At 38.4% G+C, this 72,089-nt stretch overlaps 1 long non-coding RNA gene and 1 pseudogene across 1 annotated transcript; both read right to left on the reverse strand.

Annotated features, from left to right (window-relative positions):
• Positions 1-7,846: 7,846 nt before the first annotated feature.
• LOC141365208 (uncharacterized) lies at positions 7,847-10,993 on the reverse strand (annotated as a pseudogene).
• A 15,810-nt stretch (positions 10,994-26,803) lies between these two features.
• LOC129417100 (uncharacterized) lies at positions 26,804-28,417 on the reverse strand. Its single transcript, XR_012370534.1, has 3 exons — positions 27,869-28,417; positions 27,187-27,789; positions 26,804-27,103 (listed from the first exon to the last, which is right to left on the reverse strand). It is a non-coding gene; the product is annotated as an uncharacterized lncRNA (long non-coding RNA).
• Between the last annotated feature and the right edge of the window lie 43,672 nt (positions 28,418-72,089).

The raw sequence follows: 72,089 nt of genomic DNA on the forward strand, positions 1-72,089 counted from the left end.
AAGCTAACTCACCTTGTGTATTCTGCAAATCTAGAAGAGAGAAATAGAACGTGGACTGTTACTTACCTGTACCCAGAGCTAAAGCTAACTCACCTTGTGTACTCTGCCAACCTAGAAGAGAGAAATAGAACGTCGACTGCTACTTACCTGTACCCAGAGCTAAAGCTAACTACTCACCTTGTGTATTCTGCAAACCTAGAAGAGGGAAATAGAACATCGACTGTTACCTACCTGAACCCAGAGCTAAAGCTAACTTACCTTGTGTATTCTGCAAACCTAGAAGAGAGAAATAGGACGACGACGGCTACTTACCTGTATCCAGAGTCAAAGCTAACTTCTCTTGTGTACCTCGAAGGCTTGGCGTGGAAGGATAGTGACTTACAACGATACCCACCAGAACCCTGAGTTGGAGAACGCGGCTGCTGGAGACGGGCCGAGGGACTCAAGGACACACCGGTCCCAGGTAGTTGTTGGCCACCTTTCCCAAAATACTCATAGTGTGTTTACTCTGCCTTCAGGAGGAAGAGAAGGGCACCACGAGAACAACAAAAACCCCAGGAGGTGTGACAGGGACGAAGGAGCTCCGTCCTGTCCTTTCCCTGCAGGCACTTACTCTTGCTGGCTGTTCTTCCCCTCCCCTCTTCTCTGGACCCCCATCTCTCCCTGGAGGAGAGAGAGAGACAATATTTTAGATTCCTCTTTCCCTTTCCCCAAATTGATTTTAAATAATTTAAATAAAGTTTGCTAAAGTTTTACTTATCTCTCTCGTGTGTCTGGTCATTGGGGTGCTTTTGGGACCTCCTCGAGGTGGAACCTAGGAAGGGACGTGACTCACAAAGTCTGTGGTCCGCTCCGACCTGTGACATAATATTACGTGGTATGTATGACTTAGTCAAGTCTATGGGGAAATTATGTTGTGTTTTATAATTTTATTGTGAATTTTTCATATTGACTACTGAATGTTGTATACAGTCGATGTCTACGAGCCACATCAGCAAATAAATATAACAGCACATCACTTTTATTTTAGTAGCCTATATTACTTGCTTTTAATAACAAAAGTCCAGCTGATTTAATGTGGTTATCTTTTTTTAAGATAAGTACATTAAAAATAGCAACGTATTCCCTATTTACCAGGAAACTCTTACATTTGTGGACATATTTGAAGTGGTGCTTTGCAATTTTGACTCTGAAACTCTTTTATTTCAAATGACACAATAATGACCACAAAGCAGCACGCTATTTGATTATTTTTAATAGGTGTTATCATTGGTAGAATAAAACTTTGCAACATGTGTAAACAAAAGTATTTTAGCCAAATATAATTTATGCAATGGCAAACCAGAATGAAACAGCAGAAGATATCAGCTCCCGTTTAAGCAAAAGACGACTACATGCGTAGGCTACTGCGCAGGTGTAGAGCGCGCGGCCGTCTACAGGAGGTTTGCCTGCTGAAAGGCGTGAGGTGAAATTTATTTTTTTAAAAACGTTCTACACTGTGGAGTACGGCTGCGAGCGATGTGAGCAGGATCCGCATGCTGGATAAGGTGACTGGTTTTGTTAATACATGACTCACGCATTTCAAACAATGTTTTTTCAAGAAAGTTGCCAGCTAACAGTAGCAGCAGGTTAGCTATAGCACATAAATTAGCCTAAAGTTAATAACTGGCTCAGAAAACACAGTTTTTTGTCAAGGCACAGTGAAGAAACATTTACTGAAGGCTTCATTTTTTTATATGTAATGCAGAACAGCATTGGTGAGACGACATCAACTCAACATCCGAGTGGACAAGAACACCAACAGAGGAAGCCAAGCCGCAAAAACATCCAAAAATTGTCATGACTTTTTATTTGAAATAAAAGTTTTGTGTTAATAAAAATTAAGTGTTGGCTTATTTATAGTGTTTTAAAGATGTTTTGAAATAAAAATAACAATATTCACTGTTAAACCTTACCAGGCTTTTTAGGAGTAAATTACTGGCAACACTGTTGCCAGCTAGTTACTGTACAGCATCTGTAACGGTGACAAACTGGCAAAAACTGGTGTTGCCAGAATAGTACTGTGTCTATGGCAATACAGTGAATAACTGGCAACAGTGTTGCCAGTAATTTACTGTTTCTGTACCATTATGGTGACTTACTGCCAACAGTGTTGTTAGTTTTATACTGTAAATCAGGAATTACAGTTAATAGCAGGCAGCAGTGGTTTAAGTTAATTACTGTTTATATAACAAAAAGTTGTTCTAACCCTAAACCCAAGCGAAAATGGTAAAAAAAATATGTATATATAAGTCACAACTGACCCTCAGGTTGTTCCAAACAAAAATGCTTTTAGTCACTCAAATTCAGTGATCCTTTGCAAAAATGTATGTATTTGTGGGTTTAGGTTTTGAATCTTTCTTTTAACAGATGTCCCAGTTTTACGGCTAGTTCCAGATTTGGAAGCACACTTTGTCCCCTCAGGATTAATCCTCACTAAAAACCTGTTGATCAAATCAGACAACTATTTTTGAAATGGAGTAACAAAACAAACAGTTAAAAGAAACAATTACAAACAACAACAGACTTTAAAATTCATATTCACACTTGAACAACTGTGGCAAACTCGCATTATTTAAGTAAAAGCATCATTGGACATTGTTTAACACATACCTTTGAATGAGTTCTACCAGAAAGACTCGAAGATAGGTTAAGACTTGATATATGATTTTATTTAACAGTAGTTAGCAACCAAGGTTAGAATGTGACACAGTATAGTTCTTTGGCGTAGGCCCCGACCATAGTTCAAATCCGGGGGTCACGGATTCTTGCGGTTCCTGTCTGAAGATGAAGACAGGCCAGAATCTAATCCCCCTTGAGTATGGACGGAACCAACCTGGTGATGGTGGTAGGGAGGGTGGGTTTGTAAATGCTGGCATCAGTATCTGCGAACGCAAAGACAGGTGAGTACGAGGCTTATATACTCTCAGTATCAGGGATGATTGATTGCGCCTTGTGAAATGAATGACGTAACATTCGAGTTTCCTGGTAGAACTTGCGCAACGCTACGCTAAAGCTATCATTTCTACCAGAAAGACTCGAAGATAGGTTAAGACTTGATATATGAGTTTATTTAACAGTAGTTAGCAACCAAGGTTAGAATGTGACACAGTATAGTTCTTTGGCGTAGGCCCCGACCATAGTTCAAATCCGGGGGTCACGGATTCTTGCGGTTCCTGTCTGAAGATGAAGACAGGCCAGAATCTAATCCCCAAAAATTGATCGCAATGATCGGTACCCACCAGTGTTTCTTTGAGGTTCCTGAAACAGATAAGAGAAATTGTTATCTACTGACATTGAAGGATGCCATAAGAGGCCATGGGATTGCCGCTTAGGCCATAGAAGGCAGCGATGTGCCGCAGAGAGATAGGCTGGAGAGATAGGCCGCATAGGCCGTAGAAGGCAAAGATATGCCTAGTGGGAAAAGCCACATAGGCTTTAGAAGGCAACGATATGCCAGACAGAGATAGGCCGCACAGGCCACAGAAGGCAACGATATGCCTAGTGGGAAAAGGCCGCGTAGGCCTTTGGAAGGCAACGATATGCCAGAGAAATAGGCCGCGTAGGCCGTAGCAGGCAGCGATATGCCAGATAGAGATAGGCCGCGTAGGCCGTAGAAGGCAACAATATGCCTAGTATAAAAATGCCGCGTAGGCTTTTGAAGGCAACGATATGCCAGACAGAGATAGGCCGCGTAGGCCATAGAAAGCAACGATATGCCTAATGAGAAAAGGCCGCGTAGACCTTTGAAAGGCAACGATATGCCAGAGTAAGAAATTATATAAATGGCAAAGGCCATGATTTAGCAAGGTTAAATACACCACCATCACCAGTAATTTGCTTAAACATACCTTGATTATTGCTTGCCATTATTGAATTGAATGTCATAGTGTTTTCCTGCATACGGTGAAATTAGGAGTGCGGCTCCTGATGAAGAGAGACAATTGATGTATACATGCTTTTATATTGTCATTATAAAAGTAGGGAGAAGATTAGATGGTTACAAACAAATCTGACTGATGCTAAAGATTGCACGGTGTCTGACGTGTCTTGGGTTTCCCCAGTCTTGTACTCTTTATTTGAAGTTCTGTAATGTCATCCATGACTGTAGTTCTTGTAGTTATTTGGTCCTTGTTCTAGATTGTTTCCCAGGTGTGTCTTGATATCTTGTTTACCCAACGTGAATATATATATACAGTCCTTGTGTTTCAGTTGTCCTTTGTCGATTATGTTAGCTGTCAATCACTTTTAAGTCCTGTATTCTGGTCTTCATTCTGGTTCTGCTTTGTGCACTTTTGGTTTTAAGAAATAACCCATTGCCTTGTCTTGCTTGCTTCGCCATGACACACAGATGATTATATACAATTCTCCGTTTACAATGTAAATTAAGACCCCCCAAAAACTGAGGCGCGGTACCAGTAGGGTTGTGCAGTTGATAGATGGACGTACTCCGAACGTAATAGCATGATATGCACTTAAGAAGTTCTGAATTATTTGTTGAAAGATCCTCCGCCACACTGGCAATCCAGCAACGATCAAAGCCGCACCATGCACGACTGCAGACGTGAAACGTGACAACCTGCGTGCATGCGGCAAGTGTGCATGGCCAAATACTTACGAAAGCTAATTTCTTGTACATGTAGCAATTATGCATGTCAAATCCTTGCAGCCGTTTGTAATAAGAGTTCCTGGAAGTCGATAAGGAGGCCTGATGGTAATGCAGGCACTGAAAATAAAGCACTTATAGAACTGCATGTCCGTAGTCTGAGTAAAAACATGTATATAGTTTTAAAATAGCTTGCCTCATGTATGCAGCCGGGCTGTTATAATGTTTTAAATCCTAGCAGCCGGTGTAATGTGGTTATATGGAAAGTTGATGCATGTTTCGCTATTTACTTGAGGATGCAGAGTAAGTGGATTGTACGCACCTAATTCCAGACAAAGTTCCTTGTAAAGTTATCATTTAGAATCATAACTGCATGATTTTTGGCTTTCCCAGACGAAGATTTCCATCGTGAAACAATCATCACGATTTCTATGATCGTGGCTCTTCGGTGGTAAAGTGTCGTACGGTGGGAAAAGTTCAAAGATGGACGTTTTCCTGGTCTTGTGTCCAAGATAGCCTACAATAGTTTTCTGACAGTGTCAGAAATTCAGGATGATCACCGCACAATGCATTTGCTGTTACAATCTTGTCGGAGTGCAAAAATCCTGCGGTGTATTCCAGGCTTTAAACAGAACATAGAATTAAATTAGAAACAAGTTATTTCAGATGCATTTCAATTCTCCAGTCATGTTGGACGTCATTAAAACAGCGTGAGACAATTGAAATTAAATAGTTGAAACACATAAGATAATCGAACACCACCATATTCAAACATAACACCACTTGGAGAAATATTTAGACATTATATCCATTGGGTTCCATGTTAAAACAAGAAGGAAATTGTGTTTGTATTCTGTGTTTATAGCTGGTGGCACCACCATTTCGGGCGAAACATACGTTACCAACGTTCAACAGCACTTTAAATTGGGATTACGTGCTGTGATATAAAAGCTAGCAGTCACATTACATCTTCAAACCAGTGTCCAGACATCCGCTGTAGCCTACCCATGCGCATGCTCTGGGTGCCTGCATCGCAAACAAAGCACAATGCGCTTAAATGGTTCAAACTGATGCAACCTGTCGTGTTCTTAAAGCAGCAAGGTGCGCATTTTTCAACTGTGAAGTCTACTGCATAACAAACAAACTCAACATGGTGTACAGGCTCAACTTTTGTTGAGACATCCGCAGAATGCACACCGATCAAAACAACGGCAAGCCCTCAGGAATAACACAAATGCATGTTTTAATTGTATTAAATACACCACACAACCTCAGCTCCGTCTCCATATTGCCTGTAAAGCATTGTAGTCATTGCCATCTTTCAGTTGTAAAAGCATGTATTGTGCACTATCAGCCAATCCAGTATAATGAATAAGAGAGCTTACCGTAGGAGAAGATAATCCAGATAAATAGATGGGATGTTCAACTCGACCGAGCTCGGATAAGAAGTTGACTGAGATCTGGAATAAAGTCTCATTTGAAAAGTACAATTAAAAGTTGATGCATTCTCGTACTTTATACATGTGCATAACTGAAGATCTTAAAGCACAAAGCTTTAGATGGAAACATTTATGCTGAACCCCGTGCTCAATAAAATTGACAATATGCATTACTATTGCCATTCGACCTCACACACACTTACGATTTGCTCAGCAACAAAATGTGTGCTTGAAAACTATATTAATATATATTAATGGGTGTCCTACCATAAGATTTAAAGATCGAAAATAGCGTATCCCCATATCCTTAAAGTCTGTAATTAGGGTCAGGTGAGTGAAGATCTAACGTGAATATTTGCATTTGATATGAACAGTTTGCATGAATACTGTTAGGCATTAAGCAACTTGCATTGTAGTACCGTAGCAGGTATAGGACGTTGCAAGACCTGTTACATGAATAAATAGTACCTTATATTATTGATGTTTTAGGGAAACACTGAAAGGGACAGTTCAGATGAAGCTTGTATACTTTGCGCATTCCTTATTCCAATGAAACACGCGAACATTAGACCGCTTCATTTGCCTGTTTGCAGCATGTCATGCATTGCATACACGCCGTATTTAATGTGTGAAATTTTTGCGAGTAATAGTCGTTCATCCAAGTCGATTCCATGTCTTTGTTTCACAAAACATTCGCGTACGGTTTAAAACCAATAATAAGCGGAGCATATGGTATTGTAGATGAAAGACAAAGATCCTGTGATGAGGGAGAAAACAAACTTCGGCATTCTTCCAAACCCGTGCAGGTGCAGCGCTTCGCCAATCAATGATGATTACTGACATCTGCTGCGGGCGTTCAGAGTCTGCGACAGTCAATATTCATATTACATTTTACAGATCATCCAAATGTTCTTGCACTGTTCATAAAAAGAAACGGCCTGTTCGTGGTATCCTTCTTTGTGTACTGCAGTGTCACACACTTAAGGAAGCTTGCAGACTTCCCTATTTAAGTCTTTAACCTTCTGTGAGAGCTCGTCGCGATGTTGCAGGTGAAACGAAACGAGATGAGAAAATCCCAGGAAACCAGTTCGAATGCCCGATAAAATCACTCAACATTTAAATCGGCGTGATTCGGGTAACTTAACGCTTTAGTTAGCATTAGCATATGCACTGGACATCGAGCGTGTAAATGCTGGCATCAGTATCTGCGAACGCAAAGACAGGTGAGTACGAAGCTTATATACTCTCAGTATCAGGGGTGATTGATTGCGCCTTGTGAAATGAATGACGTAACATTCGAGTTTCCTGGTAGAACTTGCGCAACGCTACGCTAAAGCTATCATTTCTAATGTGGCACTCACTGACTCTTGGTACTCAATATTAAAAACATAAAATACACTGAAAAGCACTGAGAGTGCTGCTAAAAAATCCAACTGCTCATCAATACAATGTGTCACTTTCCCCTCAATGCTGACCATCCATTTAGATGAAGTAAGAAGGGTATCTCCTGAAATATGAAGTAACCATAAAAATTGCCAAAACACATCAATTATTGACTAGATATTTTGTACTTACCAAGCATTATGAGCCTTGGTGTGACTGGTAGATGTAACTCATTTTCCACTGATATCTGTGTTGAAGTTTTCTTAGGAAAAAATATGGTCAAGCTTTAGAGAGTTTTTCAAAAACATTTACAGCTAAGGTTTATTCTGATGTGTGTGCATGCCCTTCAGATGGAAGTGCCCATTACAGTATGCCTGCATAACATCATACAGGCCCATACCCCAAAAATAATTCTCAAACTTAACAGAGAATCCTTAAAGGGATAGTTCACTTTAAAATGAAAATTCTGTAAGTGTCTGTAAACCTGTAAGTGTTTCAAAATGATTGCATAGTCCTTTTTTAGTAAATAAATATGGCCACTCCAGTGCTATGTCACTAATGATAGGAGGGGGGCATAAGTTAATCATTTTGCGCTGAACAATGTAAGTATCTTTCATTAGTTTGTCCACTTCAGACAATTCACAAGACCTTGGGCCTCCAGATTGAAACATTTCTAATAAAGTCTGTCTCTTCATTTCAAGAGATTCAGAGGTCTCTCCTTCTGGCATGAAGGTAGGTTGCCAATTAATGCACCCATAACTGTCAACTTTACAGCGAACCTTTTTGGCCGTGCTGTTTTGTTCTTGATCTGCTGTGTTGGTTATTTTTGGTTGACGGATCCTGTGTGCTACATTGTCTCTATTAACATGTTCTACTCTGGTTCTCAGGCTCCTACAACAACTCTTATAAATTCTCTTCTTGGTCCAAGTGGAGCCTTCTCATTATTGGATGCTGCATGAAGAAGTGCTAGAGGCATGTGGTTCCAAGGAATCTGAAACATATTGAGCCAGTATGAATTTGGAGGAGTGTAAGAAGTGGATGGCTGTTCAGATAAGGACTCTGGTGGTGGTAACGAGGTAAATGTGATTTCTAATGGGGTCTCATCCACTTGGTCTCTTGATGCTTTAAAAATACATAAAGAGAAACAAAGTGAGACATTAAATGCATCATTTATATGAGACATTATATGAGTACATTGTCTAGGACTTTGTTGTGTTTCAGAAAAAAGTCTACAAATATTATGGAATATGATGTTGAAAATAATGATCACAAAATATGAATAAACATGGAATCAGAATAGATTTGCCTTACCTCTTCGTTTAAAAGCCATCATTAGTTTTCAACATTGTATTGGAAATAAGATGTCCTGAAGGTCTGTCAGCTCTACTAGCGCAAGGTCCTGTGTGCTTTCAACGCCCACCACAAAACAAAGATGATTGACTACTGCATTAAGTTTTTGAATATCCAATTCTGGAAGATTTTTTCCTGTTGAATCAGCTCAGTATCTAAAGTTAAAAAGAACATATTGAGTGACGTAATGACACCACAGAAAGGCCTGCCACTTCATACACCGGAAGGGGATAGTAATCCAAGAGATTGTCAGCATTAACACACACATACTTAAGATCAGAGTTGTGCAGAGAGTGAACTCCAAGGTGTGACAATAGCACAGAGTCAAACAGTTTGACAACAAGGTAGACATCACTTGGATTTATAAGTATCAGTGATATTTTTCCAAAGATGTACCCACAGCTGCTGTGGTCTACAACAACTACAAGGCCATTAGTATATTTGGTTCCTTTATAAACAACCCCTGATACTTCTGAAGTACTCTGAGTGACACAGTTAGCTGTCCTTATTGAATGTTGTATTTCTGTATTATATAACTGGTCATTGTGTTCACGTGATTCGCTGACAGACTGAATTTTAGGAGGGAATAAATTACCACAAGCTAGATAGGACTGAAGCAACTGGTGCCTTTCTGCCAAAGTTTTAAAAAGATGAACAAAATTATGCAGTTCCCTTTTGAGGAACTCAAGCTGTGTCGCCATAGCAACGCTTTGGGGAACGCCTCGGCGTGACTGATCTGAAGCACGTGTAACTCATAATCAATAATTTGATGATTGGATATAGGCTGGATGCCGTGCGGACCAGGGGTATAAGAAGGCATCCCACACAAACACACTCGCTTTTAAGTGCCTCAGCAAGTGACTGCATGTATGTTTGCATAAATCTGAAGTATGTTTAAGAAGTTCAAGTATGTGTATCTCCCTGTCGGCACGACATCACAGACAAGGATACACATGTATATGTGTCTTAGAGCGCAGCACGCACAGTTGGCTTTTGAGGAAACTGGCTGTGTGCACTGTGAGCATTCCCGTGCACGTGTTGCGCTCCAGCTTTGTGTTTAGAGAAGGATATCTCGGGCTTGCGCCCTCATGGATCCGGTCCCGCTTCTGTCAAGGCAGAGCGGTGACTGCACTCGTGCGTGCAGGTGGCGGTATCCCCGCCTACACCTGTGACATCTGTCTCTCGCTCTCTAGGAAGCTTGGGCTCGCGGTTGCGATCCCGCTTTTCAGCGGCGGTTGCACTCGTGGGAGTCGCCATATGATTTCGTGCAGGCGGCGGTATCTCTCTCTCTCGCCGGATCGGGAAGGCGCCCTGCATGAGAGCCATATATTTTCAGCTGTCTATCTCCGGAGAGATGTATCCTCTTCATAATCCGCCTACTGTTTAAGTTTAAACGTGCAGTTTCCACGTGAAGCAAACTCTTTTAACAGTATGAAGGTATTATTTATACATACGTTTTTACACTTGTATGTGTAGGCTATGTATGTGTATCTGCCTGTCACAGCCTGCATGAGCTTTGTCTTTGTTTGATGAGTCAAACAGTGATTTTGTGTCTATGCTGTGTGTTGCTTGTACAGCTGTGCACAGCATTTATTCTCCTGATCGGCCACTGGTGCGCCATAAGTCAGATAATGATTTTGTGTGTTACGATTCGAGACCCTCATTTGCTGAGGCAGGTGACGTCTTCGTTCGTGGCACTCACTTTCTTATTGAAGCAAAGCAGCTCACACCTCATTCATGGTGCCTGCTTCCCTTCGGTTCATAGTACGACAGGCAGCCTCCATTAACCTTCATCTGCATACAGCTGGCTCCAGTAGTGGAGCATGGCTACATTCTTGTGCAGGAGGCTGTAGAACCTCCATATGAGAAATGACAGCTTACAGCCTTTACTTTATTGTTCCAAAAGGAGGGGAATCGTTCAGTGATGCGGCTCAGTTCTATGCTGTTACTGAAACCGATTGTGATGCAATCAGATCCGAGGACTGATTCCTTACATTAGAGCTTATGTCTCTATTCAACACGGGAGGGTTTTTCCCGAGGCGAAACCTGTCTCGCATGATCAAAGTCGCGTACCGTTGTTTCCGTGCTCTGGTAACAGGAAGAAAGCCATGGCTTCTGTCCCAAGGTCCTGTGTTGGGTGCACGTTGTCGATGTGTGACGCTGACAACAGACGCATCCCTCACATGTTGTTGCGATTATGGAAAGCCAAAAGGGTCAAAATCGCTGAACCTCATCATCGGCTATGGCACTGAAATTGCCTTGGAAATTATGGTGGTATGGGTTGGAATCCCATTTCCTTCTAGACCTGAGGAGCCATTATGTGTTTGTCTAGATAGGCATCACATTGGTGGTTTCTTAAATACATTTCTAAGGAGGTCTGCTATCAAAGTCACACATCGTTGCCTGCATGCTCTGGTGGTGTGGAAAAAACCTTGGTTTTCATCCCAAGGCCTGTTTTTGGGCGTGCGCTACTGCCGTGTGACGCTGACCAGACGCACTCCCCACAGGTTGGAGTACAGTATGGAAAGCCGAGAGGGACAAAATCACTACATTATTGATTTTGGGATAATGGCATTGTGGTCTCTGGAAAAACTGTGCTCGTTGACGACAGTTTAGATCCCAGGCCACTTGAATATGGCAGATGCCCTGTATGGCAACACCCATTTCTGGGGAGTTGAGACTCCAGCCAGATGTGGTGAATCACATTTGGAGAGGATCTGGAACTGCAGAGGTGGATCTGTTTGCGTCTCAGGACCGCAAACACTGCCCAATGTGGCTTTCTCTTTTCCCCAATCATTCTGCCACAGAAGTTCTGGAGGAAGCTTGCCAGAGATATGGCCTGTTGGTTTGGCCTCTGAGGGGGCCAGGCTCTTAGGCTCAGGTCTCCCAACTGAGGTTGTGGAGACCATACTTTACTCCTAACAAACCCAGTTAACTCTTTCCCCGCCATTGAAGAGATATCTCGTCAATCAAGAGAAAACGCTTCCCTGCCAATGACGAGTATTTCCGTCTTTCCGCAACTTTTTAAACCCGGAAGTATTGCCCTATGGCAAGCTGCTGCATGTCCGTGTCTGTTTTAAAGATCGCTTTGAATGGGATCTCTATGAAAAGTCCGTCACAAAAATGGAATTATCTCTGCTTTTTGCTCAAAATGTGGTGTTTTTGCAGAAACCTATCCATATTCAAAAGCTGATTACAAAAGAAATACTGAAGGATGAAACTTTTTTTTTAAAAGCAGGGGGTCTGTTCTTTCATTTGGTATATTGTATGTTTATATATTTGAAGAAACACATTTTCTGGAAGGCATTAAACTTTTGTGAAAATCATGAAAAACGCTGGCGCTGGCTGGCAACTTTTTTAAAAAACACTGGGGTGAAAGAGTTAACTGCCCTGTTTATGTGGTGCTGAGGTTTCTGTAGGAGCAATTCTCTGCTGGCTTAACTCCTTCCACTCTTAAGGTTTAGGTGGCAGCAGTCTCTGCCTACCATACTCCTTTGGAAGGATGTCATGCCCCCAACTGAGGTTGTGGAGACCATATGATTACTCCAGAACTCCCTCAGGAGCTTAGGCACTACGTGGAGAAACTTCACCTCATGGTGTTCAGCTCACATGACAGACCCAGTTAACTGCCCTGTTTCTGTGGTGCTGAGGTTTCTGCAAGAGCAATTCTCTGCTGGCTTAATTCCTTTCACTCTTAAGGCTTAGGTGGCAGCAGATTCTGTCTACCATACTCCTTTGGAAGGATGTCATGCTCCCAACTGAGGTTGTGGAGACTATATGATTACTCCAGAGATCCCTCAGGAGCTTAGGCCCTAAGTGGAGAAACTTCACCTCATGGTGTTCAGCTCACCTGACAGACCCAGTCATCTGCCCTGTTTATGTGGTACTGAGGTTTCTGCAGGAGCAATTCTCTGCTGGCTTAATTCCTTCCCTTATTAAGGCTTAGGTGGCAACGGTTTCTGCCTACCATACTCCTTCTGGAAGGACCTCATATCTCGTCTGGACAACCGTCGAGAGAGCTTTATGCCATTAAGTGGAGAATATTTCACCTATTATTGTTTAACTCCCCTTACAAACCCAGTCAACTGCCCTGTTTATGTAGTACTGAGGTTTCTTATGCCATTAAGTGGAGAATATTTCACCTATTATTGTTTAACTCCCCTTACAAACCCAGTCAACTGCCCTGTTTATGTAGTACTGAGGTTTCTGAAGCAGCAATTCTCTGCTGGCTTAACTCCTTCCACCCTTAGGGTCTAGGTGGCAGCAGTCTCTGCCTACCATGCTCCTTTGGAAGGACCTCATGCTCCCGAATGAGGTTGTGGGAACCAGATGATCACTTCAGAGCTCCCTCAACGAGGAAGCTTATGCCCTACAGTAGAGAAACTTCACCTTTCGGTGTTAAGCTCACCTGACAGACCCAGTCAACTGCCCCTTGACGTGGAACTGAGGTTTCTGCAGGAGCAATTCTCTGCTGGGTTAACTCCTTCCACCTTTAAGGTATAGGTGGCAGCAGTTTCTGCCTACCATACACTTCTGGACTCTCTGAGGGCAGTCTACATACCAGGCCACCTGAATGTGGCAGATGCCCCTTCGAGACAACCGAGACCACATCTGGAAAAGGTTTGGACGCACAAAGGTAGATCTGTTTGCATCCCAGGACACCACACTTTGCCCACTGTGGTTTCCATGGTACAGGCGTGGCCGAGGCTAAGTCTGTATGCCCCCCCCCGGTTGTGTTTATCCCTCCACGGGGAAATTTATTTCCTTAAGTGGGAAATTTTCACCTCTTGGTGTTCAGCTCATCTGACAAACCCAGTTTACTGCCCTGTCGACGTAGTTCTGAGGTTTCTGCAGGAGCGTTTCTCTGATGAGTTTACTCCTTCCACCATTAAGGTTTAACGGCAGCAGTTTCTGCCTACCATACTCCTGTGGAAGGCTCATCAGTGGGTAGACACCCATAAGTGGCTCGCTTTCTTTGTGGAACTCGCAGGTTGTGACCTGTTAGCCGAACTAGGGTGCCTACTTGGGACCTAGCGGTCATGCTGGAAGGGCTCTCGTTGGCCCTATCAGTATCACCTGCAGGTCTGAGTTTGCACCAGGGATGGCTAAGGCTTTTCTACACCCAAAGCCAGGTTATGTTCCTAAGGTGCTGAACAATGTGCCGAGGCCCATTGTTCTGCAGGCCCTTTGTCCTCCCCCATTCAGGAGCACGGGCCGAGTCTGAGCAATAATTTGTGTGCTTTGGTTCACCCAGAAAAGGTTTACCAGTGACCAAGAAGACTCTGAGCAGATGGATAGTGAATGCTATCTCACTGGCTTATGAACATCAGGGTATACCCTCACACGTCGCTGTGAGTGCCCACTCTACTCGGGGTATGGCTGCAACTAAGGCCTTAGGGTCAGGCGCTTCACTCCAGGACGTATGTGATGCGGCCGGTTGGTCTTCGTCACTCACCGTCGTTAGGTTTTTAATTTAAACCTAGACTCCTCTTTAGGGTCCCAGGTTCTTTTGCCTTGACTGTGTTCAGTTATACACGCTACAGGCATTTGGTAGTATGGAAGCGTGGGCATCTCGTTCCCCAAAGCATTGCTATGGCGACGCAGCTCAAGTTCCTCGAAAGGGAACGTCTCAGGTTACGTATGTAACCCTGGTTCCCTGAGAAGGGAATGAGACGCTGCGTCTCCCTGCATCCCTGTAGGCACTTGCTTCGGCACTTGGTAGCGAGTGTGTTTGTGTGGGATGCCTTCTTATACCCCTGGTCCGCACGGCATCCAGCCTATATCCAATCATCAAATTATTGATTATGTGTTACACGTGCTTCAGATCAGTCACGCCGAGGCATTCCCCAAAGCGTTGCTATGGCGACGCAGCGTCTCGTTCCCTTCTCAGGGAACCAGGGTTACATACGTAACCTGAGACGTTTCCTTGCACAGTTCTTAAAATATGAATGTTTACTTTCAAACCTGAGAGTCCACAAGCGAATCAATGGGCCAAAATGTAGTATAAGGTCTGCACAGTGCAACATGTAGTGATGCTTTGCTTCCAGACTCTTACTGGGAAAACATGTACTTCTCACTGAAACATATTCTTGCGTTAAAAACTTGAGGTAGCCTATTTCATTATGACTTATTTTTGGGGCACAAATCAGCTCAACAATTTCCTTCAGTTTAAGGCACAACTGCCAAACCTCACTGTCCATGGCATTTTGCATTTTATGGCCTATATAGATTGGTAAGAGCCTCAAGAGACACCAGTTCTGTGTAGCAGAACCACCAAGTCGTCTGGTATCATCTTTAACCATGCAGGGGGCATTGTTACAGTCACTTCCTAAATGCCTAAATTGTGCAATGGCTCTATTCAATTCATTGTAGGCGAAGTGCTTTTCAACTGAAACCAAATGTTTTCTGTAAATTGCCAAGTCATCTGCCACAATACCTTCAAATAAATCATGCCCTAGACATGGAGGGAGTCCACCACAGACATGAAAATAAGTAAGGGAATTGAAAACTGAATTGAACTTGATGCCCTCTATTATACATTGATCAGTGGTTGTGAGCTGCATTTTTCTCTGTTTGTACTGTTCCCTCATTGATGTCTGCCTAAACAGAGATGCCAATGTTTCTTTAAGTGGCACGTATTGACCAAAGCGTTCCTTACCAGCTGTGTCAGTGCCTAGATAAATCTGTTTTGGCACAACAAAGTTAAACTTTTCTTTGAAGAAGTTTTTCCTGGTTTTGTCAGACCTTAACTGACCTTCATTGTACAAAGTTAACAAATCTTGAGACACTAGTTCATCCAGAAGTTTGTCTACATCACATGAGGGTATGTCTGTTGATGACAACAACTTTTTCTTTAGTCTGTCTAGCCTGTCCTGCATTCCATCAACATGAAGTGCTTGAAACTCCTCAATAATACACTGAATCGAACTAGCAGGCAACAACATTTTGGCCTTCATCTTCAGGTAAAACAGAGCAAAGTTATGTAAAAAAGGCTCTTCATCTATGGCATTTCTTTGGCTTTCAATTGATGTTGATGGCACCTCACTTAGACACTGATCTGTAGCAGTTACTTCATTATCAATACTCAAATCTATTACTGTCTCACACTGTCTGTGGAGAAAAGACAGCTCTACTGGACCAGGCTGCTTATGCTTCTGTGACAAATGAGTGGTGAATGATGTTCTTACTCTAAAATATATTGAAAGGCCTTCGACTGGACAGCAAACTTTTTTGCCATCTCTGATATGAATACGAAGGTGGACGCACAGCTTTGAAAAAGTATTAGCCAAAAATACACATTCCACATGCAAACTGAAAATTTGCTCTATGTTGGTGTCTTTTTATATGTGCATAAAAACCACTTAGTTGGCGAAAAGGCAAATTGCAAAGTTTGCATCTGTACATTGTAAACACTTGCTAATCAGAAAGCTATTTGGAACATTTAATGTGTCTCCAAAGACACTCACAAATATTTTACCAGTTTACTTACTCATAGTTGCAGTGGCGTGCACAGACCTCCTCAGCGGCAGGGGCTGACGGACTTAAAAGGGCATAATTTTTTTTTCGTCAAATAACAATCAAATGTATTCATTACTTTGGAGTTTTTATTCTTTTTTTCCTTTGCATTATTTAAATAATGTTGGAACAAATTAGTAACACATCAAACTAAAATAGGCAAGTTAGGAAAATATTATTTACTTTCGCAAGAATTTCGAGAATGAAGTTTTGAGGACTTATGTGTATATGTATAAAAGTGTTAGCTATCATTAAATCAGCAAGTTAACCGGTCTATCACAGTGTTTTAATTGCTTATTTCTTTGATTAAATGTCTCACTTACAAAAAAAGAAACAATAAGCTTAACCATTTGAAATTATTCCTAACCTATTTTTCATAGCTAAAACACACCACTTTGTTAGTTTAGCACACCATCAAAACATGACAAATAGTGGGATTAATATTTTTGCTCCAAACTAACTTTATAGTAGATTAAGTGTTTTGAGCTGACGTGGCTTCAGATCGCAAAATGAAACAGATAATATACTCTTTCTTTTTGGTATTCTGCACAGTGCTAATGTTGCATTATAATAAATAAATATACTGCATTATGAAAATACCCAACATGACCGGAACAACACAAATATACCATATATAATCCTAATTAAGTTTATTGTCTTCTTGTTTGATCCATCAGAACATCTTTATTTGCATGTTATTAGCAGCAGGATAAATGCCATTAAAAGAGTAAATTCTGAACCGGACCCAAGCGTTCTTCGTGTGTCAATTCTAAAGTGTCTCTGCGCGATCGTGCACAAGGGCACCCTCAGGCGTCACGTATGAATGAACAGACTCGTGTAAAGGTCAGTTCAACAGTGGCTCATATCACCGCGTTTGGAATAAAAATGGAATAAATATTACTCTTTTCTTTAGAAATTAGAAGTAAACTATATAAACTGATATAAAATCAATCAATGTGTTTCCAAACATGCATGCCTTTGAACCAGAAGCCCCGAGAAATGTTGTTTTGTGAAGTGCTTTCATGACGACTGCGGGTCATATTTCATTTTACAGGTATGGAGTCCGATTTTCATTCTCATAACTTGTGACACAAATTAAGACATTACTGTCTTTTTTTAATAATATTAAGGTCAAATACAAACGCTTGAGCCTTAGACCTTTCTAATGATGTATTGTTTGTTGTCTTAAGTACAATCTTGTCTTAAGTACAATCTTTTACATTAAATAAGTAAACAACAAGAATCAGGCTGCGCTCGCGATGATATTTGATCAGTAAGAGCTTTTAACTACATGTTAACATGAACCTAATAACTGCACTTATACAGCATTCATGTAAAGCATTACCATGAAATCAATGATAAGTTCCATCCTTACAATTTAGAGATGGACATGGTCTTAGATTTCATTGCACTAGATGAATTTCTCCAAAATAATAACACGAGGATGTAACGTAACATTGGCCTTCGATGAAAACATTACAGAAAGTATGAGAACATTTTCAGAAAGCAGCTGAAATCAAGTTTTACGAATTGGTTAAGCATAACTCACATGCTGTCGCAAACCTTACAGTAGCAGCATGTAGGATAAATGTCTATTTTCCATATTAGCTTACCTGCTGCCCTGCTGCTCGTGACACTCGTGTAGCTATTTTTGAAGACTCGCGGCTACTGCTACGTAGTGCGTGCTGCAAAGGAAACTCCGCCTACCGCTCTAGTAAGGCCCTCTTACTTGCTAGACGGCTAAAACAGATCCACAGGCTCTGGGGTAAGTATCACTCTTAGGTTGGGTCTTCAAGGCTCTTGGTTCGCTGGGCGTGTTACTTTGGACTCTGAGGCGTTTTGGGTAAGTATCACTCTTAGGTTGGGTCTACAAGGCTCTTGGTTCGCTAGGCGTGGTACTTTGGACTCTCAGGCGTTTTGGGTAAGTATAACTCTTAGGTTGGGTCTACATGGCTCTTGGCTCGCTGGGCGTGGTACTTTGGACTCTCAGGCATTTTGGGTAAGTATAACTCTTAGGTTGGGTCTACAAGGCTCTTGGTTCGCTGGGCGTGTTACTTTCGACTCTCAGGCGTTTTGGGTAAGTATAACTCTTAGGTTGGGCCTATAAGGCTCTGGTTTCGCTGGACGTGTTACTTTGGACTCACAGGCGTAAGTATGACTCCTAGGCCGGTTTCCTCGACCACACTAGAGGGCTTCTCCCCTGAACAATGTTAGGGTAGAAGGAGACTGTACATCACCTGAACGGGGTAGGGGCTGGGTAGCTGACTACTGTTCCCGTCTTACTGTCCTAGTGAGCTGAGCCTGGCCGGCGTCCTTCATCGATGGAGCACCGGGGAAGAGAAAACACAGGCTTCGTCCATGCGGCTGGTCACTAGGCCTACTCTCCGCCCCGTCCCGGGGTATGAGGAGTACCTGGTTCAGGGGTGGATGGCAAAGCTTTCCTCCAAGACAAGATGGCACACCACAGTCAGGTAGGTAACAAGTAATTTCCTTTCTACTTGTAGATCAATATAGTTATTATTGTAATATTCCGTTCACTGTACTCACAGTTTCTCTTCACAGCTGAACACACGCAGGCGGGGGGTGGTAACCAGATAGGTCCATGTTGGTATTACTGTTGCTGTACTCCACGAATCCACACACGGCGCTTCGCCGGATCTGGGGTAAGTATGGGTGACAGGAGACACGGCACAACACTGCAACACTCCAGGTGTACACACATCAAAATAGCACACTCACCCACAGCAGCACGCACTCTTTTGTGAATTATAAGGCCAATACTTCCACACTCAGTCCAGCTCTGCACCGGGGGAGTCGTTGGAGCACTGTCACAACGGGCGGAATGAAAGTCGTAAGCCCCCTCGCAGTCCTCTGCGCGTCTCGCACTTCCCTGGCTCGCCCACCGGCTACAATCCTCCACGGTGGGGCCACTACGGGAAGAAAATCCTCCACACAACAGTAAGCCTCTATGTAGCAAATGTACTTTAAAAGTAAACAACGTGTGTACTCACAGCCTTCGTTGAATTTCTGTCCCACAGCTTCCGTGTCGTTCTCTTCACCTTAAAGCTCTTCGGTGACCACAATGTTGCTATGGTTCCGCTGAAGGTGACTTCTTAAGCAGCCTTCAGAACAACATGCACTTTAGGTAGGTATGGGTTGCAACAACACAGCTTTTACCTTTCACCCGGTGCTACTGGTGAAACACCAATCTTCATTTTAATCCAGCGTATCCTTTCGCAGTGCTTAGCCTGTTTGCCTTGTCCTCACGCCACTATTTTGCCGCCTAGTCCACACGCCGCTTCTCCGCTTCCAAACATGAACAACTTCCTGTGTTTCTAATGCTCCTTTTATCCTCCCAGCTCATGCGAGTCGTCCAATGACCATCCGCCGTGTCATCATACACACCTGGTGCATGTGTTTGCCCTGATTTGCCCGGGTTACCCGGAAGTGCCGGTGTTTGTGGAAGTCGGTCCGGGCGGAACCTTCTCTCGCTGTTTTTAGTTCCGCCCGTTTTGTCATTCGTGACAAGTAATTTACTGTAGTTTATTATTAGTGCAGCATAACTGCACCTCATATCACAGTAAAATACCTATTAGTAATAGGTATCACAGTAAAATACCTATGTTAAAGCTAAATACTGCCAATTTTACAGTTATTTACCCAGAAATCTACAGCAAGGTTTAACAGTGTTCTGTATGTTTGTGGTATTTACCCTATAACATTTATAACAAGAGGTGAACAATCGCCACTTTATTTTACAGCCCGCAAAGGTAAGAGTTACCTGGTACACATACACAGAACAAACGGGAAATAAGCCCCACTTTCATTTACAGCCCGCAAATATAAGAGTTACCTGGTAACTCCTGTATACATATACAGATCAAAGAGTTACAAGTTGCTATTATTTTTATTGTGCTGTTATATTTTAATTGCCGTTTTAATTTAAGTTAACTAAATGGAAAAAGCAAATGAAAATCAGTGTGGAATTTGTACACTGTCAGAATTTTTTTTGTCAAAATAGGTCCCTAGCTGTCACTAGGGCAGTACCATTTTAAAAGGTTCTAATATATACCTTAGAGTCAATAATATATTCATTCTTTGGTACCAATATATTTACATCTTAGGTCCTATTATGAACTCTTAAGGTATAAAGAGATATTTTATAAAAAGAATCGCCCAAGTGACAGCTAAGGACTGTTTTGTAACCATTTCTTCTTGACAGTGTAAATGCTTTAAGACTGATTAACAGGAAAGGGTGTGGAATGGATTGGTATTAAGGAAGTTTTGTCCATTAGTATGCCAAGACTTTATTTCAGAAAGCATAAATAATTCTTGAATGTGCAGTGGCAAATGCAAGGTCCAAATATGTACAATTTATGTACAGATATGTATACATTTGGTAGGCCTACCTATATGTAGTGTACCTCTGAGGTACTAATATGAAGTCTTTAAGAGGGTGTACTTTTTAAAAAGGTACCATCGAACTGACAGCTTTTTTATCATTTTCTGAGGGTGTGGATGTGACTGTGTTATTTTAAAAAAAAGATATTCTAAGACTTGTGCAGTGGTTTTATTATTATTGTAGAAAAAGAAAACAACAAAGTATTAATAATTAATAAACAATGCAATGTGATGATGAAAGAGCATTAGTAGGATAATGGAATTTCTTTCTATTCCGGTTGTTGTTGTTTTTATCCAGATTCCCAACATCCTTTATTTTGAGGTGTAGTTAATTCAGCTAAAATTTGAATAAATTACTCATAACTAAAAAAAACTGTTAATGAATTAAAGTTCATGAATTGAATTCAAAATTTTAGTACAGTATACAGCATGCGACCTGCTGTCACCTTAAGAACTTTATGTTTATGCCCTTGTCAGGATCCTGCCAGAACCTTGTCTCATTTTTATATTAGTCCAGTATGACAGTACAATGTTTTGTGTGGGGAATGCATGGTCTGTATTGTGTATGCTAACTACGTATTTCCCATGTCTCGTCACTTTTTACCCGATCCCTTACTTGTTATGATTTTCACCTGTTCCCCTCATTAGTTCTCCTTATTTAAAGTCCTTGTGTTTGGTATTCGTTTTGTCCTGTCATTGTGAGTTCCCTGAAGTAATGGTTAGTGAAGTCATAGTCCAGTTTTGGTCTGGTCATAATAGTCCAGTGTTAAGTTTGCTTCCTGCTAATTCCTAACACTTATCCACATCTTATGATTGGACAGTGGTCAGCAGATCGGTGAAAGATTATTAGTTAGCAGTTTTTTTTTACAATAATTAACAATTTTTTTCTACAGTTAAAAAAACATGGTTGTTTTTTAACAACCATAGTTAAACCATGATTACTGTAGTAAAACCATGGTTTTGCTAGTAATAATCAATACACACACACGAAAAAAACACAGTTGCTACACTTTTACAAAAAAAATGCTCTGATTCTCAATTTTATGCAGCTTTGTAGTTTAGGCTTACCCACACGCTTGTAAAAATGACCCGTTAAATATGTTTGTTCCGCCTTGAGTAAGACATCTTTCACACAATAAAAATGTGTATTCAGAGATTGTTCTCCACAACAAAAATTAATCACATTAAAAATGTTTTTGGTCCTCGATAAGTGTCTAAGCAGTTAATCTCTGTTCTCCTTTGCGCAAAGTTCTGCAAACTGACATATATGCTATGTGATCAAAGATAAAGGACTTGGTTATGATGAGATAATCTCCATCTTTAACCAGATGCCCCAAGGGATGTAAATGGGAGTTCTAGCATTTTCTTAATGTTTATAATATTAATATATTATATATTTTACCCTTTGAAGTGTTGTTCTGTGTTGCATTAAGGTTTTGGTGTACAGTTTATTCAGTGGCAAGAACCTTTTGGAATTTCATGGTTTTCTGAATAAATTTGTCATAAAATGTGATCTGATCTTCATCTAAATCAAGGGTATTGACAAACATAATGGGGCGGTTTCCCGGACCAGGATTAGCTTAATCCAGGACTAGGCCTTAGTTTAATTAGGAAATATAACTAGTTTTAACAAACATGCATTACTAAAAACATTGCCTGTGTGCATTTTTAGGTAAAACAAAGGGCACTGATGTATTTTAAGATATGTCAGTGCAAGTTGTTTTCAGTTTGGAGAGCTCTTAAAAGTGTTTAAGTCTAGGACTAGTCTAATTCCTGTCCGGGAAACCGCCCCAATGTGTCTATAAGTAATTACACTAAAATCTCATCTTCATGTCTTTATTGAACACACTTATTCAACATTCAAAATGGGAGTTGAAAAAGTAAGTGAACCCTTGTGCTTTATATTACTCAAGTTAATGTGGAAATCTAATGTTCAATATACTACTGGGCAGGCCAGCTGACAACTCAATTCATATTATACATTGTATAAAACATTTATATAGTAGTTAAATGTAGTACTGACACTGTATACTGACACAAAATATCATATAATCACGTATAATTTATGAACAGACTATTGGAAAATCAGTAAAACAACTTCAGCTAATATTATGCCGTGTTTGGACTAAAAATTTAAATATATTACTCCTCTCTTTAGAAATTTGAAGTAAACATATAAAATCAATCAATATTTCTCCAAACATGCACGCCTTTGAACCAAAAGCCCCGAGGGATATTATTTTGTAAAGAGCTTTCATGATGAGCAGGCATTAGATTTTTCTCAATGAATACGACTGAGGGTAGAGCCCTGCATTTCAGCCCAAGTCCGACGAGGCCCAAGCTTTTTACACCCCTCGGGTCGGGTCTCGGGCCAATTTTAACGTCACAGCTACGCGGGGCGCCGGGCGGACCTCGGGCGTAGTTAGGCTTCTCCATCTTTTTATATTTTCCAATTTAATTAAAATAACCTTTTGACAGACCATGATTTCAAAACAAACGTAGTAAGACTTTTAACCTATAGCACGAGTCCGCTATAAGCACAGCCAGCCACACATTAACAATGCAGCTGTGGCGTATTTAACAGCAGGGCCTTTAGCGCACTATATTAAAACCTTGGATACTGCACATAATCTATGCAAACAGCATCGAAGACATAATCTATAATATATATATATATATATATATATATATGCATAGCGAAGTTGTAAGATAAGGCAGGTTGCATGTTTATTCGGTTTCATGTTTATTTCGTTTCGTTTTGTAGCTATAGCCCTTTTCATTTTCTATTTCTGCACCCGTTGAGCAACCTGCCTCCGCTTTTTAAAAATAGTGTGTGTTGATAATAAACGTTTAAACTAACACTGTGATATGCTGAAAATATATATTTTATATAGTTGTTATTATAGGCAAGTGAAGTGTTGATTAGAGAGTTCAAATCATTAAACATGTCGTCAACTTGCTGTCGGCTGCTAACCGCTTGTTGGTATCATAAAAAACTTTAACAAACCAAAATACTCTAAAATGTAAATAAAAAAGAAGTATAACTATTTTGCCATTTAAAACAAATCTGAACTGCCTTAACTTCTGCAAGAGTAGTACAGCTGTGTAAGGAATCTGAGTAAGAAGTTATTTTTTGCCATTTCTGCGGATTTCTTTTGCAAAATCTATGCGGAATTTGGCAGAATAATTAAAAATGTTTTAAATCGATCTGACAGAATGTGCACTGTGAATATTACAAAACAATAAAATATTTTATAATTACATTTTATTAAAGGATTACCCTGAATTAAACTGGACCAACATGAACCAACAGATAATGGATAATGTGCTGTCACGAACATAGAGTTTTATATAAAATACATATATTACTGTCTACAGTGTAACAGTAAAAAGAAAAGGCTTCTCATAATGAATGTAGCCTACATCAAGATAATTTCATCTGTTTAACAACACAATGTATATTTATCTTCTAAACGGATTTGAAATAATAAATAATTGTCGCGTCACTTAGCAATAGAGACGATAGAGATCTCATTATCTTCTCCGCGGTAAGTTTTATTTCAAATTCAAGTTTTACATATTAATTATTAAATAGTTTGTGCTTTCTCTCATAAAAACCTCACAGCAAACAGCACAGACTTCTACTCACAAACACACGCGATGCAGTGACTATATCTGCGGTCCAGTATCTAGATGTCCAGTTTGCAATCGCGTTATTTATGGTATAAGAATACCACAAAGCGTGTCAAATACAATGCCTCGTGTGTTTGTGTGTGGCTGTTGTGCATACCGTTTGACGGAAACACAAAGAAAGTGACAGGCACAAGTAAATAAGGTCTTAGATGTCCTGTTTGCAATCACATCACTTACATTATAAGAATACCACAAAGCGCGTCAAATATGATTCCTTGTGCATTTGTGTGTGCGGCCGTCACGTCGTACTGTCTGACCAAAGCACACAAAATCACTCCCGTCTGGAAAGAACTTGCAGTGTCAATGAGACACACATATGCAAGTAAATAAGGATTTAGATGTCATGTTTGCTGCACTCATATAAAACAACTCAGCACAGCCCAGAATACAGAACTGGATCAGGGATTAAGTGCCCATTGACTGCAGGGCATAATGCATATGGATCGTCTCTGCTCTTTTACGTATCAATGCCGCAGGGGTGTGGCGATCTCAGCTCATTTCAGATAATGAAGTAACAAGAAAAAGATGGCACCTCTCCTACTTCTCACACAATTTACACCGAATTGGAATATTTGTTCTTGATTTCATTTACATCATTTAAAAGTAGATATTCCAAGCATCATGTAGACATTTATCTTTTGTTTGTCTGATCAATAATCAAATCAAAATCAAATCAAGTATTCGTTAATAAGGTGTCAACAGCAGCTCCTCCACAGCTTCCCGTTCTGGTGAGCACAGGTCTAAAAAACATACATCGGATAAATCCACAATTAGATCGTCAAGGAAGGCACATTCACAGTAAACGTAAAGTAAACAAATGCTAACGTTAGCCGGCACCATTTGGTGATGCCAGCAGGCTATATGCTAAGAACGGGTGTTACCAGTAATAGATTGTTTCGCTTAGTAATACTATTCTACTATACTACTATTTACTATAAGGTAAAGTATTCCTAAGTTAAACAAAGAAGTTATAATAAATAGATAGCAATAAGAGTAAAAAGAGGATTAAGATGATAAACTCTACAGAGCTCCAAGCTTAGATCATGTAGCAGTATTAAACTGGGACTGGAAATTGAACCATTGGCAATGCATGCGATCTGGGAGCAGGGCAAATGTATAGCTACATCCTTGTTGATCTTCTGGACATTAAGTTAGATGTTAAGGTGGGCTGCCACACAACTTAATCCAAAGCAGACATTTTTGCTTTTTGGGTCTAGGAAATGGAATAAAATAAATTCCATTGTCCATCTTCTTAAGATACCTGGGATCAGTGACAAGTACACTGTATTTAAGCCTGATTGTACTTGACAGACTTTTGGTCACTAAGTGGATCAACTTGTCACAGGCTATTCTAGAACTTGCCGTTTGCTTGTACAGTGGCTCTGAATGAAAACATATCTTAAAATGATTGCAACGCATTCGAAAATGCACAGAAAATGTAACCAAATTTTTGTTTTTGATAATGTACGAACGTTTCTTAGGCATTGTGTTAACATGATTGACACAACGTGATGTTGTTTTGCAAACATTTCGGACAAGAGTTTTGGACTTTTGTGCAAAGATCTTAAAACTGTGTCACACCTAACCTCACTGTGTAATTTTTTTTAAACTTAGGTAGTTGCTTGGGATTGCTGACATGTTTTAAAATGGTGATATGTTTTATGCATAAGGCTATGTCCACACGAAGCCGGTGCATTCCCTATCCGATCATTTTTTTTCCTTGCTCTAAAAAAATAATCCGTAAACACGAAACCACTGAAACCGACTGAAAGCGGTGTAGTATATATGCCAGACCAGTATGGGGCGCTGTAATTCTGCCACAGATATACACTATACACGGAGAAGAAGACTTTGAGCATGCGCATAAAAAGACAATAAGAATCCTTCAACCTGGTGTAACGTTAAACGTTTGTTACATTTAACCCTGCATTTGGTTGTAGCCTGCTCTCCCCTGCAAAAAAAAGACTGTAACTGTAACTGAGGAAACCAATTAGGGTTAAACTAAAAAAAACATAATCACATGAACGAAAACACAACACAACTAAACATAACTGTGATGGGTATGGTATTTACAAGCAATTTAAGTGGTATTACAATCATTGCAATATAATGGGTCGATATAATTTTTTTAATTTGGAATAGATTTTAGATTTGTATATTCCCATCTTTGCCCAAGTGAAGACTTGCTTATGTTGTTATCTCTTCTTATATAAGAGTTATGATATACAACACCCCCCCTCCCCATTTTAACAGACAACACATTTAAAACCATTTAACAGTATACAAAGGCCATCGTTCTAAGTCTGTTTTTTATTAACAGGTGCACAGTGAAGCGTTTTTTGTCAAGGGTAATGGGGATGTGAATGACTGTGCATACTTGCTGCACAAAAATACACTGCGTTGTTCTCAGAAGATATCTTAGATATGTGTAGAAATCCGTCCTTTGCAGCATCTCCTGTGATTTTGAAACTTGAATTAAATTTGTTTTCAGTAGTAGGTGCTTTATACCGCAGCATTCCAATAAGCTCCAAAGAACCACTGCTCTTCTGCTGATACCAGTACATATACTGATAGTTGGTGTCACCGTGACGACAAGAAAGTGTTGCCTCTTTCTGTTCCATTGTCAGTAGAAGATGTTCAGGGGACTGCCGTATGTCGGGAGAAGAGTCGACACAAACTACAAAAGGTGAGGAGTGCACATATCATTACAGTACATATAAACTAAAAAAGCTTAAATTGCTTTGCAACTGGGATATTTACCTGTTAACCAGAAAATCGTAACTGTGGTTAAAATAATAGCTCTTATCATGCTTATTAATGTTATATCAAAACATCTAAAAATAAAGACTAAAAGTTAGAAATGAAATATAAGTGCATTGGCTGCTTCTCTATATACTGTAGCTAGCTTTAGTATGTGGTCACAAGAGATACAGCTATCATTTATCTAAATGAAACAGGAGGCAGACACTGTTGTTCACCTCATTTTACTGGGTTGAAAGCCCAGGTGCAGATATGTCATGTGATGAGGGAGGGTTTTTTAAGCACAGGCACACATAGACCCACAGCACTGTGCTGAACTCACAGCGCAGAAATACAGAGCACTGTGTTCAGTTTTAACAGAGGACACCACCAGATTCCCTTCACTCTCTGCATCTCCTGTTATTTTAAAACCCGGTCTATCAACTGTAGCGTCCTTAAAGGAAAGGAAGCCGAGGAACTCAAGACCTGTTCCCTTAAGCTGCTGGTACCAGTAGATTTTGTCATAGGTTTTGTCATGGTGACTGCAGGTGATGTTCAAGGTTGCTCCACTGACTAATAAAAGATCAGTAGGGGTTTGTGTAACAGTTAAACACCGTGACAGGCCTGCAAGTCCAGAAAATTGACAGTTAGATTTCAGCTAAACTGTAGGAACGTATATTTGCAATAATATTGTATGTCTTACCAATGAAACACTGCAGCAGCAAACAAAAGACTGGAAATCCACTCATATTGACTCTTGATTTACACAGAGAGTAATGGGTAAGCACGTAAATTGTTTTTGTCGAACAAGTGGGTGGAGCTGAGATTTGGCTTTTTCTTATACTTGTTTGCATTTCTCCTGCCATCTGGTGGACCTCGTCTTTGAATGTTCCCTATACAAAAACTATAACTTGATAGCACTTTACAGATTTGTAATAACTGGGTAATGTTATGGTAATATATATGTCATTTAATGGTAATATTACTTTCAAACCACATATTACAAGCAATTACTGTGCAATATCCCGTAACACAAATACAGACAAATACCTGGACTGACCCTTTGACCTCTTTGATATCTACATCTTTTGATGGTGAACAAGCTTTTTATTTAATAAAAGTTAATAAAAGTTTTGCAGCAGGTGTTTGTCTGTTGAATTCAACAATTTCAGCATGGTAGCCTATTTTACATTGCAGATTGTAATAACCAAGTAATGATTCTGTATTTTACAGCCATGATAATCTGTAGTTTCCTTAAGGGGCCAGTCACACCAAAAGCGCTTTAAACGCTTGCAAACGCAAGGCGCGACACACTGCCTTTTTTTAAAAAAGAGCAGTGCGACGCGGCTTTTCATATTGCTAAGCAACCACCGAGTTAGCTGTCTTGTCAATCAAATATTGAAGCGTGAGCGCTCTTTTGCTGTTAACTGTCATATTGGCAGAAACTTTCAAAAGAGGACGCTTGCTCTGACCTTGTTTGAGGGTGAGAGGTGCACAGACACGCAGGAGAGAGTGAGTGAGTGGAGTCCGGTTCTTCAAAGCAACTGTAAACTTCCCTCACCACAACGTAAGGCCGCCTCTCCCCTCATTCGATTGGACAATGGAAAGACGCGAATGACGTCGGGCGCTTCTCCGCTCTCAGCGCTCCTTCAAAAACGCGTGCGCAGCAGGCGGCAAAAAACCGCAAGGCGCTCGGCGCGCATAAACGGCGCGCAAACGCGCCCTGCCCATAGAATATCATTCAAAAAAGGCACCTGCAACTGCCATAAACGCTTTTGGTGTGACTGGCCCCTAAAACTACCTCATTTATTTCAACGTAGTTACAAAGAAACAACACTGAGCATCGCTAGAAGGATATTTGAAGAGTTTCGTTGCAAAACGAGATAACTCCGTTTTTAACATTTTTGTCAAATCGTGTTTATTATTATGTTATCATGTTATTATTTTGTTTTATGGTGCTGCTTAGCTGTATTTTTTGGTTATGAAGGTTTAAATCAAAACAAACCAACTGCAGTTGAATTGATATTAATTGGAATGCACAACCAAAAAACAAGATTTCTGAAAAAAAAAAAAAAATTATTTCGTTTTGCAACGAAACTCTTCATTTATGGGTATATCAGCACAGCTGAGAAATTAAGTAGGAATATAAGTTGGAATCATAGGAAAAGTTTTCCTTCAAACTGAAGGAAAGTAAAATTAAAATAAATGTTTAACCTTTTAAGTGCTTTTTTACACATACAGAACATGATAACAAAAAATATTGGAACGGCATATTAACTCATTCCCCGTCAGCCATTTTTTTAAGTTTCCCGCCAGCTTTTTTGTGATTTTCACAAAAGTTTCACAAAATGCCTTTCAGGAAAATACTGTTCTAAAAATATAGAAACATACAAATATATCAAATGAAAGAACAGACCCTCTCCTTTCAAAGAAACAAACAAACAAACAAATAAAACAGGAAAAAAACCTTCTTTGCTTATAAACTCTTAAATGTGGGTATTTTTCTTTAAAAATACAAGCTTTTTAGCTAAAAGCTGAAATAATTGCATTTTTGTGAAGGAATTTTGTTAGAGATCAGATTCAGAATGATTGTCAAAACATACACAGAGTTTAACATTAGTAAATAACGTTTTGGCTTCAGTTTTTTTCATATATTGGGTAATCCATCTAATGGATAATTGCGGTATTCCAGATTAACATAAAAATTCATCAGGAACACTTTTTTATGCAAATGTTTTCTCTTAATTGACAAGATAACTTGTCAATGGCGGGGAAAGAGTTAAAATAGTCCTGTTGCTTAAATTAATAATTCATTTTATTTTTAAGCTGACGCTTTTATCCAAAGCGACTTACAAGTGAGAGTATTTGTAAATGACAACATTTTGTCAGTGAGCTAAAATAAAGTGCAGTTTATATGACTATGTGAAATATGTGTTTTATTTAGTGTTTTTCCACCTCATTAATTCTACTATTTTTTTTCTTTTAAAAATACATTTGAAATCACAGATATGTTTGATTGTTGTTTGACTCTGATCAACATTTTATTTGTTTGAAAGTCATCTGCTGAAGGTACATCCAACAGCCACCAATACTTTGCAAGCATGTGACTTTGAAGTGGTCAAGGAGTTCATGATAGTGTTTTTGTGTAGAAGTGCAGGGAACCTACAGCACTGTGTTCTCTCGCAGCACAGTAATACACAGCACTGTCATTTGCTAAAATGTTTTCTAATTTCAGAAAACCTTTGCTAGCTCCATTCCCTGACAGTTCAATTTTCTTCGGAAAGCTTAACTCTATGTTGGGACTTTGTCTATAAAGATATCCCATAAACTGTAATTCGCCACTGAGAAGCTGCTTGTACCAAAGAATGGAATTAAAGCTTGAACTGCTGTGTGAACACTGGAGAACAACAGATTCTGTGTTGACTTTGCATAGTATGTCAGGAGGGTCCTGTGTGACACTGGAACTCAATGACAACCCTGTTAAGAGATGAAGGCATTGAGCAATACTGCTAAAGAACACTTAACCCTCTAAATAGCATATTTTCATACTTTATCCCGTTGGCTGTTTTAAAATAAATCAACTTGATCAATTCTTACCTGGGAGAAAAAAGAACAAGATGGTACTCAGATGTCTGATCATGTTTCATTTAAATGTACAGAAGTAGATTAGAGATCCACCCTCCACTCAGATTTAACCAGTATTTGGATGATTGTTTGAATCATGTGAGAAAGGAAATGATATCATAATTTCATGAGTGTCTGCCCTCTGGTGTGTAAATGATGGTATCAGCATATTTCTTCCTGAGGTAAAACAAAACATTATAAATGAAAAGAAATGTATACAAGGTATATAACACAACACCTGTGAAGACAACAGCATGTAATGTAAACAGCATGTAAAGTGTCAAAGAACAATTAGACTATATTAAAGCTAATGTAAAGTTTAAAAATGTAAATGATTGACATTTATTATCATATTACCTGTTAAAATCAGTACGGTAATGGAGAAAACAAGACATCCCTTCATGCTGATGTTGTGTTACAATGGATTGTAAAGATCAGATGTGAGCTTATAGGAGACTGTGAATGTCATTGATGTTCATTCAGTCAGTGTGCTGAACACATGTACATTAAGTTTCCCATTCTTGCTCGTGAACAGTGTTGGCTGGTCAAAGCTGGCCAGAGAGGAAAGCTACTTTAACATGTTACCAAAAAGTTAAATATATAGAGCAAATTATTACAAAATAAATTAATAATAAATAATAACCATTAAGAGTACTATTTCACTGTTAGTCAATTTATAATTTATTGCAAATAAATAAAAATCAAAATTTCATGAGTTTCTGCCCTCTGGTGTGTAAATGATGGTATCAGCAGATTTCTTCCTGAGGTAAAACAAAAGATTTTGAATGAAAATGTAAAGAAAGGTATACAAGGCGTGATGTACTGTAAGCCTTGTGTAGTCTGAATGCTTTAAATATTAAAGTTTTATGTATGCTACATTGTCAGAAATACATCCCTAGCTGTCACAGGTGCAGTGCGCCTTCCAAAATACACGTTTGTACCTAAAGAGCTTATAATAACACATCAGGGGTGCATATTGGTATAAAATATATCTGTACATGAATGGTGCATATTAGGACATTTTATAATATGCCCCAGTTACAGCTAAGGAACATTTTGACCTTTTTTTATATGTGAAGAGCACATATTACATTGCTAAAAATAGCGTTATTTTGTGTATATGGTATAATACAATGTGTTTGCATGGTTTATAGTTTAAAAAAACATTATTTTCCACATACCTTACATTATTGTTGCCCTTTAAACCCCCCCCCCCCCCCCTTTCTCAAACGCACAGATTTTGTACAAAGCTCATCATTTTGAAAAGCGCTGTGTCCTCGATTGGCAAATTAATCTGTATGTTGTTATTGGCCTGAATACCTTTGATGTCAGCCAGAAATGTGACGCTCCTAACCATGTTTGAAGATTAGCTCATAATACAATGTGGACATATCATATTTACTACCTTATCAATAAGAATCTGATCCAGAAAATGCAGATGACCAAATTTCATAAAATTTGGAAAAAGTTAAGGAGCAATTACAGTTGTATCATTACTAGGATGCATCACGAAGCACAGTGCTTTGAAAGGTTGCTTTTATGCAGCTGTGTAATGTTGTTTTCAGTTGCAGTATTATTAAAAAGGGTTTTTGTTTAATCGTAGGGAAGGAAGCACCACTGTGGTAATAAGCAGCACAATAGTACACAGCACTGTCTTCAGATATTCTCAGCTGGATTAAATGAAGTGTGGAATGTTTTTTTCCATGACCGCTCACATTAAAATGGTTCATAAATGGTCCTTCAACAGTTCTTTGTTCAAAGTACATATAACCAATGAGTTTCAGTTCAGTGTCTAAATGTGAACGCTGGTACCACAGTAAAGTGTTATAGTCAGTTATTTGATGGCGGCAGGTAATTTCAGCTGAACTTCCAGGACTCCATAAAATTGCAGTAGGAGACTGCTCAACATTATTAGACAACACAACACCTGTGAAGACAACAGCATGTAATGTAACTAATAGTGTCAAAGAACAATTAGACTAATTAAAAATAAAAATGTAAAGGATTGACATTTATTATAGCATTACCTGTTAAAATAAGTACAGTAACGGAGAAAACAAGATTGTCCCTTCATGCTGATGTTGTGTGACAATGGATTGTAAAAATCAGATGTGAGCTTATATTAGGAGGAATCTCTGAATGTCATTGATGTTCATTCAGTCAGTGTGTGCTGAACACATGCACATTAAGTTTTCTATCCTTGCTCGTGAACAGCTGGGGCGCCGCCCCCATAGTTGGCCAGAGAGGAAAGCTACTTTAACATGTTAACAAAAAGTTAAATATACAGAGCAAATGAATACAAAATAAAACCATTTAGCTGTACTTTTTCACTGTTAGTCATGTTATAATTTATTACAAATGTGTGTGTCATGTTGGGGGTGTCTTGGGCGCACCCCAAACGAGTGTATATGTAGGTCAGTAAAGGGTAGAAATGTGACCTGCGGCTGAGCTCTAATTGGCTGGTTTTGGATCCGCCTTGGGGCGCAGGACTGTGCGCCCCAAACCCTTCCACTTATGTTGTAAGCAAATCAATATTGTTTTTTACAAATTTTTATGTTTTTGACCTTTGACATGTGATTGGATCATTCTCAGAGTGTCATAACCACGTTGCAGATTGTCGTTTAACTGACAGCTACAGTACTGATCAGTGGAAGCAAGTGAAATATCTAGAGAAAAAGGGAAATATTACTTTATCCCTACAAAATCACCCTTTACAAGGCGTTTGGTTGAAGAATAAATAAAGGATAGCGGGATACCATGTAAATTGTAAGTTTTATTGTTTTCCCTGTATTTAAAGTATGAATGCATGATAAACTGCACAAAATTTTGTGAGACGTTAAAGCTGGCGTTGCGTGGAGATCATGAGAACGAAATCTTAGATAATCTGGTATATTCCATGGCTTGGTCGACTTTGTTGTTTATAATGTTTAAAAACGCACCCACGAGAAACTGTGTGTAAGGGAACTTCAAGAACTGCGCAGAACGAGCTGTTGGACTGCATGTTGTCTGTTATGAGGGAAAACATGTGCTTGTGCTATTGTTATTGAATCAAAAAGAAATGCACTGGCCTGTCATTAGGCAACTTTAGTGTCTGTGTGTGTTTGTGTTAGGGCTGTGAATCGATTAAAATTTTTAATCGAATTAATTACATACTCTGTGATTAATTAATCTAAATTAATCGCCTACATAATTTTTGGTGTGAAAGTATTAAATATTTATTTTTAAATAAATCAGTGAATAATCAGCATTAGTGACAATGAAGCTCAAAAACTCTTTTATTATTACAGTATTTTCACTGTTCAAATAATGGCCATAACAATCAACAAAAATAACCTACAGTAATATGCTAAGGAAATAAAGTGCTTCAGGAAGATTATTTACCAAAAGTTTAACAGTGCAATATCAATTGCAGGGCTTTTTTGTGCAATTGAACATAAACCTTAAATAAAGAACCCGACAGGTGGATGACATCAAAGTACCGCAAGAGCATTTAGGAAGCAGTCTTCTGTTATGATTTCTTGAACTGCTCTCACGGGATTTGGATGTCATCTGCTTCTTGGTTTTTGTGGCGCCACATAAAGTGTACTCACTAGTTTAACAAACCCGTTTTATCAGCCACTGGTTAGATCAACGTAGCAGTCAAAAACGGGACGCGAGTAATCACGTACGAGAGAAATCGTTTACACACAAAATACAGGACACCTATACTGTGCTATATTTGGTTTTCTGATCCCAATCTTCATCATTCCGCTAAGCCAAGTCAATCTCCATTGGTCTTTTACACCTTTATCGATCTCCAAAGCCTTCCTGCATTATAAGTATGTCCATGCTAGCTGAAATAAAGTTTTACCTCATCTTACGCGCTACAGCAAGAAAACCCGGAGTGGATCCGGTGCGTAGTGATTACAGAAAGCTTACAGTGGAGAGAGGAACGTGATTTTGCTCCACTCCAGGCTTTGATCACATCCCACTTAAAAAGCTGAATACACATCGTATTTATGAAAAGTTAATTTAATAATTTTGCAATTGACGGAAATCCGTGTAACGACGGAGAACTTTAATCCATGTGCTTTGTATGATGTGGTACTTTAGAGTGGACGAACTCTATGATATGCAAATTCTTTGCTGCAGACGTTGCATACTTTATTTTTATCATCACTTCCATTAGGCCGTTTTTTTATAAGTAAATGTTCCAGTCAATGATCCAGTCACCGCCAGAGCGTTCTCGTCTACCTCCTTTATTTTACAGTCAAATGGTGGCTAGAATGTATCCAGGTTCAATACGGAATGGATTAATCTGCGTTATTTTTTAACGCGTTATTTTTTCTCAGATTAATTAATCGAATTAATGCGTTATTTTCACAGCCCTAGTTTGTGTGTTTCTTTGATTGAATATTTTAAGCAGGAAAAAGAAAAAATCTGAACGCCATTGTTGCAGATTGCCCATACAACTTGACAAAATGTTATTCCTAATCATGTCCAGTTGGTGGCAGTGTGTAGCTCTAATGTCGCACTGGTTTGTAACTCTCTCGCGATATTTTGACGTCATACACTCATGGGCATAATTTCCACTGGGGATTGGGAGACATGTCCCCCCACTTTTCAAAATCCTGATTGTGCCCCCCTCCCCACTTTCACGGTCGTTTGTTTTGATTTTTGTAACCACACGTTGTCTTCAGCAAGGAAGAACAGGGCCGAGCAGAACAAGGAAGAGTCTGCCTGTGTCGACAGGGCACCATAAGGGGGAATGCTTAGGATGATTCTAATGGCCCATAAACTTTGGAAGTTCCCAGCCATGGCCTGTGCCGCATGCATATAACCCCCTTAGCTGGGCCCTCGCTCTGCCCCGTCTTTACTCTGAGTTTTTAGCGCAGTTGTGGTGTAAGGTGTTAACTTCAGAAGAGAACAAGGTGTGTATTCCCTGCTATTTGCTATGACATCTGCATATTTCATTACTATAAATGCAGTTTACATAATGTGACGCTTGAGGAATACAAAACAGATTTACGTTCCCTGTTTTGTGTTATGATTCTGATGCGAAGTCAACCGTTATAAGTAGGGATGGGACGGTATGAAAATATACAGGACGGTATGCGCACATACACCGTGTGTGTGGATCAGCTCTGTATGAAGGCAAGAATGTGCATCCAAATTTCGAAAGTTAGCGGGCAGGCATAAGATTTACAAAAACACACTTGAGAAGAAATGAACAGAAACTCAAAATACTTGTCCATATTGAGACCCTAATGCCAATTTTGCGCTTTGTTTTCCGAAGCTCGTGGAGGCGTGGAGCAGCATACACAGTTATTAACTTCTGTGCAATCTACCGGCATTGCCTTTGCGATCGACTGGTCGATTCTAATTTGTACTATTTTCATGGACAGTTTATTCAAGGATGAAAAGTAGAATAGCTACAGTACCCTACATATTGTGGTAATTAACGTGTACTTAATTTATTACACTTCAACAGAATTTATTATCCATCAACAGACAAATAACCACTGAAGTCCTAGGCTAAAGTGATAAGCTAATACAGCAATACGATTAAATAACTTTTACAATGGATATAAATTTAAAAAAAAATTTAACATGATTTTTAACAAAAGTTTCACAAAATGCCTTCCAGGAAAAAAATTCTAAAAATAAAAACTTACAAATATATCAAATGAAATAACAGACTCTCTGCTTTCAAACAAACAATAAACAAACAAGCAAAACGGGGAAAAAACTTTTCATCCTATGTATATTTTTTCTCTGCTAATAAACTCTTAAATATGGATATTTTTCATCAAAAAAATTTTTTTAGCAAAAAGCTGAAGTAATGGCATTTTTGTGAATGAATTTCATTAGACATCAGATTCAGAACCATTATCAAAACATACATTGAGGGTAAAATTAATAAATACATTTTTGCTTTAGCTTTTTATAAGTACAAAATAGCCATCTAGTGGATAATTGCGGTATTACAGATAACCATAAAAACTCATCAGGTACACGTTTTTTCATGCAATGTTTTCTGTTAATTGACGAGATAACTCGTCATTGGTGGGGAAAGAGTTAGTAACACAAAAAAAACTTAATTGCTTCGTGAGACAAATGCCATAACGTTTAAGCGCTACAACGGTATATAAGTACAAAAAAGATGAGGAGCTGGCAACACTGCGAGACAGCGCTCTGTGGAACATTAAATATTAATTTGAAATATTTTATTTGCTCATTTTTAATGAATTCCACCTTCCACAAAGAAAACATGTTTACTTTCGTTTCAAAGATAAGACAAGACATTAACATGTCACAAACACACAATTTTGTTTAAAGGTGCCATTTTTTCCTGTGTTTTTAAGCTTTGATTGTGCTTATGACTTGCAATATAACGTGTTCATGTTTCTTGTGTTAAAAACAGTATTTTTCACACAATTTACTTATCTCTATACCGCTATTTTCATTGTCCTAAAAACAGGCTGATGTCTTCCTTGTTCTGTGAAGGCCCTTCTTTAGAAATACGTAATGAGTTATAATTGTGTAGCTGGTCAAGTGTGTTGTGATTGGACATCAGCTTAGCTTACAGAAAGATCACGCCATATTAAGGAAGCTGTCACAAGCGAAGGCCAAACAAAGGGGATTTGACTCCGGGATGAAAATAACAGCATTTTGACGGCTTTTTTGTGGAAGAGCAACAAGGTCACGGCCTTTTTGGGCCTATTCCTGTAGGCGGAGGTTAGTCAAAAATTCAAAATATTGTCGTCATATAACTGGGAAGAAGAGAGCTGTAGTCCAAACCAGCCGTTCTCTGTAGTCCTTGAAATGCAAATTCTGCTAAAGAAAATATTTCTGTAGCATAATCGCTGAGCTTGTCAACATTTTGGCAAATAAGCTGGTCTGAACTGCTTTTATCAATTTCATAAATTCCAAGCCGATGCACCCAACTGGCAGTTTACACCAGTTCCCTCATCAAAAGTAGGATCATTTTTTTTCACTCTTGATAACAATACTCGCTATTTGCCCTAACTGTAGCTCTCCTTTGGTATATTTCAGTAATATATGCATACCATTTGTATATGAAGTGCCTTTAACTAGGACTTTATCTGTGACAACTGAGTTAAACGAGGTTAGTCCAAAGTCTACAACTGCTGTCCTTATGCTACCATCATAGAGCTCTGAATAAAAGCGAGTTGAGTCTGAAACCTGAACCTGGGGTCTAAATAAACCTCCATGAGATTGATACAATTGAAACAACGGATGTCTCTCAGCAACCGACTACTCAGTCACATTTCTGAAGTTTTTACCTGACCTAATGCATATTTTGAAATAGCTATGCTTACTTTCAAACCGCATGGTCCAAGTATAAGTTGACCAAACTGTAAACTCAAGTCAGCTTAGTGAAGCAGATTGTGGTGTTTAGGTCTACGACTTAAATGTGGGAACAACTCTTGCCTCATTTCCACATTCTCTTCGATCACTACCTTCATGTAAGCAATGTAAGAAACTGAAAGTATTGGTGCACAGACAAATTCGACTAACTCCATCAGGAGAAGTACCAGCTGTCAAACAGCATTGTCAGCATCTTCAATTCTGTCATGCAGTTAAATAGGCAAAATCCTCAATAGCCACTTGCATGTCCTTTAAGCTTTACTCCCTTGCTGGGAATAGCATTTGGCTGGTTGCCACTTTCACCATGAAATGATCTGAGTCAGTCATTAAGTGACTCGTAACTGAACCATTTTGTTTTAATTAGTAACTGCAGACACATTGCCATGAAATAATCTACAACACCCTAAAACAGGCCGTGTGCTGGAAAGGGTGGCAGACCAGGCTGACACACATGGAAATGGGACAGTTTATTAAAAACACGGTTGTGTTTAATGTCCTGATGCTTTGGTACTTCAGTGTGATTCCCAAAAATGGCACAGACTCATAACTAGCAGGGTCTCTATAAGTGACAACTGTGAGAGGGTTACGCTGAAATCTATGTTTTGTTATAAGGCAGTACCTACAGAAGTACTCACCACAGCTAAAATTTTCTGTAAACCCTCCAATCATGTAAGAGCCCATGCTATTTCCCTGATGCTTCTGATAGTACCTGTATATTTATTACCCTCAAAGGATGTACCCTTTCCTCCAGCTCACACAAGTCTGACACTAGCTTATTGAAAATCTTATCCATTCCAAAGTATTTGCAATCTTTCTCTACACAGAGTAATGCCAACTGTATCTGATCAACAGCTGACCGGTTGTATTGACAAATTTCATAGAGTAAAGAAGACAGTTAAAATGTTGTGCTTTTGCTTGGCAGAACCAAGAGGATTATCAACCTCAAAAGCATCCTGAAATAAACATTACCTTTAAAAAATCTGGGTCGACTGCAAACATATCATTATATCTAATGGCATGTCCATCAGAAACATCACATATTGTACCATCTTCAACAAGACTATTAAAGCCTTGCTGAGCTGCATCACCTTCTTTTAGCATTAATCTGAGGCTTTCCAATAGTGAAATGTAATGGTACTGTCTCTTCTGCACTCTGTCATTGTACCCAAGTGTGACCTCAACAGGCTGAACATAGTTATAATGACTCTTATAATACTGCAGCCTCCAATGATGCTTATTAAGGGACCATGTTCATGAAAAGCTTCATAGGACTTTGCTCATATACATTTCTCCCAAGACATTTTAATGTGTCTGTTGAAACCCCATAATGTCTAAGTTCTTGAGATAGCACATCTATTGTATTCTCCTGCTGAATGTCCTGAAGAGTTCTAATCTAATTTGTTAAAGGCTGTATAGGCATATTGCACTTTATCACTTCCAACTTCTTTACTTTGGTTTGAATCGATGGGCTCAGGACCCAGCACTGCTCGGCACGGCGACCAGGAACCAGACATGGGGCTTGCCGTCCAGGAACCCTCTTACGGGGCTCATCGACCAGTGACACTCTAGGGCTCACCGACCAGGCACACGTCCGCAGGGCTCGCCGACCAGGCACACTCCCACAAGGCCACCGACCAGGAACACTCCCAGAAGGCCACCGACCAGGAACACTCCCACAAGGCCACCGACCAGGAACATTTTTTATTATATAACAAAAACTCCCTCGAGGGGGGTAAACAAGGCAAGAATTAAATAATAACAGACGGGGCAAAAACAAGACAAAGACTCCCGACGGTGTAACACAACGATCCAGCACAAGACAGCAGACAGAATGGCATTAAATAGGGAAGAACTAAACTAGGAAACGAGGACTCACAGCTGAAGGGCGTAAATTAATAATGAATAATTAACAAGGAAACGAAGGGGCGGGGTCAAGACTTAAGACAGGAGTGCACGAGGTACACAAAACATAAACACAGGCCACATGACTCTCCACACAAAACAAGCCAACAGTGAGGGCTGCGATGACCCTGTCACATGAAACACATAAAAGACATACAGGGCTGACAGGATCATGACACTCTACTGCAAAAACGAAATGAACACTTTAACTGAACAGACACACTCTGGTTACAAGTTTGTTTGGTAATTGTGTCTGGGTGTGTTCGTTACATATGGACAACAAAGCTTCTAAATGAGGAAAAACTTTTTCCACAATCTTTATGGCCACAAAGAAAAAACTGCATTGTTAACATGCCTGTTTGATCTACAATGCTTTAGGTATTCAGGCAATGAGGCACACTTAAATTACTACAAGTTAACATAACTGTAAAACTACCTAACATACCTATTAATAATGGGATTTGAAAATAAGGGACATTTCCTGAACGCTAACACCCCCCCCCCCCCCCTTCATTACTATGCAAGGAAATCGATGGATACACTGCATAAAAATTACTTTCTTAATATTTTCAGTACAACTCTACAAGTTTCTACTCTACAAGAAAAGATAAAAGTTTTCAGTAATCTGAAACAATACCCATTGAGAGAAAAAGAGAGTTCATTTTCTTTTTCCTGAAAAAAGAGAAGAAATTAGTTCTATATATATGTCAAGTATTTTTGGAGGAGATTTTTTTTAATGTTGCAAGACATGTGGCTGACCGGATTGCAATAGGAAGATCATTCCACCAGCAGGAAGAATTAAGCAGGAACGTGATTTAGCGCTCCTTTTTGAAAGGTAATGCGTGCTGCTATGGTTGGATCATCTAGGTGAAATGAGAAGAAGAACTAGGTGTCATCAGCATAGCAGTGGTAGGAGAGGCCATGTGCTGTATGATAGGTTCTAAGGATGTTGTATAGATGGAGAAAAGATGTGGACCAACCACTGATCCCTGAGAGACCCCAGTGGTCATCTGGTGAGTTTTGGATCGCACACCCTCCACGACACGGATCTCTCGGCGACATAAGATTTAAACCACTGAAATGGAGCACATTTTTGTTTTTTTGAGTTATGTAAAATGGGTAATAAAAATATTTAATACAAAATGATTATTTGGTGACCAACGTGAATTGGTTTAGTCTTGACTTCTGGTCATGAGTTACAGTGTTGGGGGGATGGGGAATCGGTTGATTGCCGAGTGCCAAATAAACACAGACATGGACAAGAATAACATCAGGTGCTTAATTTAGAAATAAAAGAAGAAGAGGATAAACTAACAAAAGATAAAGGTATGCAACTATGTTATCTCTGTATGATTACTACGGTATCCATGTCATGAATAAAATGCTAATGTTAATTGGAGGGTAACTTACCACTCTTAAGTTTGTGAGCCTTTTTTGCCATGGTGCTTGTTATGCTTTTACAACAATAATTCAGTTTTAACTCAACAAACACAAGATCTGTTGAGGTTGGAGGTCAGGTTATAGTTTGTGTTGTCTGTTCTTAGTGCAGTAGTGTAAAAATTTGATTCTCTCCATTTTTTATGTATCTGATTGTATATATTTTTGGCACATTTAGTGTATATTTATTTAAGTTCTGATAACTTATACTGTCATATTTTTTGCAGAATTATATTCATTGTCTTTTGCCAATGTTGGAAATGTTGGAGGTAGAGACTGTGCATCTTAAAAAGTGTGTTTTCTGTTGCAATTGCAATAGTTAAATAATTGGATTCTCTTAAGTCTGTTTTTAAATGTTCCAATGAAAGATTTGTGTATATTTTTCAGGGGAGTACCTGTGAAAGGCTGATGATAGGTCTAGTAAAATCAGGGAAAGCAAGGAAATGGATTCTATCTTAGCTAGCTGTAATACTTTCGTGACCGCTAACAGTGCTGTTTCAGTAGAGTGGTTGCATTTAAAGTCTGACTGCTTGTGATCAAGTAGGTTGTTCTGAGATAAAAAGGATGATACCTGGTTAAAAACAGCTCTCTCAAGTGTTTTTGAAATGAATGGAAGAAGTGAGATGGGTTTATAACTGTCAGTGAGAGGGGGGTTCAGCATGGCTTTTTCAGTGGTGTGACCAGGGCCTGCTTGAAAGTGGATGGAAATGTGCCAGTGAGGAGGGAGTTGTTGATGATATGTGTGAGTGTTGGTGTAAGCGTGCCTGAAATGCCCTGAAATAAATGGGAGAGGATTGGGGGTCAAGGGGGCATGTGGTGGGGTGGGTGAAGAGAAGCTTCGGTGTCAGTCAACAAAGAGAAATAGGAGAAATTAAAAGATGTAAGTGTAGTGTATTCTGAGGTATGTGGTGAAGAGATTTGGTTACTGATGGATGAATTTTTGTTTGGTGAAAAAGTTTGCAAAGTCATCACCTGACAAAGAGTAGGTGGGTAGAGGGGGACAGAGGAGAGAGTTAAAAGTTGCCTTGTGTTGGGTGCGTTACTTACCTTGGTGGTAAAAAAATATGTTTTAGCTGTAGTGACAGCAGCAGAGAATGAGGAGACAAGTGACTGGTAGTGATAAAGGTCGGCCCGGTTGTTAGACTTGTGCCATTTCCTTTCAGCCCTGAGTGTAGTCCATTGCTCATGGAGAATATAAGACGGCCACAGGCAAGAAGGAGTAGCACAAGCTGGTCTGGATGACAGAGGACAAAGAGTATCTAAACAGGATGTTAGAGTAGAGCATAAGGTGTCAGTGTCAGCATCAGCACCTAAAGACAGGAAGTGAGATGGAAAAGAAGATGCCGCCTCAGCAGAGAGGGTACTAGAAGGTTATGCCTGAAATAATCCGGAGGTGGCGTGGGTGTGGCTGATGTAGGAAGGTGCATGTTGAAAGTGATGAAGTAGTTAGATGGAGAGAATGATCTTAATGTTGTTCGTAGTGCAGTTGTGGGTGTAGATGAGATCAGGCTCGTTTCCTGATCTGTGAGTGGCAACAGTAATGAGGCGAATTAGGTTGAATGAGGAGGTGAGTGTGTGAAATTTCACAGCATATGGCTTCTCCAGGTGGAATTGAAGTCGCCGAGTACTATGAGAGGGCTGCCGTCTTCAGAAAATGTGGAGAGCAACATATTCAGCCCCTCTATAAAGTTCAAAAGTGGACCTGGAGGGTGGTAAACTACAACAATGTGAAGTTGAGTAGGAGAGTTAATGTTAACAGCATGGTATTCAAAAGTGTTATTTGTGCATAGTGAAGTGAGTGGAGTGTACTTCCCGCTATTGGTAATGAGCAAACCTGTGCATCCACCCTGTCCTGATTGGCAAGGAGATAGAGAAAAAAAGCAGTTTGGGGATAGGAAAGCGGGTGTGCCCGAGTTCTCTGTATGAATCCATGTCTCAGCCAGTGCTAGGCAGTTGAAGGCTGACTGCCTGGCAAAGGCATGGATAAAGTCGGATTTGTTGACGGCAGACTGGCAGTTCCAGAAGCCCACAGAAAAAGAGGTATTGGAGGTAAGTTGTGGATTGGTCGCACGATGGAGTGAGTACGTCGTGTCTTGTGCTTGAGATACGGGCGGTGTCTGCTGTAAATGACAGGAATGAACTGAAAACACATTGTTAGTTGAAAGTAGAAAACGTAAATAGAATAGTCTTAATTGACGAGATAAATTTTCAATGGCAGTGAAAAAGGTAGGAGCCTAAACAGAGCGTAAAACAGGGCCTTAAAGGCAGGGTCCATGATCTCTGAAAGCCAATGTTGACATTTAAAATCACCTAAACAAACACGCCCCTACTCCAATAAAATCTGGACCTTCATTTGATAAACCCACCTCACACATACGCAACCCAGGCAGTTATGTTGTTTAGTAGACACACCTTACTGCTGATTGGCTACAAGTGTGTTTTGGTAGTCGTCCCGACTCCTTTTTCAAAAGCTTTTTTCAGAAATTGTGCACTCCGCATTTAAGGGATGATGCCTTGGATGGGTAAAGACCATGAGTGTCTATTCTATCGCTGACATTACCTCATAGCCATGATCTTGCCTAGCCTGGCTCCGCCCTCCTACGTATTTCCGCTTAATTTCGCTTCAGTACAACGTCTGAGACTGCTGTATAGAGTTTCGTTTTCTCCGGCAAAAATCTGCAGGTCCAATCAGCGAACAAAGGGGGGTGGCGATGACGTTGAGGTCGTGCGTCAGTTGGAGTTGTAGTTCAGTAATGGCAGCGAAAACTGCAAAACTGCCCAATATACAGATGTTAAAGCCGGTGCAAGAACAATGCTTGCTAAGTTTTGTTGGTCTGATCATTCAAACTTGTTGTTTCCGGCTGGTTTCAGCGCATGATATACGTCACGACCACACGTTAGCGATTGCCTATGGCAGATCCTGAGTGACTCTGGGCAGATCCAATAGTTTTAAACTTCAACAGAGGACCCTCCTTAACGGAAGTAACGCTTTGCAATGGAGCGTGGCCAGACTCTCTGTACAAATGAAATGAATGTACGAGAGTCTGGTTGGACCAGGCTAGATCTTGCCCCCATAATTTTGAAATAAATATTTGATTGCATGATAAACACCTTTACCAAAATAAGTGCCTGAGAGAAAAAGTATACAGGTTTATAAAGATGTTTTCATCCAAAAGAAAGAGTAAATAAATACTGGTTCGTTTTATGCAGCTGTATAATGTTGCTTTCTGTTGCGGTATTATTAAGGCAGGGTTTTTGTTTAATAGAAGGGGAGGACGCACCACTGTGCTAATAGGCAGCACAAAAGTACACAGCACTGTCCTCAGATTTTGTCAGCTGTTTAAGATGAAGTGTGGAATGTGTTTTCCCATGACCACTCACATTAAAATGGTTCTCAAATATTTTTTCAACAGTTCTTTGTTCATAGACTATATAACCAATGAGTTCCATTTCAGTGTTTCTTTGTGAACGCTGGTACCACAATATAGTGTCATAGTTAGATATTTGATGGTGGCAGGTAATATTAGATGAACTTCCAGAACTCAGTAAAATTGCAGTAGGAGACTGCTCAACCTTATTAGACAAAACAACACCTGCAAAGACAATAGCATATAAATGTAATTAAAATGTCTAAAAACAATAATATTAAAGTTGAAAAATGTAAAGAATCAACATTGTTATAGTATTACCTATTAAAATAAGTACAGTAATTGGGAAAACAGGAAGTCTCTTCATGTTGATCTTGTGTGACATTAGATAGAAAAGATCAGATGTGAGCTTATATTAAAAGAAGGAGGAGACTATGAATGTCACTGATGTTCATCAGTTAGTGTGTGCTCAACGCCTATACCTATATTGGTACCCATTACTGCTCCTGAAGTACCCCGAACAGTACTTCTAAGCCTTTCTAATCAAACTTGTAGAGTATTCCTGAAATGGCATGATTTGGAAGTTAAAATATGGAAGTCTTTTGATGTAATACAATCCAGTTGTACAGTATATTGAACAGCTTGAAATTAAGGTCATTATTCCCTTAAAAGTTTTCGCTTATACAGAAGCTAATAAAAAAATGAATAATGGGATTTTTTGCATTGTATGAATCGATCAATTAATAATTCAAGAGTGGAAAACAATGGAGAAAGCGAACACGAAGGCTTAAAAACAAAAGTCTATTGAGGGATAATAAGACACAAGAGAACACAATACGAAAGTGGAAACAGGAACAAAACAAGCTAGAATTCTACAAAAGAGGTGTTTGCTTTTCAAATACCTAACTATTGTTGGATTAATGAAAGATGAAGCAAGGGTTTTTTAAGACCACCAAAAAGGAAGTACAAAAAATGCTGGTTGGTTTTACGCAGCAGGGTAATGCTGCTCTCTACTGCAGAATTTTTGTTTAAAGGAAGGGGAGGAAGAACCACTGTGGTAATAAGCAGCACAATAGTACATGGCACTGTCTTCAGGGTTTCTCAGCTGGATTAGATGAAGTGTGGAATGTGTTTCACCATGACCACTCACATTAAAACGGTCCTTAAATGTTTCTTCAACAGTTTTCTTGGCATAGTACATATTACCAATCAGTTTTAGTTCATTGTCTGTTTGTGAACGCTGGTACCATAGTATATTGTCATAGTTAGTTATTTGATGGCGGCAAGTAACTTCAGCAAAACCCTCAGGACTCCAAAAAATTACAGGAGGAGTCTGCTCAACCTTATTAGACAAAACAACACCTGTGAAGACACCAGCTACGCTTTTAACAACAAAGGCTTATAACCAATAATAATGCTATAAACTAATTCCTTATTTATTTATTGTAAAGTTTAAAATAAAAAATATAATGTCAAGCTTATTATATTATTACCTATGAAAAGAATTATGGTGATGGGTGAAACAGGTCCTCTCATGTTGATCTCTTACGTCAGAATGAAAAGCGAAGAACAGATGAAACAACCAATTTAAAAGAAGGAGGAGACTCTGAATGTACATTACCTCTTTGAAATGTAGTGTCTTGCTGTATTTTGAGTTATAAGCAGTGGTGGCTGGTCAATAAAGGGGGCTACAGTACTGCCCTTCCTGGGTCACACAGAAAAAATAATACAATTATTATTATTTTGTAAATTATATAAATTGATATTTATGTGATGTGACACATTAGAAAATCTAATAGAAACATTTTTGCTTTCCCCATACAGTAAGTTCAATCTGCCTGTTGGCACATCTTAATTTCAGTTATGGGGCAATCAAGAAATTACCCACAGGAGGCGGGTCTTTGTAGAAGTTTAGTTAATTGCTGATTCAAGAAATAAACACTCATTATGATATAAAATTTTGGGTAACACTTTATTTCGATAGTCCACTTTAGACATTTTACTAATAAGTAACTTTGCAACTACTTATCAACTACCAATCTTTAGAGAATTAGTAGACTTTCTGCTTAATATCTACTAACACTTTATTGTGATGATATCTCAACAGACATTCAACTGACTATAAGCAGTGTTGGGTGTAACGCGTTACAAAGTAACGCGTTACTGTAATAATATTACTTTTTTCAGTAACTAGTAGTGTAACGCATTACCCGTCTGAAAATGGTAATATTATTACAGTTTTCCCGAGCTAGTTACTTGCGTTACATTCGCCAGTAGCACCTTCATCACACAAAGGCACACAACACAGAGAACAAAAGGGAAGTGGAGGAGGGCGTGAATGGAACAGTGATTGGTCTAAGTTTGGCACGAGGTATCATTTACCATCACCGATTGGTCGACAGCCGGCAGCAGAGCGGCACACTCAAAGACAGATCGGGAAAATGGAAGCGTCAACAACGGCAAGCTTTTTTTCAGAGGAAGGTTCGCTAGTTTCGATGGGAGGAGATTCAGTCATTATTTTATTATGTTCAACGGAAGGAAAATAACTTGACGGTGAAGTGCACACTCTTTAATGTTTCTCCGAACACTGTGCCCCACGTCCGGTAGCGGGTAAGGAAGCCAGCAGTAATTTTTATGTTGTATTAAAATGTGGTGTATTTACGGTGGGTTTTCTCGCCGTGGAGACCTTGATGAATGTGAGGTTATACCACGGTCTCCCGGCGCTCATTTCATTGTTTGTTTGTATGTAAACAGGGGTTGCGTGCAGGTTGTTTATCCCATCAATTTTGTATATCAATTTTACCGTAATTGACGAAGGCTGTGTCTTTAGCTTGAGTGATTTTAATGATATTTATTGAATTGATTGTGTATTTATTACTTTGCGGTGTTAAATTGATATATTTATATGTTTGGGTGTTGGATGAATTTGCTGTGCATTGCTGTGTATAGTGGGTGGGTAAATAATGTGCACTAACATCATGGTATCCCCTTGCTAAGAATACAGAACTCTTGGAAGTCTTAATCAGGAAATAATTTATTGTGAACCGTCATTATTTTATCAGCTGTCCATTTAAAGGCTTCCATCTAAAAATAATTGCAACCTGTTGTCATCCCTGTATTTTGAATGAGTAAATTGTTATCAAATTTAATCTAATAAAATTGTAACTTTTTATTGATTTGGGAGTTTTGTGTTTGGATGTTTTCTTGGCCGTGGCTTGCCCAAATAAACATTCTTGCCCAGAAAAAAATGTAACTAGTAATATAACTAGTTACTTGCTCCAGGGAGTAATAAAGTAAAGTAAGGCATTACTATTTTTGAGAGTAATATGTAATAAGTAATATATTACTTTTTTGAGTAACTAACCCCAACACTGACTATAAGTATCTTTGCAGGGGCATGTCAACTTATTCCACTAACCCAAACCTCTTCCCTAACCCCAACCCTTACAGTATACTAATAGTCTAATGACAGTTAGTTGACGTATAGTTGCAAATTATTGAAAGTTAGTTGACGTGTAGTTGCAAAGTTAATTATAGTTAGTAGAATGTCTAAAGTGGACTATCAAAATAAAGTGTAACCAAATTTGGCCAATCAGCAACCTCAAATCTGATCCAAGATCACATTAACTATTTTACTACAACATTGGTGTTACTACAATTTTTATTTTTTTTTGTACAGAAACCACAGTTTAAACATTGTTTATAAAAGCAAATGGTAATCAATTCACCTAAAAGCATGTTACTACACTTGAACTATAATAAAATCTTGGTAATTTAAAGCATTTCAGTATCAGCTGCAATTTTTTTAATGTCACGGCCAGGGGCTGGCTGTTCTAGGCTAAAGCCATGCCCCTTCTCAACTTCCACCTCGAGGAGGTCCCCAAAGGCAACCCAATGACCAGACAACACGAGAACAGGTAAGTAATAAAACAATCTTTATTGAATTTAAATATTTAAAATGTCTTGGGAAATGGGGAAAAGGGGAATTAAAACTAAAATCTAATTCTGCCCTCCAGGTGGGTCTCAGCCAGGGAATAACGGGAAGCAGGGGGGGGGGCAACGGGGGTCCGGGACGTGGGACTCAAGCTCCAGCCTGGCCTTGATAATTCCGTGGCGCGCTCCTTCCTCCTGGAGGCAGAATCAAAACCAATATGAGTGTGGGGGGGGTTATTATTCTGGTCGTGTACCTGGAGCTCCCTCGTGGAGGCTTTTCCTTGTGGTTGCACGGCTTGTATCGGATTGCTCACTACTCCTTTCCTTTCTTTCCACGGGTGGCAGCTGGGACAGAGAGACACAGTTTATTCGATGTGGAATAAGTCCTCACCTCTTGGCTGGGCTCAACGTACCGCAAGTACAGGTTTTACTCGACTGCTCCTTAGATTATTCACTCTCTCTCCCCTTCTCTCCACAGGTATCGACTTGGGCACAGAAACACAGTTAGTTGGCTTTAAATGGCTCTCACCTCTCGGCTGGACTCAGCGTACCGTAAGTACAGGTTTTGCTCGATTTCTCCTCAGGGTGCTCCTCACCGGTCTACCGGATACAATGCCGGCTCCGTCTCTGTAAACCGACAGCTTAAGGGGTTGGTATACACAACAGGCAGCCGTGGCGGACTTACAGCAGTTTGCGTGGCGTCCGTTGGGGTAAGTAGTTCCTAGGTGGCGTCGGGGGCGAACCCTCAAGACCGCTAGATGGTGGCAGAGGGGTGGAATATCACAACGTCTCACCGGGCCGAGCGCTGCCCTTTTCTTGCTACCGTCAGGCGTTCGAACTCTGGACAGGGGCGCCCCTTTGTAGAGGCCACGGGACGATGGAATTGCGTCACCTCTCTCTCTGCAACAACAATGTTTATGCAACTGGAAACATCAATAACAATAGCCCCACATCGTACTCACACCTCTGCTGTTTCCTCAGCTCTTCACCGCCACTCTTCACATCTGCCCGATGTCTAGACGGGGAAAAATCGTTTCTGGGCACCGTACTATTCCTGGAGGCCCGAAGCACGCTCACAACATATGCCGTATTGGACTGAGCTAAGACCGGCAGCCTCTTTGTCTTCCCTTGACGAAGTGCGTGAAGGCGGGGGTTTATCTGACAAGACACACAGCGATACACAGCAACCCACAGCAATATACAGCACCACGTCAAAAATAAAGGTTTCCACAGCACAAAGACTCACCCACCACTCCAAGTGTACGAAAAAGACGCCCGTCTTCCCTCACTTCGCTTAGTTCAGATTCGGCGATGGAAATATGCGGCCCAGCTAGTGGTGTCGTCGTTGTGTCTGCTTCGGTAAGTATTCCTTCGGCTCACCCACCATGCTCTGTTAGGGGTAGGGCCGCCTTCCTTCTCCTGGAGGGTTTTAACATAAAGCCAAGTTAATACACGGGACACTTTCAACTAGATCTTGGTACTCACAACAATGCCGTTTTCACTCCCCTTTGTCACTTTGTCTCAACTAGTCGTATATCCGTTCTCCTCACAACCTTTAAGGTTCGCGATGTCTTCACAATCATCCAATTCCAGCCAAAAGCTCTTCAGTATAACACCACAACCAGCCGGGTGCAGTGCTCCTTTAACTCTATCTCACAGCTCCGTCCTCTTTTGCCTCTCTTGGCTGCCGTACTCTCTCCTCTCGCTCTAAGCGCTCTGTGGATCAATGGCGCCCTCCGGCTCCTCCGAGGACGGAGCGTGTGATTTGGGTCTGCCCTAGGCAGTAGTGGAGCTCGTGCCCAAAAACAACTCTCCTCCTGTGTGCTGCTACAGCTCCATTTATGTGGCCCGTCCTCATTTCTTCCTCTAATCAGAGCTGCTACATAAATTGGCTGCACCTGTGGCTCGTTTCTTCCTGATTTGTGTTGCCAGGGAGACTGGGAAGTGAAAGGTGCTTTTAAAAATTCTGTCCGGGCGGAACCTCTCCTCTCCCTTTTTGGTTCCGCCCTAAGTCACCCTGTGACATCAACACACAAGATCCCAGAATTTAACAAATCAGTAATCAAAAGAGGTTCTAATATGAAACAACATTGGACCAAATTCTAAAATAAATTCTGTGACAGTGGGAAATTTTTTTTTCCATATTGTGGCCTCAAATGTTATTCATAGGGAATAGGGACTTAATTTAGAATGAGTGAGCTGTTTTGTACACAGTTGTAGTTCAGACCTTGTTATCCTAACATTCTTTAGACCTTGTTTTTTCTACATAAATTCCAATGATTCCTATCTTTTTGGTCTGGTCTTGTACTTCTTGTGGTTGGTTCAGTTCACTTCAGTTGTATTTGAAGTGTTTTATAATGCATTTTTACAGTCGTGATTTGGAACATTCTACACAAGCTTGACTGAGGCCAGATAATGTGTGAAAGCTGTGCAGGGTACCCTTACAGAAATCAACCATGTTTTTTGTGGTAAAAGTGTAGTAACCATGTTTTTTTGATGTTTATTGATTACTATTAGCAAAACCATGGTTTTACTACACTAACCATAGTTTAACTATTGTTTTTGAAAACCATGGTTGTCAAATCCCATAGATACCTGTATATACACTAGATGTCACCTTGACTATGGCAGTTCATTGGAACCAATGCGTCAAATAGGAGCCCCTCCTCTTTAATGCATCAGCATCAATGTAGGCAAAGGTGTAAGCGAAATAAAATCACCATAAATCGTCATGAATCGTCATTAATTTTTCTGCGTTTTTTCCAATGGTCAGACATGTATTTAGCATTGAGTCCAGAGAAAATGTAAAGTTTTGATATTAAGAAAATCTACTTTTTCGGAGATAGCAGCGTTACCTAGCTACTTCATGAAAAGACCCCTGTTCCAAGATGGCGGCGGTTTTGACACATGCTTAGAACCCCAAGGCGACATCTAGTGTTTATATCTATGGTCAAAACCATGGTTATTTTGTGGTTGCCAACGTTTTACTACAGTAACCATGGTTTTTTGGTTTTAACTGTAGTAAAACCATGGTTAATTTTCATAGGGTAAACCCAACTCCTTAAAAAAAAAAACGTTGCAAAAACTGTAAAAATAGCATTATTGTTTGCCGTTTGAGATTTGTAACTTTGCAGAACTTTTCTATTTTATGCTCTAAACGCAAAACATTACACACTTACTAAAGTTGAGAAAGTTAGATTTATGCTGTAAATCATTTAACAAATGAAGTTACGGTTTAATAATGTGCAAGTTTTAATGCTGGCCTGCGCAGGGTTTGGGGTTTGTAAAAAGACGTAATGGTAATGAAGATGAAAGCACTTAAAGCACTGTGTGATACTGGCAGCACAGTAGTATGTAATAGTGTCTTTGGCTCCTTTTGTACATGAACCACGAAGCAATGAAACATTTTCACCATCCCCTGATACATTAAAGACACCTTGATATGGCTGTTCAATATTTGCAGTTTTGTAAAACATATAACCTAAGAGATCCAATGTTGTGTCCCCACTGGATCGCTGATACCATAATATGGTGTCATAGTTTTTGATGAAATGTTTGCATGTCAACTCAACCACACTTTCAGGATGACAGATGACTGAATGTGGAGACTGCTGGACATCTCTACATAAAGAAAAGGCTTTACAAGAGAAGAATTTGAGATTACATTAGCATAAGTAAAATTACATTTAACTGACTGTAATTTTGGATATGGGAACTTTTATTGAAATAAACAAATACTGCACCTGTTAGTGTGAGCACTGAAATAAGTCGAGTTGAGAGGTAAGACATCATGTTAAGTTTGCAATAACACTTGACATCTGAGTTGTTAATCTCCTGTAGACAGGAAATGACATCACAACCACCACACCAACTGCTACGAAGTGTATTTGTTTCCATTGTAGATCTTTATGTTGCCTGATATTTACTAGATGGTGGTTTGAGGTGCACTGAAGATCAGAGACAAGTTTTTGTCAAGGAAAAGAGAACATTGTGGCATTGTGCATAAGAAGCTGCACAGAAATATTCAGCACTGTCCTGGTCTGGTATAGTCTGGAGAATCTTTAAAGTTACTTCATTCTGTCCATCGCCAGTTAAACTGAAATGATCTTTAAATGTTGCCTCGAGTTCTTTTATGTTGCTATATCGAGCAAAACCAATGAGTTTTAATGTTGAATCTCCATATAACCTTTTATACCACAGTATTGTGTCATAGCTGGTAATTTGATGCTTGCAGATCAGTTCTATGGTCATTTTAGGATTACACACCACATCAGCGGGCGACTGTTGTACATCCTTACAAATCAGGCAACCTGAGAAAAAAAAGACATTTTAGGCATACGTTTACTTATAGACTTAATATAATTTTACGTTCTTGTAACTGTTTAAATTTACTATTTTATGAAAATCTATATTACCCGTGAACCAGGACAAGAAGAAAACAAATGTGAAGATGATTCTAGTCATGTTGAGTCATACTGGTGCCAGAGAAACACTTCTAAAGTCTTGGTAATGTTGCTGGACTAGGCAGAGGAAGTGATGTCATACTGATACATCTAAACACAGCTTTAGCAGTTAGCCTTTGCTTGTATGTTGTAAAACATTACTCACTACAAATTGCAGACAAATTGATTGATTGATGGCTTCATACAGTCTTAAGTACTTTAATTAGAGCTGTAATGTAAAGGGCAGCTAACAGAGAAAAAATCTAACATTTCTACCACATACCTTTTTCACAGTGGTATGTGCGACCAATCGAATAACTCAACTAATCACTAGCAACACATCTACTGTAATATCATTAAATATTTAATGTACTTTTAGTATTACTTGACATCAAATTGTAGTTACAGAACTTACCTACACAGGTCAACTCTCAAAACCAACCAGCAGGTTTACCTATAACCCCCACAGTAAAGTTAATGCAAACCATGGGTTAAAACACACTAGTATATTGTATAAGTGTAAGTGGAGATATTTATACTTGTTTTACCTAAAACCATATTATTTTATTAGGTCAAAATGTGTTTTTGTGGAGGGATTTTGGTACATCTGTAAAGTTGGCAACTCATATAATTAAACAATTTCCAAAAATATACCATTCGTTTGTGCTGCGTCTATGCTGATTTGTGCAGCAGAAATGAACATTTGTGGTGGTTTAGTTTTTGAGATAATAAACATAATTTTTTTGGGCTGTGTGACGTCATTCTCCACCCCATGTTGTCGAAATCCCTCCAAACCGACAGCGTTCGTTTGTGCTCAATTTGTGCCGTGATAACAAACGCTGTAATAACTTCCCTTCGTGAGATATAAGAAGAATATTTTCAGTAGCAGTGATGTCACTCTCCACCCCATATAGTCCAATTCGAATCAAAATGGCGCTGTTTGTTTGTGCTCGATTTGTGCTGTTAACTCTTTCGCCGCCATTGACGAGATAACGTGTCAATTAAGAGAAAATGCTTTGCTACCAATGACGAAAAATCTGCTTTCCGCAATACCGCTACTTCCGCAACTTATACAACCCGGAAATAGCGCCTCACGTGCAAGAGAAATAACTTATGTTTTAAAGATCGATCTGCATCTGTTCTCTATCAAAAGTCCTTCACAAAAATGCTATTATTTCAGCTTTTAGTTAAAAATATATATTTTTAAGAAAAATACCCATATTTAAAAGTTTATAAGCAGGGTAAAAATATAGATTACATGTTTTTTTTTTGTTGTTTGTTTGAAAGCAGAGGGTCTTTTATTTCATTTGACATATTTTTATAACCAAAGAACAAAGAACGATGACTATAGCATATGTATACAACACATAAATATTTGTCTGACCTACTTGTTATTTTGCACATAACATCTGCTTTCAGATTCTTATAAGGCTCTATTAGGATAATTACATATCTTAGAAAACATGCCGACCAACAGCCAGCCAGCATTAAGCATGTACGAGTCCAGCGTAATGGTCTGCGATTACAACTAAACTGATGGGCCTGTTTGTATTATGTTCTCAAGTGTCTGTGAGGATTTTTGGCTCATCATTCCGGAAATATTTGCATCTAGAACAACGGGTGTTACGTTAACTGTCCCCTAGATCAGTGGTTCTCAAAACTATTCCTGGATGCCCACTGCTCTGCACATATACAAAAGTCTTCTATTTTAAACAAATCCACTTTAATCATCAGTAGAGATTTGTATGAACTGAACTGATTGTGTCAGATGAGAGAATCATACAAAATGTGCCGAGCATTGGGTCTCGAGAAACCACTGCGGTTCACTGAGTTGAAAGTACTGCTCTAGATGTTTATGTTTATATGAAAAGCAATTTTGTGAATTTGCTGTACTATCTGGGCAAATATCAATATGAAACATAAAATAATTGTTTGCCGTTGTATTCCAAGATTTGATGTGATGTCACATAGTGATGTGGGCACCATTTGTAACCTGTATTCGTTATTTAATTTGTAGCTGCTGTTATGTTCCTTTTGTCCATGGGTTTGCATCTGCATGAAAATTATTATAAGATTCAATGATTTGCAGTCATTTGCCTCATTAAAACTAAAAGACTTGAGGTAATCAATTCAAGCATTTTGAAATGTGGCATTTTCAAAATGGGCCAGACTAAGTATATCTAACTAATTAACTAGTAATCTGAAGCTTATGACAAAAAAATTAATAGTTTTATTAAGATCAGACAATATATGTCTTTCCAAGACTAGGGCTGGTTGATTAAACATACAGTAGCCATTAAGTTAAGACTGTGTTTTTTAGGACTAGTCTGAAGAACTAGTAGTTAGTTAGGGCTAATCAGTCTTACTATTTGGAATTAAATATAATTTAAATAATTTAAATATTTTTTCACATGATACTTAAAGCAGTTATGTTCAATCATGAAGACAAAAATGTATGACTAACTTTTAAGACTAGTCTTAGAGATTAATGTTACTGACCATTGCTTTAAATGTAGTTACAGACAAAAAATTAGGTTTATGTTTTAGTTGTCTTACTTGAAAATAGCTTACACTGGCCTTTCTTTAAATATATCAGGGCCATAGTTTTGTCTTAAGATGTACACCAGTAATGTTTTTTAAAAGGTTTGTTTGTAAAAAGTACCTAAATGTTTTTACATAACTAATGGCTAGTCATGCATCAATTTAAACATTTGGGAAACAACCCAATAAAATTATAAATTCTTCAAATCCTAAAGGTATGAAAAAGATTGCTGTAAATATGTGGATTCTTAAAGAACAGGCCAACATTAGAAATAATAACTAATAATCATACATAAAGAGAATATATATTTGGTTATCAGTAGCTTTAGTATTCTAATCTATTTTCCATGACATGTCATGATGTGTCTTATAAAGTTTTTAATAATTGTTTATAGAATTATTGCAATGAAATTGTAATGTTATGATACAATTGGTTGTTTTAAATGTAAATGATTATCTGAAAACTTACTCTAGCACAGCACATGTGTGAACACAAATAAGTGCCTAATAGCAAATCTGACTGACATTTGCTTAATGACATCATATTTGTTATTAACTCCATTTGATATTAACAACACATCCGGATCAATTATGTATGGGCATAGCCAGTGGTTAAATATAAAAATATGCAGAGGTTTAGTGCTATTTTTAGGCCTACTATAATATGACAGAGGCTGTCATCTGAAAAACTTGTACGTTTGCACATAATATCTATGTCAAAGAATATATGTTCTATAAGAACAATTACTTTTGTTAAAAAATAGTCTAATACATTTAAACAAGCAAACATTTAGTAAGACCTACAGAATAGATCTCTATGAACTAAAATGACTGTTTCAGATGAGAGAAACATACAAAATGTGCAGAGCATGTTTGTGTATATGTTCCTTTTGTCCATAAAAATATATACGGTTTAATAACTTGCATACCTCACTTTATTTACCTAATTAAAACAGAAAGACTTCATGGTACTCGATTAAAGGACATGAACATGATTCTGCTAAATGAAAGGATATTTGTTATTGACACGATTTAATAACACAATCCACCATTCAGATAACGTATCAGGTTGTTTTATTAAATTGTTTCAGTTCTTACACTCAACAACATTTAAGCCAGTGCAGTACAATTTTCTCTACACTGTATAAATTAATTTATATATATTTATATATATCAAATACAAAAACAACTTTGCAAAAGTATAGCTATCACACAGTCATTTTGAAAATGGCCCTGACGAACGCCCCCTAAAGTTTATGACAAAGCATACAATGTATTATTGAGATCAGGCAATATACTCAAATTCCTTATTGTGGTTTTTAGGTGCAATTTTCCGTTATGTCCACTAGATGGCAGAAGAGGATCAATCACTGGCTGACATTTGAACTCACAGAAAACACAGAAGATGATTACTCTTTAACTAATTCTACTATTAATAGAAATCTGTTCACATTTAAAGGTGCAGTGTGTAATTTTTAGAAGGATCTCTTGACAGAAATGCAAAATGATATACAAAACTATATTATCAGGGGTGTATAAAGACCTTTCATAATGAACCGGTATGCGTTTATTACCTTAGAACGAGACCTTTTTATCTACATACACCAAGGTCCCCTTAGATGGAAGTCAACATTTTCTGGCGCCATTTTTCTACAGAAGCCCCTAACGGACAAATTTTTTACTAAGTTGTCTCTGACGATGACATGTTTGTCTGGTCGCGGCTACCGTAGCTTCTCTATGTGTTTCAAAAGCGAGGGGTGAGTAGTGGACTAAGCCATTGGTTGCAATTTGTGACCTCACCACTAGATGCCACTAAAATGTACACACTGCACCTTTAACTTCATGATTTTACTGTTATAATATTAAAATCAAATTTAGTGAAAAATTACCACTTCAATTGTTCTGAGTTGTCAGTTTTATCACTCATGTCACTTTATGATAGCTGTGAAACGTGAACATAATTTTGGAGGCACTTTCACGACATTTGCAGTAAGAATTATATTTTTATGTTTTTTATTAAAAAAATCTACATACAAAATGAGTGTGTAACCATGTCAATATTAAGTCTTGTTCTTTAACAGTCTTGTTTCTCCTTTCTCAGGTAAATGTGTATGTGTATAATATACAATGCAGAATATCTATATGGCAATGTCCTTAAACGTCTTGTGATCCCAAATAGCTTGAACCCCGCTAATCGCTGCTTGCAGCTATATTTCTAGTTATTATTTTTCTTCTGCCGTAGAACGGATCGTGCAGACCAAACCGTAAGGCCTAGAAACTTGAGACTTGGCCAAATGGTAGGACCCAATTTGGGGAGAGGTTGATAGAGTATCAACCCGATTGGCCTATAGGTGGCGCTATAGCGATAACAAACGCGTTGATGCTCATAACTCCCACAAATCTTGTCCAAATGTCAAGTGTCTTATATCACCGGATTCCTTGCGTCAAGACGAACAAAACGTATATCTCCGATTTCATTTCCGTCATGAATTTTTTTTCGCTATTTTCGATTTTGTCGAAAAAAATTAAAACGAACTAGTCCTAGGTTTTTTGTCCGATCGGAACCGTTCCAGTGCTGTAATATTCCTTGGAGTGTGAATATCAAAAGTTATCAAAAAAATTTGAACTTTCGACTCACCGTCGTCAAGCCACGCCCAAACGCCCCCAATGGGCGGAGCCTCTTGCACTTAAATGGCTATAACTTAGGGATGGAAGGAGATATTGACACCAAATTTGGTACACATATACAGGGGACCATTCTGGGGTCACCTGCAAAAAATTGCGCCTCTTGACCACTAGTTGGCGCTATAACACCACCTCAACTTTGAAGGTCTGTAACTACAGAAATATGGGACCGATCAACTTGACATTTGGCACCGGTGCTCCTGGTCTAGGGTACTATCTATGTGTAAAAGGAATTTTGCGTAGCTCAAAAAACATGGCCGCCATCGGCCAATCAAGAAAAAGCAGCTATTAGACAGGGTTAACGGAGGCTGATCCAAACAAAACGTGGTGGGCCTGTTTGTCTCTTGGCCGTGAAGGTCTGTGCCGAGTAAGAAAAAATTCGGCCTCCGGGAGGCGCTATCACGTTTTTTCAGTGTTTAAGTGATTGTGTATTATGCAGTGTTTTAGATATCAACAAGATCTTTATATAATTTAATAGAGCTACATTTAATGAACAACTTTTCCTCAAGAAGCACTTGTCTCAGTCGAATCGTTTGATAGATATTCATCATTTTCTTTTAAACCTACTTTTGCGAACTAGTCCTAGGTTTTTTGACCAATCTGAACCAATCCAGTGCTGGAATATTCCTTAGACCCTGATTATCAATAATTATCAAAAAAAAGTTGAACTTTGCACTCGTCGTCGCAACACTACAGTCAAAAGTACGAAGAGGCGGGGCCACAAATACTTAAATAGCTATCGTTTATGATAGGAATGAGATATCAACATGAAACTTGGTACACATATGTATAGACCCATGCTGAGGTCACATGCAAAAAATTGCAGAGATTGTCCATTAGGTGGCGCTATAACATAAGAACAAATAACCATAACTATAGCATATTTATATGACACATAAATATTTGTCTGACCTACTTGTTATTTTGCACATAACATCTACTTTCAGGTTCTTATAATGGTCTATGAGGATAATTATTTATCTTTGAAAACATGCCACTCAACAGCCAACCAGTATTAACCATGTACAAGTCAAGCCTAATTATGTGTGATTACAACTAAACTCATGGGAATGTTGGTCTTATGTTTCCAATTGTCTGTGAGGATTTTTAGTTCATCTTTCTGAAAATCGTTGCATCTAACACAATGTGTGCAAAGTAAACAGTTCTCTAGATCAGTGGTTCTCAATGCTTCAAATAATCAGCACAATAGTAGAGATCTTTATTAACTGAACTGATTGTGTCAGATGAGAGAAACATACAAAACGTGCAGAGCAGTGGTCCTCCAGAAACGGAGTAGAGAACCACTGCTCTATATGTTTATGTTTATATGAAAAAACTATTTTGTGAACTAATACTTGGTTTTTCACTCAACAACACTAAAGCCAATGCAATACAATTTCCTGTAGTCTGTGAGCAAATATGAATGCCAAATTGTGATCACCAATTGTACATCTTATTCCTTTAGTTGTTTAACTTTGAATTACAAAAACAACTTTTCAAAACTACTAGAATTTTTTCAGTCAACAACAATAAAATCAGGGCAGTACATTTTTCTGTCCTCTGTGTGTAAAGGTATATCAAATACAAAATGTAATGAATTTGAATACCTGCTTTTGTGAGCATAGATTTCATGTGATGTCACACATTGGTGTAGGTGCCATTTGTACGACTGAATTGCAGCACGTGTGTTTAAAGGAACTCATAAAGATATGGATTAAAGTTTTTCATTATCCCCATTTATTTACATCAGTAGCATTAGGATTCTATTTTACCTTCCATGACATAAACGTGTCCTTATAAAAATGTAACAACTTTGTATTATACATAATGTATGTTCTTTTTCAAATATTGCACCAAAAATTATCATGTGATAATGCAATTGGTTATTATTCACATAAATGACCTGCTAGAACTCAACTAAATAGCAGCACTTTATGAAATTGAACGCAGACAAATGCTTACCAGCAAATCTTCTGCAAATCTACTAAATAACATGACATTTGTTATTGACATAATTTGATATTGAAAACATATCTGGATCAGTTATTTATTGGCCCAGCCTAAAATCACATGAAAATAATTGCAGAGCTATACCACTATTTGACAATTTAACATGACAGAGCCTAAAAAATTTTCTATTAAAATATGTAACTTTGCTTTATTGTTTCCAAATCCAAAAAATTGTATTCTCTTACAATAACACAATAAAAGGATTATATGAAAAATATATACTCTCTGTGTGAAACACAGACCCTCATTAATATACTTAAGAGCATGCTTATCAGGATTTGAGGTAAAAATTTGTCTATCGTTATTTACTTTTCAATATTCAATAGGGCTTATTCGATCTACGTCATCAATGTTCGTGGCGGCCATATTGTTGACATAAAACTGTCAGTCTGTCAATGGACAAGCGAGGCAGCGTGGGTATTATGCATGGTATTATCGGTGTTTTTTTAAAACCGCGCGAGGGTGTGTGGTGTAATACACGGATGTTCTAACAACAGCAAAAAGAACTCCGGAATTAGTTTTTATGCGATACCGACTGTCAGAAAACATGAAAGGAGACAGAGGAGTTGAACCAGCGAAGGAGAGACTCCCAACACAGCAAAGTCTGTCCCCATCATTTTACCCCAGGTACCGTTAGGGATATATGCTCACAGCAAAGTCTGTCCCCATAATTTGATCACATATGGTTAGCTGTAAGCAGTGGCTGAAACTGCTCTTTCAAATAAGCTGCCATAAATTGAGACAATTATTAAATTAGTATTAATAACTATATGAACATAATAATAGGTCTGGCATTGATACTAGGTAGGGAATTAAGGGCCGTTCACATAGTTTTGAAAATTGTTTTATATTAAACAGAATAGCGGAGCTCACACCAAAACTATAACAAAACAGATACAATGAACAACATCATTGGGATCACTTTCTGAGCGATTTTTCCCACCTGATGAAGGATAAACCATTGATAGCATTAAAATCTATTTGAACTGCAAGTGCACGGCCACTTAAAATGACAGTGAAGCTCATTGCTGAGCTCTATAACATTAGAATACCTCCAGTTGCTGTGAAAATTGACTACGTAATGCTTTTTAATCTATTACATTAACTAACTGTTATGCCAAAAGGTAAGAGATTACACAAACTATTAGATTCACTGTTTAGAGTTACTCGAAACGCAGCGTGTTGAGGACATCTGTAAAAGTTTTTATTACAAGCAATATTAAAGGCAAGTGATTTGTGCGAGTGCCGTGAGCGAATTAGCATAAACGTATTGTTTGGTGATGTGGACGATGATATAGTTATCGTTATAGTTATCGTTATTATGTGAACGGCCCTTCAGTGCTTGTATGATGAATGCGGATACTGTATGAACGATATAGTTATAAATATCCGGATAAGTTACGGCTGGCAATAAGGACGGATCTTTACTTAAGGCTATTGGGTCTATTTGATATTGTTCCACAATAATCAAGCTCATCTTCTCTTAATACAGACGAGATTAAGGCATTAGGCTACTGCTCCCCTCGACTCAAATCTACGTGCGGCTCGGGGCAGGACAGATGTCATGTCAACAAGATGGCCGCGGCTAGCGACTTCTGGTGTTTGCGAATAAGCCCTATACTAATTTTATGTTAAATTAATTGTAAAATGAAAAAAATAATTTTAGCCAGCAGATGGCAGAAGGTCATCTTCTGCCATCTGCTGGCTAAAATTATTATTTATTATTTAAAGGGGTCATATCGTGAAAATGTTAGCATTGCCACTTTGTAGGTGTGAGCAAAAATAGGTCATTGAAATTTGGCTTTCCTTATGATGTCATAAGGATATCTTATTAGATTAATACTGCCCACTTAATGTCCACTATCCAACCACAGCACTGCCATTTGTGCAGAGAGAAAGAAAGAGAGAAAAAATAATTGACAGCACAATTGAGTTTGAATTGCATCAAACCACCATCATTGTGATCAGTGTTTGCACTTCATCAGCTCATTTGCATTTTAAAAGACACACCCAAAACTACACATTTTTGCTCAAACCTACAAAGCGGCAATGCTAACATTTTCACGATATGACCCCTTTAAAATGTATACTCAATAAAATTGTGTTCAAAGGTTTCATCAATGGATGCATGATTTAACTTTATGAAGTCAGTATTATTATGTTAAAATAACATTTCGTCAATCATTCTGACGGTAAACGTTTTAACAGTCATGTGACATTCGAACATAGGATAACTCTTGAACTCTTGAAGGACACCAAGCATATGGAGATTGGTCATTTATTTCAAAGTCTTATTTCCTAACCCTGCCATTTCTGCTTCTGTGTGTAAATGCATGTATGTGTTTTAGCTTATTCTTCATCATTGCTGTGTTATAGATTAGCCATGTGAGACCTAAATCTCTATATCAGAGCATCGTAGAGAAATTGTGGTGGGCTGTTTTGTCTCATGCTAACAATTTTTGAAACATTTTGTGTGGCAAATCTTGCCATGGCATGCACCACATCATATTCTCGTCAGAAAATATACCTAATTGGTAACATTTTAGTATTCCAGATTCTAAGTAGATTTGATAACAATGCAGCAAATCTACACAGGCATGCCCTTAAAGGTCCTAAAGGGGTCATATTATGATATTTTTTTAAGTGAGTGTGAATGTGAAGTGTTACCTCAAAATATTCCACAGATCATTTATTATAGCATGTTAAAATTGACACTTTGTAGACCTGAGCAAAAGTATGCCGTTTTGGGTGTTTCCTTTAAAATGCAAATGAGCGGATGAAATGCAAATTGATCACAATAATGGTGGTTTGTTGTAATTGAAACTCAATTGTGCTGTCAATTATTTTTTTCCTTCTTTCTCTCGCACTAAATGGCAGTGCTGTGGTTGGATAGCGCAGATAAAGGGGGCAGTATTATTGTAATTCGCTTTGCTACCTACCTCACAAAACAGGCAAAAGTTGAACGATGTATTTTTTTACATGCTTACAGAGAATGGTTTCCCCAAACAAAGTTACTGGGTTGATCTGTTTCACATTTTCTAGGTTGATAGTAGGACTGGGGACCCAATTATAGCACTTAAACATGGAAAAGTCAGATTTTCATTCTATGACCCCTTTAAGGTCCCAAATCGCTTGAACCCCGGTAATCGCTGCTTGCAGCTATATTTGTTTATATATTTTTAGAAGAAAATTGCTGCCGGGCAACTTAAAAAAAGGCTGGTGGGGAATGACTTAATATTTAGTTTAAATTGGAAAGATTTATCCATATAGTTTAGGGTGTCTTTGTTATACTTTGTTACATTGATATGAGACAGAGATGTTTTGCTACAGTATTTCCACAATACTCTGGTAAGAAACTTTATAAACATTTAGATTTTTCATGCTATTATTTCTTATATCGTTATAATGATCATATTCACATTAGATGTTTAAAACTAGTGCAACTGCAAAAATCTGTATTTGTAAAGAGAATGTAAAGAGACAGTTTAACCAGTAAGAGCCAAAAGTGGTAGTGTGGAAGTGTGTTTAAGGTAAAGTAAGATGCACTAGAAGATATAAAGCTTTTTGTGGGGCCTACAGGGGACCCAAAGCACTGTGTGCACTTGCTGCGCAGAAATATACTGCACTGTCGTCCGGTGTAAGAGCTGAGATGGTCAGGTTTACAGAACTCTTACCATTTCCTGCCAGTTTAAATTTGTCATCTGCTGTATTGTCGAAAATGTGGGTATTATGAAAGGAATATCCAATAAAGTGTAGAATCTGATCATGCTGGTAATACCACAGTATAGTGTTGTAAGAGGAGACCTTGTGAGAACAGAATAAAGTATAGTTCTGTCCAGGTGTCCTTATGACCATAGCAGGAGACTGATCAACACTGCTAGTGAACATCTGACCTGAGCGAGAGATATGGAAAAAAAACGTACACTTTACTCCAGTGAGAAAAAATCACACTAAATGGTTATGCCTAAAAGGTGTAGATGTAATTAATCACTTACAAAAATTCAAGAGCAAAAAGCTAAATATGATTGGATGTCTAATCATCATCTAAGGTGATAAGGCTATAATTTTACTGCTAAATTATAAAGTAATCATGTAAAATACTTCAGCAGGAGTTAAAGAAGACAGATCTGTCTACCTTTTTGAGTTAATTTAAATAAAATCACTCCTCTCTTTTATGTGAACATGTTGCGATATAGCCCCGCCTGTTGAAAAGAAGACATGATAGTTCAGCCAAAAATAAAAAAACCTGTCAACATGTATTCATTTCCTAGTTGTTACAGACATGTATACATTTCTTTGCTCTGCTGAACACAAAGGAAAATATGTGTAATGAAGCAGAAAACAGGAGCACTGCCCTATTGAAAAATCCAGCTAAAAACAGCATAAGCTTGTAGCTGGTTTTATCTGGTCTTAGCTGGTTTAAGGTGGTTTACGCTGGTCCTCCCCGCCTGACAAAGCTGGTCATGCTGGTGGGCCAGCTCGTATTCCAGCAAGACCATCTAAGTCCAGCTAGACCAGCTTAAAATGTGACCAAAACACAGCTAGACCAGCTTGCTACACCAGCAAAACCAGCTTCCTACACCAGCAAAACCATCTAAAACCAAGCTGGGGACCAACTAAAACCAGCTCACCAGCTTATGCTGGTCTTAGCTGGATTTTTCAGTAGGGTGGAAAGCTCTAAGAGTGTAGTTGTCATATATCATCACCATTTTGAGAAAAAAATTAAGTAGTGAGAGTCAGTTTCAAAAAGGGCACGGGTCCACATGTAGGCCCAATTTGTTTTTACATTTTCCTAAAACTAAACCCCTACTCTTAACCCAAAATCTTGATAAACTATATATCACTGGAAAGCTCTCAGAATGTAGTTTTCATATTGCAAGGTCATCTGGTGATATATATAAGGTAGTGGCAGTTTTTTTGTTACATGCCCCCCCACCCTTAGGAATGCATATTAATTTTCTATATTAATAAAAATATATCCTTTTATAAATCTACAAAAATGTTGACAAACTATATATCATTGGAAATCTCTAAGGGGCTAGACACACCAAAACTTTTAAACGCGGCTAAAAAAACGCCTTGAGAATGCCGCAAGCCAGCTGTTTTTCACCCGAGCGCTTTGGTAGCTCTGATACTTGAGCTGTGAGCCGGTTGGTTGCTGTGGTAATGTCCCACCCCTCCTCCATTGTGATTGGATGGCCGTGTGAGAACTGACATTGACGAGCGGAGCTTTTCAGTCAAAGTTGAATCTCTTCCAACTCTCGACGTTCAGTGGCGAGCACGGAAAAAACACAGAGCGCCGGTTTTCAGGGATGAAAAAAAATGCTAGCTGCTGGCTTATTTGAAAAACGCAGAGTTTCCATTGGAATCAATTGAAAACATATGCCGGCCGCGGGCATAAAAGCTTTGGTGTGCACGCCCCCCTAAGAATGTAGTTTTCATATTTCAAAACGTTTTAGCAGTAATAATAATGCAGTGACAGTTATTTATTAATTTATGACAAGAGTATGCAGCAAACCGCTGACACCTACTGGCCGTTGTTGGTAAAACCATTAAAAGTGTGACACAAACCTCATTTTTTTCTGATTTAAACTTGAAATTTGGATCACAACTGCTTGAAACATATTGCTCCATGTTTACATTATTACTTTTTTAAGATATTTTTTATAAAATTAATATTTTATTGGATTAATTTTATTTATTAAAATAAATGTAAACTGCTATAACAATTTCTTTTTAATATTTTCACCTGCTTACACTTCAGTAAACCTTAAATTGTCTTCTTTAAAACAAGACCAAGATTAGGCTTCTAGACCAAAAAATGCCAGAGTTAATATCTCTACTGTCTCTTGGTTTTGTCTAAAATGAGAAATAAGGGTTTATGTTTAAATACTATGTGTGAATGGCACAATATATAAGTATTGCAGTGGCAGGTTGGGTTCATTACAAATTATTTAAATTCTTTATTGGAATTATCTATGTTATTGTTATGTACAGTAATAATTTGACGTGAAACTGATGCTTGTTCTTCTAATAAATAAGCTTACCTAAATACCACAGAAGCAGGTGTGAATATATATTTTTTTGCTTTATTTGTCAGATAACAACAGAAGCAAATAGAGGTTTATGTTATGTAACTCCAGACATCTAACATGCTGTGTAACTCGCAGCACAAAAATACACTGCATTGTCGTTAAATGAGAGAGCTTTGATGGTCAAATTTCCATTGCTTTGTCCATTTCCAGACATTTCTATTTTTTCACTGAAGTTGTTTTCTTTGGTTATGGATCTTACGTATAAATATCCCATTAATATTAATTCTTGGGTTTGGGTTTGTCTGTACCAGTTGATTTGATTATAACTGCTCACGCTGTGCAAACAACGGATTTCAGCAGATTCTCCCGGCCTTTGAAACACATCAGGTGGAGACTGGTCAACTTTGTTACAATGAGAAAAGCCTGGAAAAAAGTCACATATTCAGGTCAGAAATAAAGATAAAAGATGAGTTATTTTAGTTGATATGCCTCCAGTTAAAATTATACCTGAGAGATGAATAAGTATAGAAGTAAATATAATGACAACTGTCATAATGGTATTCATAATGGATTTACTCAATGACAAGCCAAAAATCTCTTTTCACTTTTATTTCTGCTTAGTAATAAAAATGTAGAATATTAATTTATAGTTCAGACTTTAAATTCTGATTATATCGAAACCATTTCACCAAAGATGCAGTCATCAATACACCAATAGAATGGCAATTTGTTCAGACATGGCTCATATACTTTGCATGCTGGGGGTGTGGTTAAAAATACAACAACATTGCTTTGCTAGTCAAAACAGGACATTCTTACATTGACTATACAACATCAAAACAATTTAACTTATACAGTGATGTTTTGTTTAAACATTAAAAATGGGAGGTGACATTCAACTTTGGTTTTGTGGTAACTTAAGGTTTTTGTAGAAGAGATTAAATGCTGTGCAATACTGTGCTTTGCTGGCAGCACAGTAATACACTGTAGATTCTCTAAAAGCAGTTAGCTTGAAATCAAGAGTAGAGAATTTTGCACCATCTCCTGCGACATTAAAATCATTTGTGTATTGATCTTCAATGGTTGGTCTTGTATAATACACATATCCAATGAGTTTTAGAGCGGTATCACCCTTAAGCTGCTCATACCATAGTATCATGTAATAGTCTTGAATGGTATGAGAGCAGTTGAGTTTAACAATTTCTCCAGATTTAACCATCACATCTTTTGGAATCTGATTGACTTTGTCACTTAGTGATTTTCCTGTTTAAAAAAGGAATAATAATTAAAAGTCTATTAAAACAAATATGTCTATAATTCATATCAAATTGCATAAAGGTTTCATATACCTGATATTACGAATGGCATTATTGATAAAAAAATCAAATGCAATATAAATGTCATGTTGATGTTCAGTGCTGGTGAAAGAACACTAATGAATACTAGTGACTGGTGCATCTCTCAAGAGGGGGAATAACCACAAAAACAAATAAACCAGTTAAATTTGATAGGCTGTCTCATTCTCTACAATACAGTTCTCTACATGTTTGATTCAAATTAAGTTGAAGGAGACTCCTACTGGCCTTGATAGCAATTGCAACAAGTTGTTTTGCACCAATGTTTAAAGGTTTTCTCAGAGCTGCACAATTTTACAATTAAATTATGTTTTTGAACAGTCATGCATTATATAATAAGACTTCTGCTTCTTTATTGAAATAGATCAACTATGATCGACTTTTTATAATCTTCATTGATAAAATCTTCACCTTCGTCATTTTATATTTGACAGTATTTGTATTAAAAACAAAAAATAGACACTCAGTTTCTCTGTCTGAACAATTAAAATTTAGTTTATTAAAGGTAAACTGATTTTGCAAGCTTTCCAAGATTTAAGATATAAACTCTAGGGCTGCGTTTCCCGATAACATTGTCTCTTAGCGCGCTACCAAGACCCTTAAGTTAAACCTTAACTACAGTTATACCTTTACGCCTAAAGGCGTGTTTCCCGAACTGTACCTTAGCGGGTTTCTTAAGGTATACTTTCTTACGAACGACGTTACCAGGTGCTGTCCATGGCGATGGTGCTGAATAGGTTGATATTGATCGCTCGACAATCAATTATTCACTTTATGTAATAGGTTTCGCTGCGTTATGAGACAGCACAGGTCTTTATTAAAGATACATTTCAGAATTAGTTCAAGTTACATTTATTAGGAATATTTGCAAATTGCAAACAACTAAATTCAACCTTTTATTTTATATCAAACCCGTGCAAAACCCGCAATTCATTTCCAAACGTATTGACGTATCATGCATAAAATGCTCCAATGCATCCGCTATGCCTTCACTTTAAAGGATAATTTATATTAGGGGTTCCCAATAAGTGCGTTGCAAAGGGGAATAAGGTGGGTCGTGAAAGTCACCTGCTTGGATGTGCCTTAAAATTAAAATATATATAAAAACAAACTGTCATTCATTAGTTCACACGTTTATTGTGCTTGGACACCGGATGCGCAAGCAGCGTGGTTACAATGCGGATAAGACGCATTTCTGGAGCCGTGCCTGTTAAATATAACATAAAATGTATAATATATAAATATATATTATGATTGCATTAGATTTTAGCTTTGATTAGTTTTAATGTGGAAATTTTGTTGACCTTAGGAGACTATACAAGCAGTAATCAAGTGGAGCAGTTTCTTTTGAATGTTTATAAAGAATTTGGCATGCAGTTGCCTCAAAGTTATAAAACATTAAAAAAAACTTTGATGCAAAGTCGAATTAACATCAATAATAATATTTAGGAAAATCAACAATTATGATTTCCTGATGAATGTGCTCCGGTGGCATGCGATTTTATTTGCAGCTAAAATAGCCGGTAAACTAAAGATTTAACGGATATGAAATGCACAAATGAAATAGTAAGATTCGCTGTATAGCTGCCTGCCATAGTTTCACCAACTCCTCCACCCAAAATCTTTTTTTTATATATAGTTTCTTTAGCCTGTAATAATAGTTCACAGCTGATGTTCCTTTGGAAAAAAATTATTAAAAATCAACCATCAGTGTAATGATGTCTAATTATGTGAATGTTTTATTCTTTAAATTTAAAAAAAATGCCTGATTTAACATGAAGTGTACTTCAATTTTTTTTTTTTTTACAAATATTTAGTTATATAGACTGCAATCTACACAAGCTTTTATCACAGTGATGGCCCCTAGCGGAGTCAAGTGGGATTAGGTAAAGCTAAGAGTGCTCCAGACCAACCTTCCGAACGTATGACTTACAGATACGTAACTAAGAACGTTTCGGGAAACACGTATTAACGATAAAGTACAGCTTAAGGTACAACTTAAGAACGACGTAGAGTTAAGAAGGTTTTGGGTAACCGGGCCTAGGTCTACCTCTAAAATATTGCAATAACTAGTGCTGTAGTGTTGCCTGGAGAAGTGGGTATATTTATGCCCCCATATTTTTTTTTAAATAGAAGTGGGTATACCCCATGCCATCAAATAAAGAAGTGGGTACTCCGTATACCTGCGTATATCCTTCACTACACCACTGGCAATAACCACTGTCTGGATAGTATACCTTAATAAAATAGATACTTAATTTAATTACATATACACTGTAAAAAAATCCGTAGAAATTACAATGTTATTGCAGCTGGGTTGCCGGAAATTTACCGTAGATTTAAATTTATGTTATTTACTGGCAAGAGTTTGTTCAAAGTTAAATAAATTTTAAATATTAACAAGTCTTTATCTTTACAGAATAAAACTACACAATAACAGCCTAATGCAAAGCATTCTGGGAACCAGAAATCATCATCAACCTTTTTCTGTTTTTTGCTTCAGATTTTGTTTACCAGAATGTTTTGCTTGATGCAGTTTTTTTAGTTTTGCTCTGTGGAGACAAAGACTTGTAAATGTTTAATGTTCATTTAACGTTGAACAAAGTGTTGCCAGTGAAGAACATAGGTTTGAATCTACGGTGAGTTACCGGCAACCCAGCTGCAATTTCTACGGAATTTTTTTACAGTTAGGGTTAAGAAGAAGCTTTCAATGAACACTAGGTTTAGTCACTTGAATACCATAAGAGCAGGTGTGAATAAAGATATCGTGTGTGTGTGTGTGTGTGTGTGTGTGTGTGTGTGTGTGTGGTTACAATTAAACAAAAGATGTTTTTGTAATGAACTACATGAATCTATAACACTGTGTAATATGCGGCACAAAAATACACTGCACTGTCATTGGACAATAGATTTTTAATGGTTAAAGATCCATCTTTGTTTCCATCCCCCGAAAATTCTATTTTTTCACTAAAGTCATCTTCAGGGTTTTTCACATTTTTTCCCATTATGTATCCCATGAATGTGAACCCTTGGCCTTGGTCTTGTCTATACCAGTTGATTTGATTATAACCGCTCACGCTGTGCAAACAATGGATTTTAGCAGATTCTCCAGGTCTTTGAATCACATCAGGTGGAGACTGATCAACATTGTTACAATGAGAAAAGCCTGTCAAGAGAAGAATCACATATTCTCACGTGAAAAAGAAAATGGGTGGAACGACCATGTACCAAGGCATATTAAAACTTACCTGGGAGATTTATCACTGTAGTAATAATTATGATGACAAAACTCATCTTGATATTCAGTACTGGAGACGAGCTTCATATAAACTGTGATGTAAGAACATTAGGGCAGATATGACATTGCAAAGCACATTACCACAAAATGGAGATGTTGTACTGTAGATATAGTGTACGCCCCCATAGGAAATGCGAGACTGTAACACTAAAATAAATATGTAAAATATTTAAATAAAAAATAGATATTATTTATGTATTACTTGCGTATACTTATTATATATGTAATTATGTAAAAAACAGCCACTTAGTTTCTCTGTCTGAATTTTTTTTTTACAAAAGTAATATTTGAGTTTATTAAAGGTAAACTGATTTTAATTGCTTCCATGATTTAAGATATAAACTCTATGTCTACCTCTAAAACATAAAAATATAATAGGTTTTTGCAATAACCACTGTCTGGATGGTATACCTTATTAAAGGGTTGCATTAAATTAGACACTTAATTTAATTACACATAAGTTAAGAAAAAGCTTTCAGTAAACACTAGATTTGGTCACTTGAATACCATAGTGCAGGTGTGAATGAAGATATCTAATCTCTCTCTCTCTCTCTCTCTCTCTCTGTGTGTGTGTGTGTGTGTGTGTGTGTGTGTGTGTGTGTGTGTGTGTGTGTGTGTGTGTGTGTGTGTGTGTGTGGTTACTATTAAACAAAATATGTTTTTGTAATGAACTCCATGAATATATAACACTGTGTAATATGCAGCACAAAAATACACTGCACTGTCATTGGACAATAGATTTTTAATGGTTAAAGATCCGTTGTTGTTTCCATCCCCCGAAAATTCTATTTTTTTACTAAAGTCATCTTCAGGGTTTTTCAAACTTTTTCCCATTATGTATCCCATGAATGTGAACCCTTGGCCTTGGTCTTGTCTATACCAGTTGATTTGATCATAACTGCTCACGCTGTGCAAACAATGGA

This window comes from Misgurnus anguillicaudatus, chromosome 7, assembly GCF_027580225.2.
Source record: "Misgurnus anguillicaudatus chromosome 7, ASM2758022v2, whole genome shotgun sequence".
Classification (NCBI taxonomy): domain Eukaryota; kingdom Metazoa; phylum Chordata; class Actinopteri; order Cypriniformes; family Cobitidae; genus Misgurnus; species Misgurnus anguillicaudatus.